The sequence below is a fragment of the Nicotiana tabacum genome, chromosome 3 (assembly GCF_000715075.1).
Source record: "Nicotiana tabacum cultivar K326 chromosome 3, ASM71507v2, whole genome shotgun sequence".
Lineage (NCBI taxonomy): Eukaryota > Viridiplantae > Streptophyta > Magnoliopsida > Solanales > Solanaceae > Nicotiana > Nicotiana tabacum.
Window position 1 is genome coordinate 115,695,287 of NC_134082.1, and position 72,089 is coordinate 115,767,375.

A 72,089-nucleotide genomic window follows, 5' to 3' on the forward strand; every position below is an offset into this window, starting at 1 on the left:
ATATGGTTGGAAAGCTAACTCAAAGGTCTACAACTTTCATGTTTTACGTTTTTCCATATTCCAAACGGAACAGGATGAAATACCGCGGTGTTACCGCGACCACGACAGAACCGCGGTAAGGGCTGCTCGCAGACAATTGAAGCAGCAGAGGCCATGTTTGACCGCGGTTTGACCGCGACCGCGGTAGAACCGCGGCAGGAGGCGGAAATTTCAGGGACTAAAGTGCAAAACACGAGATTTTAAGCCCTAAACCCTATATTAAACCAAGGAAGTCGGCCAAGAAAGGTATTAGACATATTTTTGACATAGATTTGACCTAAGGAGGCAAAGACACAATAGGAGTAAGGCTTGGGAATTCTTCTACAAGTTTTTCCTTCCTCTTCCTATTTTTCATTGTTGGTTATGACTTTTAGTATTGTAGTTTTACATACTATTATGAATAGCTAATTTGTTATCTAGAGTTTTGATAGAACCTTTTGTAGGATAAATTCTTGTTATGTTTTTATATAATTGAGCCATAGTTTTTCTCTGTTTGTTCATCTACGTTCTTATTGTAGTTAATTGAAGAGCTCTCAATTAGCTGTGCCTATTTAGTGTACATAACTCGGGAGAGAGTGCATATTTAGGTTATTGTTGAACAACACCACTCCCAGAGTATATGAGGGATCAATAACCGAGGGTTTAAAGGCGGGATTAGGGATAACGAAGCCTTGGGTGCGATCTGAAGTGAGTTGTATCAAAAGCTAGCTAGCGTAGCTCGGGAGAGTGCGTCTAGTAAATTGTCGTGATTACTCGAGAGAGATTTACGGTAATAAGAGTGCTCATGATCGGTAGAGAATACTTAGGCGAAATTATAGAAGACATAGCGAGAAGGATTCCGACAATTGGGGAAATCATAACTCTAGATCTCCTTAATCTTGTCTCTAACTCTTAGTATCTTTAGTTGTTAATTTATTATTTTAATTTGTTAATCAATTAGTTAAACACAAGAATCTAAATATCTATAAGTTAGGAACTGTTCAAGCTTATCTTCTTGGTGATAGTGAACAGCTGTAGCTAAGCCTTAGTTCTCTGTGGGATTCGACTCCGGACTTGTAAACCGGATTATATTTGCAACGACCGCATTGTCCTTTTTATAAGGCATAATTGGGCGTGATCAGCATCTGAAATCCAAATTTTCAGTTCAGACTTATTGGCCTTAAGTGAATGAAAACGTTTGTTGCACTTTAGACTTTTTGGCCTTAAGTGCATCTGAAGTGTAATTTTTTACTTCAGACTATTGGCCTTAAGCGCATCTGAAGTGCAGCCTTAAGCGCGTGAAACCATTGGTTGCACTTCAGACCTATTTGGCCTTAAGTGCATTTGAAGTGTAATTTTTTTACTTCAGACTAATTATCGGGTATGAAGTTAATCGTAAAGTGGATATGCTTGCAAAGTTTTTTACAAAATAGGTATAGATTCAATTGTAACCCAAAACTGGGTATAGATGCAAAAACCCCAAAACTTAGGGGTTGGGCCGTCCAGACAACAAAACCAAAGTCTCAACTACGGTTTTGGCCCAACCCAGTATGCAACTCCACGGGCAGCAACTGTTATTACCTATTCATGCCGTGAAATGTCAGTTGACACCGGCAGAGAACGCCTAAGGAACACTGTCGTCTCCGATGTTCAGAACAATTTATCACTTGCGATCTTCCTCAACCCCCAAATTTTCCCTTCCTCAAGCCCTACGCCTCTTCTCTCATTTCTCCATCTCTCTACCAGCTCAATCAATCCACTTGACCGTTAACCCATCACCACCGTTTACTGAAAAGTCTTCATTCCATTCTATGTCATCGATTAGTAGCTCGCTGCTTCTACAGAAGCATCAAGATGGGTCAGGAGATGAGTTCAATACGGACCCAAAGAGTCCTCCAAAGCTATTTGTTGTTCAGCCTCGGCTTCGGCCTGATTCTATTCTCAAGCCTAAGCTTGAGGAGGCACTGAACTTAGCAAATTCCCTTGAGGAGCAAAGAGATGGGTTCTATGATACTGAGTTCCTTGATAAACAACTGCCCCCTCATCTTGTCGTCCAAAACCCTGCTGCTCGGTCAACTCGCGCTGGTGCGTTTTTCATACCTTTTTCTCCTGTTTTGTTTAGTAGGAGTAACACTTTTCGTTTTAGTTGATACCCCGCTGTAATGCAACAACAACAACTATTACTACTACTACGCAATTCCAAACTTGTTGGGATCAATTGTATGAAACCGAGGAGTATATGCATTAAAATCTGTAGGAAATAGGAAGCTTAATATGTGGGGAGTTTTGCGAGAGTTAGCTCAACTGTAGCATGTAACACCGAGAACCTGGATCTGCATGGTTAACTCATTTCTCAATTTGGAAACATTTTAGAAATGAGCTTAATATGCTTGCGTTGCCTAAGAATATGCTTGATCTGAGGGAATAAAGGGCTCCATTTGTTCTAGTTTACGTGATTTTATTTCCTTTTTGGTCCGTCCCAAAAAGAAGGACTCATTTGTAAAAAAAATTAACGTAAACTTCTCATTTTGCCCTTAATAACAATCTTTTTAGCCACACAAATGTTATGGCATTATCGAGACCACAAGTTTCAAAAGTTATATCGCCACACAAATTGTAGCATGTTTAAGATCATAAGTTTCAAAAGTGTTTCTTTGTTAAACTCCATGCCAAGTCAAACAGGATCAAATAAAATGAAACGGAGGGAGTATATTAGAAGAAGAATAAAATACTCAAAGTAAGTATTGGTTATAGTTGTGTCTAGTATATGTTTGTCCTATAGTAACTCAGGCCGTCACCTATGCTCTGAAATTATTCCTTTCATAAGAGCCCAATTGTTGTTCGAGGTGGAGAGTTGGAGTCTTCCTGAAGTTATCAGTAGAAAGTATAGCTAGCTATTGCTCTGAAATTATTCCTTTCATTAGAGCCCAATTGTTGTTCGAGGTGGAGAGTTGGAGTCTTCCTGAAGTTATCAGTAGAAAGTATAGCTAGCTATTGCTAATTATTTTATCCATCGCTTAATTTTGAAATGATTTGTCCATTGTGCTTGCTATGATATGACAGATACGTTTTTCGGACCCGGAACTGTGGATAATGTTAAATGCCATGTAAATGCTCTGGAAAGTAAGGTAGAGGGTTTAATATCTGGATGCAATTTAATAAATTCAGTAATCTCTCCCTGTATTATGGAACTGTTAGCGGCTGATTAGGTTGATATCGGTCACCACCATTTTGTTGGCAGGAAGGGATAGATGCCATTTTTGTAAATGCAATTCTCACTGGCATACAGCAGCGTAATTTAGAGGTGAGTCGTTGTATTTGTTGGTCTATCCATTTTCTGGTGAAAAAATAAACTAATTGAGCCATTGGAAAAGTTGCTAACTTGCTGTACTTGTTAGTATATTTACTATCTGAGGACAAACATGTTTCTCATAGCCACAATTATCCATTGGCAAAGGGCTTACTGTATTTCCCTTTTTCCTTTTCTGTTTATGTTTTGTCCTTTCACTGGCAGCGGGCATGGGGTAAACCTGTTCTGGACCGCGTGGGCCTCATAATAGAGATTTTCAATGCGCATGCTCAGACAAAGGAAGCAAAACTACAGGTGAACAGCTCTCTGCTATGGCGTTTCATGTATCCTCATATGATAGTTTCTGTATCTATAGAAGAGGGAATACTTAGTTCTCCGCATCTGACTTTCCATTAACTTACAGGCTGAGTTGGCTACACTTATGTACAAGAAAAGCCGTCTTGTTCGTTTACGTGGTCCTGGTGGACGTTATGCTTTTGGTGTAGCTGGAGAAGCTGAAGTAGTTAGTGCCAGAGGGTAACTTTATTGCTTGTTGACTTAATCTCTATTCAAGGATGCTTTTGGAAATTCAATGAAGTGCTTTCTGTTCACATTTATCCACTTGTCAATAATATTTTTTCTGTAATTAAGATGACTGCTAAAGTTTGGGAAATTCCAGTGGCTGCTCCAGGAGTATCTGAAGTATGCCATTTTCACTTGCAGGAGAGGAAGTGGGGGACGTGGTTTCATTAGTGGTGCTGGAGAGACAGAATTGCAGCTTCAACGGCGAAGGTTTGTCGCTGATTCTGACTGAGAAGATGTATTATTTTGTTAATTCTAAATTTTGTGTGGACAGGTAAAGCTGGAAAGGTTTTAGTCTATCCGTAGAAAATGCAGAGAACCTCTAATGTTATTGGACTGAAGCGGGTCTAAATCGAGTGAAATGGATATTGGGATTCATTAGCCCAACTAGCTTGGCATTGAGCCTTGGTTCTTATTATTGTTTTAGACAAAGCTGGAAGGCAACCTTTCTGTTAAGTTAGCTAATAGCAATATATCGAATGTCAATGTTATGCGTACACAACTCTATTTAGGAGTCAACCTGTGCAAAGTATCTCTGTTAACTGTTAAAAAGGTTATTTGAGAGTCAAATGAATATGAGCCTGACTTACTTTATTAGAGACTTCGATGCAAAATGAAGCTGAATGGATGAATGAACCTCAAGCAAGGAATAGGATTAGTTGCATTTTGTCTTCTGTCCAAAGGACAGTGATTTAGTGTGTATAGCAAGCTACTGCTCCTTTCAGTGGCTATAAACTTATCGTATTCTTACTGATCACGTGTGTATTTTATGGAACTACTTGTCAGAAGAAAAATGAAAATGATTAGTAACTAGAGAAATAGAATGTGATGATATATGATTATACCCTGAAATGTTTGTCAACAAAAATATGTATCGCTCCTTTTCTGATATTTTTTTTTAATTGTTGAATTGTTTTCAGACAATAGTAGAGGTATTCTAGTATATACTTTAAACATTCCCTGTGGTATTGTCACCACTTGCTTGATAATGATCCAATATCATTTTGCTCATGCACTTTATCAGTATGATATATTTCTACTCTAACTGCTTTGGGTTTCAGAATTTTAGAACGGAGGAATCAGTTGTTATCTGAAATTAAAGAGGTTCGTCGTACACGAGCGTTGCAACGCGCTGCTCGCAGAAGGCATGGAGGACCAGATGGTCAAGAAATTCCTACAGTTGCTGTTGTTGGTTACACAAATGCTGTAGGTTGATCAGAACTACATGAATCCCTTTAGTTTGATATTAATGCAATCTCTGTGTATTCATTGATTTGTTTCTTTAACAGGGGAAATCTACTTTAGTTAGTGCAGTCTCGGACAGTTATCTCTATTGCGATGATCGGTATGGTAAACGAGTTGCTAGTCTGTACTTTCATTCTGATGCTGGCTGTCTATTAAGCTTTTAACTTCTAACTTGCCGCCATGCCCTTCTATATCTTATACTGACAAGCTGAGTTATATGACACTATCTGACATATGGGCTCTTAATTTGCAGATTGTTTGTCACAGTGGACCCCAAGTTAAGAAGTGTCATTCTCCCATCGGGGTAATACAAAATTGTGTGAATTAGTAAGACCTTCCATCTAGTTTAGTGAAATTAGTGGACCTCCCTTTTAGTCTGAGAAATATCTATAGATTCTCCTCAACTTTAATATTTCGTTACACATACCTCTGCTGCCGTTATTTGTATTAAGCAATGGTGTCAATAAAAATTAAAGTTCTTGTTCCAATTTTGCCTTTCAATGGTAACATCTTATCTAAAATCTGTAGGAGAAACAAGAAAAAGAAATTTGAGAAATTTTATATGTTGTAACAACAACAACAACAACAACAACAAACCCAGTGTAATCCCACAAGTGAGGTCTTGAGAGGGTAGTGTGTACGCAGCCTTACCCCTGCCTTTTGAAGGTAGAGAGGCTTTGTGAAAGTAGAGAGGCTGTTCCCGATAGACCCTCGGCTCAGGGAAAATTTTTATATGTTGTAACTTATTACTAAATGCTGGACTTCAAGTTTAACGAGTTCACTCACTGTTTTCTCCATGCAGTTCACTTTTGTTATTTTCATATAACTTTTTGTTTGAGAAAAGTACTCGAAGCTTCTCTAAACAATCAATTTAAAAAATGAGGGTATATTGCTCAGAGTAATGGACTTCTACTGTTACACAGGGAGGTTCTATGATATTTCTCAAAGTGGAGTAGAGGTCCATTGAGATTTTCTGAAGTAGATGGGATGTCTAAGTAATTGATTTTACAAAATTTTAAAGTTGCAAAAGTGATTTATGCCTTTCCCAAGGCTGATGGCTCGGTCCTTTTTTGATCACGGAATTAAATACTTCATATGCAGAAGGAAAGTGCTGCTCAGTGATACTGTGGGATTCATATCGGATTTGCCAACACAGGTGAGTGGATAGTATTAGTACCCGCTCCTCCTCTTGTTATTGCATCAGACACTTGGAGACTGTTCTGTTTTTGCAGCTAGTAGAAGCCTTTCATGCAACATTGGAAGAAGTTGTTGAAGCTGACCTCCTTGTGGTATATCTTCTTTCCCTGATTACATTTTCAATGTTGTTAACATACTAAGTGCCGATGCTTATAGCTCCACACAACTGTGCAACTCAAAGTTGCCATTCCTTGAACTGAAGGAAAGTTGCTTGAATGTAGAAGCTTCTAATCTGACTGATTGCTTAATTCTTGCAGCATGTGCTGGACTCAAGTGCACCTGATCTAAAGGAGCAGCGGGAAGCAGTGTTGCAAGTTCTTGGGAAGATAGGAGTCTCTGAGCATAAGCTCCAGAATATGATTGAAGTTTGGAATAAGGTAGGGAAAATAGCTACCATTCCCTAAATTTAAAGACAGACAGTGATAATCGGATTCTAAAACATGGATCCAGATGCATTGCTTCAGTACTTTTTATTTATTTATGTAGATTGATCTTCACGAGGATTTCGTTGGAGATGGTTATTGCAACGAGGATGAAGTTTCTAGCTGGTCAGACGAAAACAATGATGTAACATCCAATAAATTGTGTGAAGAGGATCTCCCTGATTATGAGACTAATGAAAATGAGGACTTTGAGCAATCAGGCAAGCTTGAACAGGTCATAGATGATCAACAAGGTGACTACTCTGATGACTGGTTGGTCTCAGGCGATGAACAAGATTCCTGGGTTGACTACAATAGTTCCTCGGTGGGCTGTGGGAGTACAGAGGTCCAGCAAAACAACCACTCTAAGAAGTCGGAGGTTATTAGTAGTGAAACCCAGTCCGTCTCTGAGTCTGCTACAGCTACACATGTCAAGACGTCTGCCTTAACAGGTGTTGGATTGCAAGAGTTGCTGGAGCTTTTTGATGAAAGATTGAAGCCCCAGAAAACCATAGAGAAGAATATCTTTGACCGCAAATGGAGACCACCACGCACAGAGGATAGCAGAATAGCTGTTGAACAATAGTATATATAAAAACAAGACAAGCATTCATCTCAAGGCAGTTGTGTTTATCCACAACTAAAGAGGGTTGAAGTTTTAACACAATTAGGAGGATGTGTGACTAGCTACATGCATCTCCTTGACATGGCAGATTCGAACATGGATTGGAGCTGCCTTTGGTCAGTTGGTTATTCGGGATGAGTTCACTCCCACTGTGAATGCTACACTAAGGTTGTCCTATCTCTGGTGTTTCTATTCTCTGAATAACCTGCGTTGCTTACCAAAACATGCATGCCTATTGTAACTGGTTCACAAGCTCTTCATATCCATTTTCAACATGCGGCCTGTAGATACAATGTGTATTTCCTTCATGTTACATCATGTACTTTGAATAACTCCATACATGTTTCATGTTGTTGTGTGGCATTGGACGTTAAAATGCCGTGAGACAAAATAATCAAGTTGTACCCGAAAGAACTATCAGCATATTTGTAACTTAATAGTGAATTGTGTTCGAGGAAGAGGAATAATAGTATGGGTTGCATTGTACAAAGCTAATCGAATTAAAGCTTTATGTCGCAGAATATAGTTTAACTAATTCGGAATTAGGATGTAATCGTCTAGTCAAATGATATTTAATTGTGTAATTGTTTATGCTCCAAGTTCTGACAATTAAGTCTTTCTCCAAATTCTTTTATCACCCTGTACGCTGCCGACACACAGAGAGACATCTATAGAAAGAAGTACGCAACAGATATTCATCTACCCGTTGGTTGATGGGAAAATTTTATTTTGTGTCTCATGCAACTGACACTAGATGTATGAGGCAATTTTTTTGTCTCACAATTTTGTGGACACAGATTTCTCTGGACTCAAAGTGCAAGATTGGGGTTCACAAATTTGTAAGACAAAAATGAGCCTCATACAACTAGTGTAAGTTGTATGAGACACAAAATAAAATTTCTCCCATTGATGTAAACTGTCAGCTCCATCATTTTATTTCTTTGAGACGTTGTAGAAAAACCAAACCTACTTAAAATTGGAGCAGTCACTATTCAAGAATCATAAATACTTTCTCTATAATGGTGTTTAATTGGACAGGAAGTTTAAAAGAAAAAGTCTTAAATAAATATAAGAATATATCATTAAAGATAACATAAAAAGTTTTAAATATAAACAGATATATCATTCTCTTTAACAACTTTTGTTTAAAAAGCAGAGTAACACAAAGTATAATTTGTTCATGTTAAGTGTAAATTATTATGAGTAATAAAGTGGGATCACCGACGGTCGACGGCAAGATGAGTGAAGTGTAGATCGGCAGAGAGGTATATTAAAAGACAAGGGACCCACTAGGCTATATTATTAAACTCTACACAATAAAGGCGCGTAGACTGGCCATATTTCCCATTCATTCCTACGTACGTGGTTGACGTTTGCTGTCTTTCAGGGTCCCTCCCGCTAGGCTAGCTAGTTTTTGGTTGGTTTTCACTAACTTACAGCAAAGGTAACACGCGTGGGATCCATGCGGCATATGTTTCTGTGTTAAACCAACAAAAACACAACAGATCCAAATCTAGCAACAAACAATCTTTGAACAAACATATTAGATCCAAGAAATACAGTCCCCGCTCGCTCTGAGGTGCCACTTTCCTTCCCTATTTGCCAATTGTTGCTCTAAAGCTTCCATTCTCATCATTTGGTTGGTTTTGCTTGCCTCTTATTTGTGCCCTGTCCTCACTTCTGTATATACATTTTAAATGAATCTATGTGTTATTTGTAGTTATTCTGATTTTGTTGACACCCCAATCCTCTAAATCTTACATCTTAATTAGGGCGTGTTTTAAATTGTTAGCAATGTTTTATCTTTTGCAGATCCACATTGTCTCTTTTGAACGTTCATTTGTTTTCTACAAGAATTGCATATTAGTGACTGAAATCCAATTTCTCTAGTTGAAATATAAACCGTAATTGGTGTTTATGAAGCTCGTTCAAGATTAAGAAACTTTATTATGGTTAAATTCGGATAATGAAGTCCTGTGTTGTTGAAATTAGAGTGGCTGTAGTTTCATATTTGGCAATCCGTACCAAAATTTAAAGAAAGTCGGGTGGCTTTCCATTTCTGTATTACTTTGCACATCGCTATTTGGTTAAGCTCATTTACTATATTTGTCTCGGGGATGCTTGATCAACTTATATACAGGTAAAAACCAAAGTGGTTGTGTTAACTATTGATCAACTCCATAAACAAGGTGAACATAGAATGTTGAGCTCATATCGCCTTAGCTTATCTGCATCTCTTACTATTAATACTTTGTTTCTACATGTTCACATCTATTAATGGAGTGAGGAGCGTTGGCTAAAATTTTCCTTTTCTAATTTGGTTCCATGGTGTAGTATTCTGGGCTCAACACTCTACCAAAACAATCATGTCTAGAAGGCCCGGAAACCCCACACGGCGCTTTGCTGCTGGTGGAAGCCTCGGGGGCATTTTTCATCCGAAATCGCGCCCTACTCCTTTATTACCTACAATCCTTCTCATTTTGGTAAGTTCCATAAGTACTTATCTAATGACTGGTGATTAAGCATAATGCATTCTGGCAAATTATATTCACTTTGTTGTAGTATCTGCTTTCCTAATTGGGGCTATGTTTCAAATCTAATGCATTTTGCTTTTCTTTTATCTACTAATTTCAGGGTGTTGTCCTTGTTGTTGGCTATTTTTATCGAGGCGCAGGTAATTCCTTTTTTGTTTTTGGGTCTTGTAATTAACAAGGTATGGAAGAATCAAATTGGTATATTATTCCATGTAGTGATACATATATATACATGTACATCAGGTGCTAACTAAGGAAAGAAATAAAAGAGATTCCTAAAAATCTGTTATCTATATATGGGTTATGTACACTACTAAGAAACAGTCTATGTTCATTGTGTAAAGTGTCTAGGTTCATTCTGTAACACTCCCCCTCAAGCTGGAGCATATATATTGATCATGCCCAGCTTGTTACAAAGGTAATCAACCCGAGTGCCATTCAATGCTTTAGTGAACAAATCAGCTACCTGCTCTCCTGTCTTCATGTAGCCAGTAGAAATCAAGTTCTCCTGAATCTTCTCACGAATAAAATGACAGTCAACTTCGATATGTTTGGTTCTTTCATGATACACTGGATTTGAGGCAATATGGAGTGCAGCTTGATTATCACACCAGAGTTTTGATGGAGTAGGATGCTTCAACCCAATTTCAGTTAAAAGGTGATGTATCCACATTATATCACATGTTGATTATGCCATAGCTCTATACTCGGATTCTGCACTGGACCTAGATACAACACTTTGTTTCTTACTTCTCAATGATACCAAGTTTCCACCAACAAATACACAGTAACTAGTAGTAGATCTTCTATCAATCTTGGATCCAGCCCAATCTGCATTTGCAAAACAATCAATGCGAGAATGACCGTGATTGCTGTATAATATGCCAAGTCTAGGAGGTCCTTTTAAGTAACATAGGATCTGCTCTAAAGCCTCCCAATGTTTAACTGTGGGCGTGGACATGAACTGACTAACCATACTCACTGCAAAAGCAATATCTGGACGAGTTACAGTGAGATTGTTTAATCTCCCAACTAACCTCTTGTATCTATCTGGATCATTAAATGGATCGCCATCATCTTTCATAAGATGCAAATTAGGAACCATTGGAGTACTGCAAGGCTTGGCAACCAGCTTACCAGTTTCTGCTAGTAAGTCGAGAATATACTTTCTTTGAGATAGAAAAATTTCCTTCTTGCTTCTAGTTATTTCTACTCCCAAGAAGTATTTCAGTTGTCCCAAGTCTTTTGTATGAAACTTAGTATGCAAGAAAGACTAGAGAAGAGATTCCTACATAATCACTCTCTGTGATAACAATGTCATCCACATATACAACAAGGAGAATAAATCCAGCTATTGATTGCTTGTAGAAGACAGAATGATCACATTTGCTCTTTTTCAGCCCAAATTCTTGAACTGCTTCACTAAATTTTCCAAACCAAGCCTGGGGACTCTGCTTCAAGCCATATAAGGATTTCTTCAAATTGCAGACCTTGTCATACTCCCCCTGAGCAACAAAACCCGGTGGTTGCTCCATATATACCTCTTCATGGAGATCACCATGAAGAAAAGCATTCTTAATATCCAATTGATGCAAAGGCCAATTCTCAGAAGCAGCTAGAGAAATGAACAAGCGGACAGAAGTAAGTTTGGCAAGCGGAGAGAATGTGTCTGAATAATCCACCCCATAAGTCTGAGCATACCCCTTAGCCACAAGTCTGGCCTTAAGTCTCGCCACAAAGCCATCAGGATTAACTTTAACCGTGAAGACCCATTTGCATCCCACTACTTTCTTTCTACTGGGTAAATTCACTAAATCCCAAGTGTGTTTTTTCTATAAGGCTTGTATTTCCCCAAGCATTGCTTCAGACCATCCAGGTTGATTCAAAGCCTCCTTCACCGTTTTGGGTATAGAAACAGAGTCTAGAGACACAATCAAAGATCTAGATGCAGGACACAAATGGTCGTAGGAAACAAAATTAGCAATAGAATATGTGGATTTGCAAGTACGTATACCTTTGCGAAGAGCAATTGGAAGGTCAAGGTCTCCTGGAGGGTCAGGTGGAGGCAAATCTGTTGATGAAAGAACTGATGACGAAGGAACTGGTGCAGAACATGTATCATTCGTCTGTTGCCTCCGCGAGTAAACTTGAGCAATTGGCGGTTTTGCTAACACAGTTGGAGCAGGTGCTGAAGGTAGAATATTGGATTGGTGCTCGATAGAACTAGGAGATGGAGGAACATCATCTCGTTGTTCTGTCAAAGTACGAGTAACGTGATATACTAGCCACTCATCTTCCTCCCCCTGACTTGTAGAAATGGGAGGTGCATAGAAGAATGGTGTAGTATTTGAAAATACCACATCAGTTGACACCAAATATTTGCCAAGTTCAGTAGAATAACATCGATACCCCTTCTGAAGGCGAGAATAGCCAAGGAAAACACACTTTAATGCCTTGGGATCCAACTTGGTAACAGATGGTCGAACATCTCGAACATAGCATGTGCTTCCAAATACCTTAGGTTCCACCGGAAATAATGCCTTGTTTGGAAAAATGACACTGTAAAGCACATTACCACCAAGCACAGTAGACGACATGCGATTAATCAGAAAGCAAGCCGTAGAGACCGCATCAGCCCAGAACTGTTTAGGAACCTTCATTTGGAACAAAAGTGCCCGATCTGTCTCAAGTAGATGCCTATTCTTCCTCTCAGCAACTCCATTTTGAGAGGGTGTATCAACACATGAAGACTGATGTAGTATACCATGTTGTCTCATGTACGACTGAAATAACTCTGACATGTATTCTTTAGCATTATCACTCCTTAGAATACACACTGAAGCGTTAAATTGAGTTTTGACTTCAGCACAGAAGGCAGAAAAGTGAGTAAACACTTTAGAGCGGCTCTTCATACAGTAAATCCAAGTCATTCGAGAAAAATCATCTACAAAGGTGACAAAATACTTATGCCCAGTTTTGGAAACAACGGGACATGGTCCCCAAACATCAGAATGAACTAACTCAAAAGCTGACTCAACTCGTTTATTAACCGACTTAACGAGATGCGATGGTGTTTTGCAAATCGACATGACTCACATCCAATGAAGAAATATTCTGAAATTGAGGACAAAGCTTCTTCAACAAAGGTAGAAAGGGGTGTCCCGATAGACAATGTGCTTCAAAGGGAGACACAACACTACAGCATGCAATACACCGTGGCTCCCATTCATCAAGATGTAGAGATCACCAGATAAATATCCTTTACCAATAACCTGTTTTGTTATAAGATCTAGAAACAAACAATGATCCGGAAAGAATGCAACACAATAATTAAGGTCCTTGGTGATTTTACTAATAGAAATCAAGTTAAAGGCCAGGTTTGGTAAACTTAATACAGATGACAAGCTAATAGAGGAAGTTGGTTTAACAGTCCCAGATCCAACACTGCTACAAGTTGATCCATCAGCTACAGTAACTGGAGAGGGTGCTTTATGTGAGCGAAAGCTAGAAAAAATATTTGGATTACCTGTCATGTGCTTTTTGGCACCTGAATCGATCACCCATTTATTGGAAGAGGTGATAAGACATGTTTTATCTGACCCAGCAAAGGCAGTAACTGAAGAAGATTCCTTAACTGATTTATGATGTTGAAGGAACTTTAGAAATTCATTCGAAACCAAGATTGCTGGACTAAGAGTTGTTGCATTATTATTCTTTACCATTATGTTTTCCTTTGAATAACAAACCGATTAAATTAACAGAGGTCTCCAAAGCTAAAAGATACCAAAACACATCTCTGGTAAACACGAAGTCAACAATCTATTTAACAGAACTCCACTCCAATAATCCATTCAACCAAATAAGAGAACCAAACAAATCTGTCCCCAAATCAAATGAAATCAAAGACCAACAAAGTTTCTGATAAGGGAAGACCCAACAGATAATATCAAGTCTCAAATTGTAACAAAGCGTCTTACAAGGAAGACCCAACAAATACCAATTCACAAAACAAGCAATCAGATGTAAAAATATTGTTCCATGACTACTTCAGTATCCCAAAAACAAACCAAACAGTAGAAGAACTCAAACCTAACCAAAATTGATGTAATACAACCTTGTCCGAGTCTGTTCTTCACAAAAATAAGGTTCTGTTATCAGAGGATAACCAACAATCGATCGAAAATAATCAAGCTGATCTCGGAGAACAAAGCTGGACAGAGAATGGACCACACACGCATCTCACGTGTCTACCGGAAAGTTTTGGTCAACCCCGGCGAGACAAACTCAACTCCGGCGAAGCCACAGATGTTGCTCTGATACCATGTAATTAACAAGGTATGGAATAATCAAATTGGTATATTATTCCATATAGTGATACATATATTTACATGTACATCAGGTGCTAACTAAGGAAAGAAATAAAAGAGATTCCTAAAAATCTTCTATCTATATATGGGTTATGTACACTACGAAGAAACAGTCTATGTTCATTGTGTAAAGTGTCTAGGTTCATTCTGTAACAGGTCTAAAATAAGCAGTTATTTCAAGGTAGTGGGTGCTTTTCAATTCCAAGGTATCATCTCCACTGGTAGCATCAGTTATAAAATATCTGTATTTCCAACACCAATCAAAAATTGTCATTGGCTTTTGTTCTTATCCTCGTAAATCAGACTTCAAATTGTCTCATTTTTACTCAGTGGTGGGAACTAAGCAAGATCCTGATCTCCGGCTGTATTGTATGCGTTATACTACTTGGCATTCTATACATTGGCTGATTGGTGATTTTCCTCTAATAGGTACTTCTGGAAGTTCAGCACTCAGCAGGCTTGAAGGTAAGCGCCTTTATGTATTGGTCGTCTCTGTTGCATCATGCCATGAAAATATCTCTCTTTGCAGTATTTAATAGTTATGATAAATTGCTAGGGGATATGGGAGGCTAGGGTTAAAACAAAGAATTACACAAGTGATCAATGTCAAAGCCCTTGAATCTGAAAGCTTGTTACCTTGGACTTAACTTGCAACTACCAACAATTAATAGCCCAAAGAATTTTCTCAGGTTTCATCACCAGTCCACTAATTCGGAAGCCCATAGTAGGAAGCCATAATCTATAATCCAGTTTAGCTATCTCAGGATCCTATGTGGGGTAGAGTCTCACATTTTGGGCATGCTAAAGCCTTTGGGATCTTTTCAAATTTTGTAAGAGTTGCCCTGTGATTCTGGTTAGATTATTAAACAAAGTCGAGAATGCATATCTTACTTCAGGGTGTAATTTTCCTCTATGAGTTTGTAGTATATTTGAGAATTCAGTTCGTTCAAAGATGAGCAACTTATTGAACTTAGAGCTTGTTTGTCTTTCAATGGTTGTAGGTGAATTTACCTGCACTTCAGAGCTTCAGCTGGCTATACCATATTTAAAGAAGGCATATGGTGACAGCATGCGCAAAGTTTTGCACGTGGGACCTGATACTTGTTCTGTGGTGTCCAAACTATTAAAAGAAGAAGAAACTGAAGCATGGGGTGTTGAACCTTATGATGTCGAGGATGTCGATGTGAACTGCAAGAATCTTATCCACAGAGGAATAGTACGCGTGGCAGACATCAAATTCCCATTACCCTACAGGCCAAAATCATTTTCTCTTGTTATGGTGTCAGATGCAGTGGATTACCTATCTCCTAGATACCTAAACAAGACTATTCCAGAGTTAGCAAGAGTGTCTGCTGATGGTCTAGTTATTGTTACAGGTAACTATTGAAAGTTTAATTACATTGCATGAAAAGTTCTTAGTTACGTACTTTTACGATGTTTGGAACCCATCTTTTTGGATAATCAAATATATACCCACCATATTTTGTCCCTCTGTCTGTTCAAATTTCCCGTTTTCTTTGACAGGCTGCTAACAAATGTTTGACACTCGACTCTTTCTCATGATTACTCATTACGGATGCCTCATTGTAGTGAGAAATTGGACTTTACACAAACTGAATTCATATCATTAATTCATTATACTACTGCTCCACAGTAGCCTAGTTTTAGAATTAACAAGTGAGGTTGCTACAGCGGCAAGAGGACTGCACTTCCAACCAAGAGGTTGGGAGTTCAAGTCATGAAGAAGCAAAGTGGGAAAGGGTCCTTTTGACTCCTGGGCAGGGGATTTGGCGGGGTGGGGTTTACCAATCAAAAAGTTAAAAGAGAGAGAGAGAGAGAGAGAGAGATCTAGTTATTCTGTTTATGATAAATAAATGCTCTAATAAAGCCAACGATGGATAGTTCCTTCTTTTGTGTGGGTAGGTGGTGGTGATAGCAGCTGCCTTTCCAAAGAATTTGGTCAGTTTCGGGCAACCCCCTCTATAAGCTAACCACTACTCCCCTCAAAAGGGAAAAAGGAAAAAGGAAATCTGTAAGACAGTTTCTAATGTAAGTTAATTGCCTAGCGCTCTCAATTCCATACAGCACTTGGTTAATTGAAATAATTGCTTTTCAGAGATAAATATATTTCCCTCCTAGGTACCATGAGGAGAACATGTGTTGTTATTAAAAGCACTTTGTGGTTCATTTTACTTGCTCATATATTAATTTTTCTATTGTTCTAAATTATCAGGTTACCCTGGTCACTCCAGAGCTAAAGTCACTGAGCTATCCAAGTTTGGACGTCCTGTAAGTCACAATCTCTTCATTCAGTTATCACTTGTTTGGGTTTGGTAATTGTTGTCAGTTGATTGTTGATACATTTACTCGTTGTTACTTGCACTTTCAGTTTCTTCCTATCGTGGTACTCCATGTCCTACTAGAGTAGGTTACTTCAATTGAATGCGTATAGATACCAATATATGAGTGATGTTTCTTGTATATTAATGAAGTTGAATTCACAAGTTGACTGGAATTTATTTCTGGCGAATTCAACATAAAAGTTGGTCAGGTGTTGCTTTTTTGATGATTGATGGTGAAAAAAGTGATCAAAAGTATAAACTTCCTCTTGTTGGGTAGTGACCGCTTCTAAGAAGCATCTCTCATGAATTTTTGAGTGACAGAGACAAGGTTAGATTTTTATTGGTTGAAATACTTTCTGCAGTTGCAGAGAGCTTACTGTTTTGGTACTTTATTTCGTTAAGCAAAAGATACTTGAAAGATTAAGTGGTAAGATTATAAAACAAACTAGAAAACTGATGTTGCAATACCAAGTACTTCATTCTCTTATCTTACAATAATATGGTTTCTGTATCACTTTTTCCGTTGTTTATTCTGCTCTGAAATGATAAATAAAAGAATTGACAAAAGTATTTGCTTTCCATGTAAAGGCAAAAATGCGGAGCTCTTCTTGGTGGGCTCGCTTCTTTGTGCAGACCAGTCTACAAGAGAACGATGCTGCAATGAAAAAGTTTGAGAAGGCTGCAGCGAACGATGGATACAAGTCTAGGTGTCAGATTTTCCATGTTAAATCATTCCATTGATACATCAACCATCTCACAGTTAAGAGAGCAATCTCTTCATTGTCGGTGATATTTTTAGCAGGTTTTTATAAGTTTCATTTTTGCACCTCCCACAGCAAGGGAAAAAAGAAGCAGGAATGAAGAAAAATATCCTGCATCATTTTGAGTAATTCAATATGTACAAGCAGACTAATTGAAAGTTGAAACTTTGATTTTCATTAATTTCATACAGTCAACACGTGATATAGGTAATAGGTTCGCTATTTGGTACGAATTGTTTGCATCTGTATTATTTGTTGCCTACATCTTTATTATCAGGATGTTTCTAGACTTCAGCGTAAAATTTCTCTGTTCTACCACAAACTAAATTGCAATTGCTATTGAAAGGCTATGGAGCTTCTTAAAGCATTGCATAGTATGGTATAATCTGCTAACTTTTTTGTCCATCTCATCTAATGCTCTTGAACCAGATATCTATCCCTGCACTGTTCTAAAATCCCTTAAAAGGTAAATGCTACTACTGAAGTAACTGAACTGTAAGAACATAATATTAAGGGGTCGTTTGGTTTGAATATGGCTTATGTCGGGATAAGTTATGCTGGGATTATTTTTTATCCATTGTTTGGTATACTGTATTAAATATGACAATGACATAATTTATAAGAAGAATGTACAAGTTATATCGGTGCTAATTACCCCACCCTCTATAAGGTATATGTTATTCCGGTGTTAATTTTAATCATGGGATAACTTATACCTGGTTTGCTAACCAAACGAAGTACTAAGGAAGTATTAAATTTTTATACCAGCACTATACCTTCTTATAACTCATACCAAACGACCCTTAAGAGTAAATGAATTGGAGTCTAGTTGTTTCTTAGACAGGACAACTTCAGCATGGCACAATTGAAAATTCCACACACCCCCCCCCTCCCCCTTATTTTTGTTTTGGTATGACTCCAATTTTTGAAAGCAATATCCATCTGCTCTTATCCACTGTAACAACAACAACCCAGTAAAATCTCACAAGTGGAGTCTGGAACTGCTCTTATCCACTGTTACAAAAACATAAAAATCTCTTATACCAAATAAGTACAACAACAAACAGAGTTTGCAGCTTAATATTATGTAGGAGTAGAGGTGGCAAAATGGTTACAAGAAAACAGTTATCCACCCATATTATCCATTAAAAATGGGTTGGATAATGAACTTTTTAAAAACGGATTGAATATGGATAAGAACCATATTATCTACTTAGAAAATGGATAACCAATGCATAACTAATTTGTTTAACTTTTATATTTGTAAAGCCTCAAATTGGGGGTTAAGTTTGGGAGACTAGGAATTCTCCCATAAGTGATTATTCAAGAAGCCATGGATAATATGGATATCCATATTATCCGCCGACTAACCCGTTTTATCCGTCTCAAATACGGGTTGGGTCGGATAATTTATTCATTTTTTAAAGTACCCGTTTTGACCCGCTCATATCCGATCCGACCCGCCCGTTTGTCACCCCTATGTAGGAGTGTCAAATTGATTTTGGACGGGTCAAAATGGGTTGAGTCAATAAAGGACGGGGTCATTGACCCGTCCAAAAGTTATTGGGTTGAGATGAGTTGAGCCAAGATGAGCTAAAATTTGGGTGATAACCCAACCCGCCCAACTCTTGTCAAGCTTTAATTAATATGTGTTGTTTTCTCATGAATTGTAAAGTTACTAAATAATACTTATTTTTTTTCCTTTTGTTATGATCATATATAACATAGCAAATAAAAAAGAATTATTTCTAAGATATTTTGACAAAGTTAATCATCATGGGTCAATTTAGCTAAAAACCAGCCCAACTTCAAATGGGTTGGGACTTGGGATAAGTTGTCAATAATCAGCCTAACCTTGGACGGATTGGGTAGGTCATTTGGGCTTGGACCAAATTGATAGCCTAATATCATGCATGAACTGTACTCTGTGGCTCAAAAACTGAATTGAAAATCAATGATCTGTTGTTGAAACTTTGATGGGGTCAAAATCATCAAAGAGCACTGCGTTTAGAAGGAACTCTCAGCTCAGATAATGAAACTGGAAAAGGTTCTTCATTCACATAAAAACGTCTGAAGTATTGCGACTGATAGGCCAAACTTTACAACTGCTAGGCTTGCTAGCTCCCAATTATCCAAAGTTAGCCTAATTTCAGACATGTATGTCCCAACTTCAGACAAAAATATGTGAAGTTTGCTTACACATATAATATGCCAAACTTCAGAGCTAGTTTTTTAGACTTTAGTTGCATGTGTCTGAAATTGTTTCCAAAGTGGGTATATTTGCAAAAACTTATAAATTTCGGGTATGATTTAAATGGAGGCCCAAGTTCGGGTATTTGTGCGCTTTCCCCATACTTAACCGACATTTAATTCATGAAGCCAAGTAATCAATCATTATAGTCGGGGTATTTTCGTATATACCCATTTTAGGGCCACCATTTAAGTTATACTCGTATTGCACAAAATTTTGTAAAGTATATCCTCTCGGATCTGAAGTAGTTCAATTTCTCAAATGCAACTTTAGAAATCAAATATGAAGTTCTTATATCTTTCAAATGTAACTTCAGAAATTCGAATATGAAGTAGTTCAATTTCTTCAATGCAACTTCAGAAATCAAATCTGAAGTTTTTCTTTCTTTTAAATGCAACTTCAAAAATTCAAATCTTAAGTAGTTCAATCTATTGAATGCAACTTCAGATTTTGAATCTTAAGTTCTAAAATATAAACTTGTTTTTCAAATTTAAACAATCCAATACATGATTCAATGCCCAAATCTACTCCAAATGAGATCAAATTTGAAACATAACTTTCAAATATTATAAAGAACAACTCTCAATAATAAAATTACCAAATAACATTAAATTTAACAAGCTCATTTTGCAACTAACAAGAAGAAGAAAAAACTCTAACCACAGAAGAAGAAAACAACAGTAAAGAAGAAGAGAAAAGTATTTAGATCTGACTCTTTTAAAAAAGTGGATACAAATTGAATGAGTGACGCAAAAATGGCGCCACATGAAAATTTGACATCATAATCTACATGAGCAATGAAGCTATTGGTCTTATCCACTACCAGGTTCATTTTTTTCGAGGGATGTGCCAGCCGAACTTAAAATATCAGGCTTCTGCTTCCTTACACTGCTAGGTTTTTGAATTTTTTTTCATCCCTATATTTGATAGCTATAGTCCGCTGATATTGGTGGAAATCTATGGGTTCAATTCCCATTACTCCTTTCTCCTCCCCCAATGTAATGAAAACGAAAAATTGTGACATGAATTTTATGAAGAATCTAAATGCACCACCAATAAACTTAACAATTACTTTTCTTTTTATTTTAAATAAAAATTCTTATGCAAATATGTCTTTTTGCTCACTCCCCTCGAAGAATTTCAGAGAAGATGGATTATTTGTTAATTGACATGGATATTAGGCTAAATTCTTTTTTCTCTAATTCGGAACTGATAGGTTATGTGACCTACTATATTTTGATAATCTAACAAACTTGAAGCACCAGATGTGGAACTTGTTTCACATCCTCAAGTGCTCAAGAACAACAAGTCTCAAGTCGGGGACATGTCTCAACAATTCAGAGTCAAAGAAACGATAGAGGGAACAGATGGACATTAGTTTCCTTGCTGACTGTACTAAGTCAACTCCCCACGGCTGTAAAGCTACCGCAACTGTTCCTCTGCACGCACGCAACAAGGCAAACAGTGCAGCATTCACTTTATGTGGAATGCCTTTGTACCAAATGTGCTTGCATCATCCAAGTGACATCACTTGGGTAATATTAACATGAAGCAAAGCAAAAACAAGTCACTTGCACATTCCAGATTCGATCAAGCTTTCTCTCAAATGTGTCAATCTTGCAAGTGACTCCCAAGGCTTCAAGAACAAAGAACAACGTGATGAAGGACTAGTTTCCTGCATTGAGTTATTACATGTCCTTTATTGCACCTTTGTTAAAGTGATTTACTTATAATTCCTACTTAGCTTAGTTAAGATACACTGTGTAGCAAACCGTATGTAAAATCATAAACTTTGTGTTTGTGTCTTGGCTAGAGTTAGTCAAGTTGTAAGCTTTGTAATAGAGTTATTGCAAAGGGGTTTGTAATAGGGTTATTACAAGTTAGTGAGGAGTTAATAGTTTAATTCCTAGGTTACAATAGTTTGTAATATGAAGTTTACTCAGTAATGAAGTTGAAATCCTACGAGTGTAGGTCGTGGTAAATGTGAACTGAGAGTTTTCCACGTAAAACTCCATTGTGTCATTTACTTACTGCTGTGTACGTGTGTTATGTGGGAGCTAATAGAGAACCTGATTCTCTATATAGTTTGGTGGACCCTTAGTTTCTATCACTTAGTATCAGAGTAGGTTCTTTCTATCAGGCTAACACCTAGAAAGGATTTTCATGGATGTTCCAGCAAACTTTGAAGAAGGTCAGTCTACCTACAGAACACCAAGGTTCAATGGACAATACTAAGGATGGTGGAAGATAAGGATGCACGATTTCATCATGACTGAAGATTCAGAACTCTGGAATGTTATCTGTGATGGTCTTTTCATTCCTATGAAGACCATAGGTGAACCAGCAGTGACAATTCCCAAAACAAGAAAGGAATACAATGATACTGACCACAAGTCTATAGAGAAGAATTTTCAAGCAAAAAAAATCCTCGTCTATGGCATTGGACCAAATGAATACACTAGGATTTCTGCCTGTCAATCTACCAAAGAGATCTGGGAAGCTCTCCAAACAGCACACGAAGGGACAACTCAAGTCAAGTAGTCGAAGATTGATATGCTAACCACTGAGTATGAACTCTTCATCCGTTCAGGATGAAGGATGATGAGTCCATTCAGGACATGCACACTCGCTTCACCTCTATCATCAATGAGATTCATTCTCTGGGTGAGATTAATCCAAGGAACAAACTTGTCAGGAAAATACTCAGTGCATTACCTGGTTCCTGGGAAAGCAAAGTTAATGCTATCACGGAGGCAAAGGATCTACAAAAGTTAACCATTGATGAACTCATTGGCAATCTAAAGACTTATGAGATGATGAAGAAGAAGGATCATAAGAGAAGAGAGCGAAAAAGGGAGAAGAACCTGGTCCTCATGACAGACAACAATGACTCAAGTGGTGAGGATGTTGATATGGCCTATCTAAAAAAAAGATTTCAGAAGATAGTTCGCAGAAATGGAGGTATTCCAAATAGGGGCAGCTCCAGCAAGCCAAGAGGCTATGACTTATGTCATAAGTGCGGGAAGCTAGTGCATTTCATCAAGGATTTTCCTCTCCACAAGCAAGACCAGTACAAACACAAAATAGATAAAGTAGCCAAGAGGAACCCGGTTCCTAACAAAATATTCAAGAGAAAAGATGTCGCTGATAATGTTGTGAAACATGCTCTTGATGCATGGCGAGACTCTTCCAGCGAATCTGGAAAAGATGATGAGAAAGGTGGTAGCTCTATGATGGCAGTAGAAAGTGAAGAAGCTGAGTATGACTCCATTTTTGCCCTGATGGCAAATTCAGATGATGATGAGGTAAACTTTCTGGATATTCAAAAAAATTTGAAGTCCTATTCTCAAAAGAAGCTTATATACTTGGCTAATGTTCTAATTATGCATATCACAATCTCATTAACGATAAGAATGTGCTAACTGTGGAACTACGAGAAATAGAACATGAGAGAGTTTATCTAGTTATGGTTGATCTAAAAGATACCATTGATAGTTTAAAAAAGGAAAAAGATATCTTAACTGAGGGGATTGAAAACATAGAGCATGAGAGAGATGACTTATTAGTAGTTGTTGTAGACCTAAAGGAAGCAATTGAGGAACTAAGAAGGGAAAGTAGGCATGAGATCACTCAAAAAGGAAAGAAAGTTGCAAGTGAGGCACACTTTAGGCTTGAAAATGAGATAAAATCAGTGAAATCTAGTTTGTGTTCTAAAAAAAAACTTCAGGAGGCACACCTTAAGCTTGAAAATGAGCTAAAATCAGTGAACTTGAGAGAAACAGACAACTTCAGGAAGATCTAGTAGAGTTAAGAATGACCTAGAAAAATCTCTTAAGTGGACCTGGTCCTCTGATGCAATCACTGCTATGTATAAGAACAATGGGGGAACAGGCAGAGAATCGGGTTCCAAAGGGAAAAACTCCTTACAACCCGCATAACAAGTAAATTACTATCCCTGATAATTGGCTCTGGACTCATCGTGGTAACACTGGCCATTTTAAAGAAACATGTAAAGCCAGATTTCAGTACCAATAGAAAAATAAAGTTTTTGCTAAAAAAATAACTACTACTAAAAAACCTGGTCCCTAATATAAAAAACGTGTGATGCTTGCTTGGACAAAAAGAACTTTGATTCACCCTTTTACTCATTATAAGGGACCAAACTTGTTTGGGTTCCTAAGTCTAATCCATGATTCTCTTGTGTATGAGCAGTGAAAGGAAGCAGCCAAAGATGGTATATGGATAGTGGATGCTCGAAGCATATGACTGGAAGCACTAATAATTTCCTTTAACTCAAAGCCCTACAAGGAGGCAGTGTGTCCTTTGGTAATGGAAAAAAAAGGGATACATTCTGGGAGTAGGAAGAATCGGGAAGTCTCTCACTCACTCAATCGAAAACGTGTATTATGTGAATGGCTTGAAGTACAACTTACTGAGTATTTTTTAGATCTATGACAAAGGCAACAAGGTGGAATTTGTGTCAAAAATCTGCACAGTCACAAGCCTTGTGACTGGTGAAGTGATCCCGATGGCAAAAAGATACAAAGACATCTATGTCACTAATTTTGAGTCCCTACATAATGGGGATCTCACATGTCTGAGTGCTGTGGATGATGATGCTGAATTGTGGCACAGAAGGTTAGGCAATGCATGTTGTACATTGCTGAACAAATTGGTCAAGAAGGACCTGGTTTGTGGACTGCCTAAGTCAAGCTTCAAAGATCACAAGACGTGTGATGCATGTGTAAAATGAAAGCAGATCAGGTCCTTCTTCAAATCCAAAAAGGAAGTAAGCACCTCAAGGCCACTTGATCTCCTCCATATGGATCTATGCGGACCTATGAGAGTGCCAAGTAGAGGAGGAAAGAAGTACATCATCGTCATAGTAGATGACTACTCAAGATTCACAAGGACGCTGTACCTCAGAACCAAATATGAGACTTTTCTAGTGTTTGCTGCTTTTGTGAAAACAATCCAAGTAAAGATGAGCGATAATGTTGTGAGTATAAGATCTGATCATGGCACAGAATTTGACAATGCAAGGTTTGATGAGTTCTGTGCTGAAAATGGTATAAGTTATAATTTTTCAGCTCCAAGAACACCCCAACAAAATGGTGTTGTGGAGAGGAAAAATAGGACTCTTGAAGACATGACTAGGAGGCCCAGGAGGCACCTGGTTCCAACAGTTCACAAGGCACAAAGGTTGCCTTGCTGACGAAGGAAAATGCTGATTTGAAGAAATATGTCGAGGACCTGAAAGAGAGGCTGCTCAACGAGTAAGTGTTAGCAAATGCTCGAATGGACATCTTCCTTAGAACCCTTGCCTCTTCATCTGTGCCTCCCCTTCCAGTGCTCCTTAAAATCATTCCATTCCTAGTGTCAAGTTCAAGATGTCTGTCCTCTATTTTAATCTTTTCTATTTGGATGTGTTTAGTGACTGGTACTCCTTTTTCTGTTTTAATTTGTGGATGATTATGTAAAAACTGGTACTGCTCCCTGCTTATTTCCAAAATTAATGAATATCCCATCCTTTTGCTGTGCATACTGTGCTCTTATGCTCTATTTTTGTCATATTTGTGTGCACACATGCAACATGCGTTAATCATGCTAGACTTCTTTTTGCTTATTATTTGTGCTTAATCTTTTTATGATGTCAAAAGGGGGAAAATATATTAGGGGGAACAAAGGAGGGAACAAGTTCAGGGGGAATACAGGAAGTATGCATGTCACTCTAGTTTTTAGGGGGAACTTCAATACAAGTTTGTCATCATCAAAAAGGAGAAAATTGATAGGTTATGTGACCTGCTATGTTTTGATAATCTAACAAACTTGAAGCACCAGATAGGGAACATGTTTCACATCCTCAAGTGCTCAAGAACAACAAGTCTCAAGTCGGGGACATGTCTCAACAATTCAGAGTCAAAAAAACGATAGAGGGAACATATGGACATCAATTCCCTTGTTGACTGTACTAAATCAACTCCTCACAGCTGTAAAGTTGCTGCAACTGTTCCTCTGCACGAACGCAACAAAGCAAACATTGCAGCAGTCACTTTATGGGGATTGCCTTTGTACCAAATGTGCATGCATCATCCAAGTGACATCACTTGGGTAATATTAACATGAAGCAAAGTAAAAACAAGTCACTTGCACATTCTAGAATTGACCAAGCTTTCTCTCAAGTGTGTAAATTTGCAAGTGACTATCAAGGCTTCAAGAACAAAGAACAACATAACGAAGGACCAGTTTCCTGCATTGAGTCATTACATGTCCTTAGTTGTGTTACACCTTTGTTAAAGTGATTTACTTGTAATTCCTACTTAGTTTAGTTAAAAAGCATTGTGTAGGAAATCGTTTGTAAAACCATAAACCTTGTGTTTGTGTCTTGACTAGAGTTAGTCAAGTTGTAAGCTATGCAATAGAGTTACTGCAAAGGGATTTGTAATAGAGTTATTATAAGTTAGTGAGGGATTAAGAGTTTAATTCCTAGGTTACAATAGTTTGTAATCTGAAGTTTGCTTAGTAGTGAAGTTGAAATCCTACGATTGTGTCATTTACTTACTGCTACGTGCGTGTATTCTATGAGAACTAATAGAGAACCAAGTTCTCTATATAGTTTGATAGACCCTTAGTTTCTATTAGGAACATGATGCTACCCACAGAGGGATCCAAATAATGCTACCAACATTGCGAGTTCTCAATCCAAGAGACACCCTCCTAAGTTTTAGCATAGTGGCTGCCTTATACAAAGGAATCCAATGCTAAATTTTTATATATTCAGCTAAACCTCCAAACTTCCAAATTAATGCTTCCATTATCGAGCTCGAAGTAGTTACAACTTGTGGGAACCAATTAATTACATATGGTCTCACTGCAGAGGAGCTGGTTCTGAAGCATCTTGACTTACATGGCTCTTTCAAATGACTAAGGAGGCATATGAACATGGGTATCGAACAATTTGTTAGACAGGTTCTGGGCCTTGTATCTTACAATTGGGCCATTTTTGTTCTAATCCTACAAGGAAAGTTTAGTTGTCAAATTAATGGCTAGCTCAGCATGTAGCCCAATGGACATTTCCAACAGTGGTAGCCCACCCAGTGAGAACAGCAAATCAGCACCGTGCCTCCCCTGCTGCGGCACCTCTGGGACACATGGTTTACTAGATTTTCTAATCATTGCATTGGGGTTTGTCCTATTTGGCCCGTGGGCCCATGCTACAAAGATTTTGATATTTTCCTCTGATATTCCATCTATTTTGAGTGTCCCCTGATACTTTACTTACCAAACTTTTAACCTTATAACCTTGAATCTCCAACCACAAATATTACGTATCTGGCATAATCGGCAGTCTGTAGACACATTTTTAAACATTTTGTATTGTCTTGGGCAGGGGCAGGCTCGTGAATAAGGGGAATTAAATCTTAATGTGAGAGGGTTTTTGGTGAAGTTGTAACTTGTAACGAGTGAACAACTTCAATCCGAACCTATAGTCAATTGGGAAGAAAAGCCAAAAACAAAATTGTTATCGAATTAGATACTGATTATTATATCATTTTTATATATTGTCTCGATATGAAGAAGTCACACACAATTGTGACATACCAATTTGTCAAATTGTTGAAACAAATTGAGACTAACTTACTCTTCAAAATGGTCCATAACTCCATAAGGTTATTTAACAATGAAGGAAGGAAGTCAATTAAGCTCGAATGTCGGAGTATGAGATGGGTAGGAAGTAGAAATAGAGCAAGGTGTTGACATAAACAAAGACAAACACCGCATTAAAGTGAATTCCAACAAAAAGCTCATCGCTTTCAGGCTCAGCTGGAATAGTCCCAATCGATATAATTCTCCTTACTGAGCAGTGTGAATTCTGGAATTAAGCAAAGGGGCCAATGGTGTATAGCTGGGCTGGGACTACTGTTTCGCCGATGCAGCTAAGCTATAGCATTATTAAGAAATTTTATTCGCAAGCTTAAATCCGTTGTCGTCTGAGTTTATTTGCTACACCTCCATGCTTGACGAAGACAACTGATTAAGATGTGAATATATATGTGATTTATTTGCTATATATGTGAAAAATGTTATTCAGTCCGTTCTACTTTATAAGATGTGCCTTTTATTTTGAAGCATTTCAAATTCTCGCTGCTTAAATAGCGAGTTGATCAAACTATCATCTTAAACTTAATTCATAGTAAAGTTAAAAAAAATGGAAGGAGAAAGAGCGAGAAAGCGGGCATGAAAGAAACATTGTAGGACTAAGACTCGTCATGATGGGTCCTGAAATCATAAATACCAACTACTTAAACATTCTTAATTGGTTGCATTTATCTTATATGTATTGATAATATGAAAAAATAAAATTATCAATATGTTTGAATTTATTGTACTACATAACTCATCTCATTTTCTATGTTGTGAGTCCCGCTTTTTATTGATTGATTAACTGTAATTATGTTATAGGTGATCTGATAATGTAAAAAAAAAATACACTGTAAATACTAGTTAACCTATATTTGACCAAACTTACATTGTAGATATGGATTATCATTTAGTACCAAGGATAACAACGCAATGGTTTTCGATCTAACATCTTAGATAGAGTGATGACTTGAGTCACTGTCGTTAAAAATCAAACTGCGTCAACTTCGGCTAGCTAGTGGGGTCAAGGATTATGCAGAGAAGACTCATCATATATATAGCATGAAGTTATCTAATATTATACGGAAATAAATGTTACTATACTGTATTTGTAAAATAATTCTGGAGAAAATAAAATAACATATAAACAGAAATATAAACGAAACAAAAGTTAATTCGAGCCCACTGAATTCACAGTGTTTCATTAAGGAATTTAACCTCCTCCTAGTACCCAAAGTTGTGGATTATGTCTCCCAGGATAGAACGAATTACACATTGGTGTAGTGGTACTTCAAACCCCAGTGTTTCAGCGAATACAAAGTTCTGTAGCAAATCACACTTACTGTTGCTTTCTTTGAAGTTAAAACAATGCAGAAGAAAGGAGGAGAGCTCAGAAAATCGTATGGAAAATCTGAGAGAATGGACTTGTATTTATAGCCAATGTTGAGCTCAAAACTGAAGAGGTGCAACTCTTCAGAATGACTGTTTATGTAAAACGGCCATAACATAAATGACTATTTATGCAACAATAAACCGGGAATTGAAGAGGGAGGTTAATTTTCAGTTACAAAACCGAAAAAACTGAAAACGGATAATGGAAATACAACGTTTCCGTTGGATTTCTGTTAATATTTGCTATTAGCAAATAAATTTGGTCTAAAAAATTAATTAATCAATCAAAGCCGAGCGACGACAACAGCGCGAGGCTTGCCTTGTTCTTAACTCTTTAAGAGTTACAAGAAGAACAATTGTATCTATACCCATCAAAAACCTTTTCCTCTTCCAATATGGGACAATATCCCTTTGTCAAGGGGAAAAACATAAATATCACTAAAAAATTTCATTTTTCCTCCATTTACCATTCACCCTCTTTTAAGCCTATTTAGCTTAAAACCTCAACAATAAATGTAAAGCATTATATAGTCCAAGTTTGTATGGAATACACAGGTAAAATTAATTAAGATCATTTGTGTTCCATTCTGTCTAAATCGCGTCTATATATTTATTCTTTAAGTACCAAAATTGTCAAAGCTGCGTGCCATCTAAGCACGAACAAGTTCAATAGTCTTCTCCAAAGAAACGAAAATGTGACACGGCAACAATTTGAGGAATTGCGTAACTGAAGATGAATTGAGCATGTTCTTCCCAAGCGCCACTAATGGAATATTTATTGTAGAGAAAATTTTCTCCTGAAATCGAGTCGACTGTCAAACAAGGAATATATGCATAAGGATTAAGATATACGCATAATTCAATTTGGTCCAGTGAAGTAACTAAAAGCTAGCTTGTTGATATTTAACTTTTCCCAGCCCACCTTCTACATTGGTCAAAATCTGACCGCTACGGTCGATCCTTCCGAGTTCCTGTCCAAGCTGCGAGACATGGATGACGACATGGTTTGCTCCAAACCCCGCGTTCACAAAACCCAACAAGACGAAAAACAACACTCAGGGAATGACGAAGGCGAACGTGGTATGAAAGTGGGTTGGCTCGAGAACGCAATAAGGATTCCATGACTATATATAGGGAGGGAATCTTCCTAGACTGGGGCCTCCTCTCTTTCCCTTCCCTCTCCTCTGTAATCTTCTTAGCAAAAAGAAGACAAAGCAATCTTCGAAAAAATATGTAAAATGGTTACCTCCACCGATTAATGAGAGGAAAAATGAAAAGCATCAATAAGATTGATCGTCCCTATTTTGTCTTATACATTATATTCTGATTTGCTTATAGATCTGGAGTTTATTACGTTTGACTAAGATTTACCTATTCATCTTCTTTAATTGATTTAATAAAAAAGGTTTCAATATCTTTTGGGTCAAACAATTTGGCGCCGTCTGTGGGGATTTCTTAGTGAAAACTTCCTAGTCTCCTCCAGATCAAAAATCGGAAACACGATCACCCACCAAAACGAATGGTAAGTAAACCTCGCACGCCAACCCAGATCATGATGTTATACACAAGCAGAAGTTGCAACTAACATCCTCCCTCGGGGCAGCCCACGAGCCAGCCAAAACGAGCCTAGCCCGCATAGGACGAAGGCACACACAAAAAGGGGGAAGGAAAAGAACTGAATACGGCTACCGAATTCAGAAAATATCACCCCCATCAACCATTGAAATTCCAAGAAAAGCGAGCAACACCACCGATCCACCTTCTGCTGTTTGCTCAAACAAGAATGCAAACATCGTGCTGGCAAGCGAGCAAGGAAACACCCCAACTGAAGAATGGGGGATTGGCAAACCCAACTCCTAGGAAATGATGCCCCTTGAGCGATACCCCCTCTCTCTCACCAAGAAGGTGTCCCGAGAAAGCCTTCCCGGGGACCTAAAGACCGGGCCGATGAGGGGAAGCTCCAACAGATGCATGAAACAAGTGTGAGCAAAGCAGGAGCATTTTCTGCTCCCTAATACCACATTCCCCGATGCAAATAAAATCAAGCGAACTGGGACTCCCCCAGAAGATACCTAACTCTTCGGAAAATTGGGACTAACGACAGGTTAATATTTCGACAAAAGTTCGAAATAAGACCCTTAAAGGCCAAGGGCCTTCGCCAAAAAGAAGAGTTCGACCTCGATCGAACAACGACAGATTAATATTTTGACGAAAGTTCAAAATAACACCCTAAAGGCCAAGGGCCTTCGCCAAAAAGAAGAGTTCGACCTCGATCGAACAAATAACGGGTTAATATTTTGACGAAAGTTCGAAATAACACCCTAAAGGCCAAGGGCCTTCGTCAAAAAGAAGAGTTCGACCTCGATCGAACAACATCGGGTTAATATTTTGATGAAAGTTCGAAATAACACCCTAAAGGCCAAGGGCTTTCGCCAAAAAAGAAGTGTTCAACCTCGATCGAACAACGACAGGTTAATATTTCGACGAAAGTTTGAAATAACACCCTAAAGGCTAAGGTCCTTCGCCAAAAAGAAGAGTTCGACCTCGATCGAACAACGACGGGTTAATATTTCGATGAAAGTTTGAAATAACACCCTAAGGCCAAGGGCCTTCGCCAAAAAGAAGAGTTCAACCTCGATCGAACAAACAACGGGTTAATATTTCGACGAAAGTTCGAAATAACACCCTAAAAGCCAAGGGCCTTCGCCAAAAAGAAGAGTTCGACCTCGATCGAACAACAACAGGTTAATATTTCGATAAAAGTTCGAAATAACACCCTAAAGGCCAAGGGCCTTCGCCAAAAAGAAGAGTTTGACCTCGATCGAACAATGACGAGCTAATATTTCGATGAAAGTTCGAAATAACACCCTAAAGGCCAAGGGCCTTCGCCAAAAAAAAAGAGTTCGACGTAGATCGAACAACGACGGGTTAATATTTATACGAAAGTTCGAAATAACAATCTAAAGGCCAAGGGCCTTCGCCAAAAAGAAGAGTTCAACCTCAATCGAACAACAACGGGTTAATATTTCGATGAAAGCTCGAAATAACACCCTCAAGGCCAAAGGCCATCGCCGAAGAAAACTGGGACTCATGATGGAATATTACTTCGGTATAGGCTCGAAAGTAACATCCCTGCAGCTAAGGTCGCTATTAGAAATAGAATTGGATCGTTTTTGGGCTATGACGGGATAGTACCTCGACATAAGCCCAAAAGCATCGTCCCTCGGTCAAAGCCTTTATCAGGGTCCTACTCAACCTATGTGACATTAAATTCCCTAAGAGTTGAGAACTCATCACACGGGAATCTACTGCTTTGCACAAAAATTATGAAGAGCAAAACGGGAAAAGAAGTACAGAAAGCATATGACAATGGAAAATCCCTTTTTACACAAAGTTACTGCGCAAACAGCCGCAGATTAATACAGCTAAAATCAATGGAGTCCAGGAAAAAACAATAAACAACAACAAAAAAAAGACAAAGATAGCAATTCTTTCACTCGGCACCATCTCTAGGAAGTCCTCCCTCATCATCCGCGCCCTCATCAGCCTCCGGCGTCGTAGAGTCATATCCACAGTTAACACGAGCCTCTTGTGCCTTCGCCCGTGCTCCTTCATACGCGGCCTCGGTAACATTGCCCGCCTCCCACAAACTCTTATGTATATCCCGCTGGGCTTCAGCATGAACCCAAAGCTCGTGCAAGCGGCGAGGGACAATGGCGGAGGAAGATTCAACTTGAGCCAGCAGTTGCTCTTTTTCGACCTCCGGAGCGGCAACTCGTTCCCCCAAGGTCGATGCTTCCCGGTCGATCTCACCAATGCGTTCCTCAAGCCTCGCCTCCCTTAGCATGGCCATCACCATCTACAATTCCTTCTTGGATTGGAGGATGCAGATAGTGTTCTCCAGGACTGCCGCCCTTGCCGAAGCCGAGGACCAGGCACTCTCGATGTTCTCCAACCCGGCAACCTTTCTCTCCAACTCGGGAAATTTTCCCATCCACTCTGCGCTCATCACCTTGACCTGGATAAGGTTCTGATCCATCTCAGATTGCATTGACCTCAGCATTTCCTGAACATATTCACACTCTGCAACAACCCCTTTGCCTAACTCAAGCTCCTCGTCCTTCGCACGAAGTTGCTCCTTGAGCACGCTACTTCTGCGAATGGCCTCCATCAATTACTGGTCCCTCTTCTCCAATTCCTCGCCAAGGGATCGAGCACCGGGGTTCTCCTTTAGCCGCTCGTGCATCTCACGGCACTTATTGCGATAGCGCCGATATTTCTCCAACGCCTTCAGGAAAATCTTGGTCTGAATGTCAGCCCTACGAGCGCTCTCAATCTCCAACATGTACGTCTGAAAAATGAAAAGATGGGTTAAGACTATATCGTCCAGAAAAATAAAAGGAACATGAAAGAAAGACAAAACGTACCCTCAAGCCCATAGCAGCCACTTCATGCATCAATTCAATATCAAGAACATTCCGAAGAGCCTCGTTCTCGGCAACGGAACACAAAATGTCAAACTGCGACACCAGATCCTTCGTGTCCCCCAAGAGATTAATATCCGATGAGATCTCAAGAATACGGGATGGGTCTCCCGCATGAACTACCGAGCGGGTAAGACCCTCTTTAAACATCCTAACATCATCGGGATCAAGGTCAGACTCAGATTCGTAGTCATCGACCACGACACCCTTTCCCCTTCCAGCGACCGAGGAAGAAGCACGACCAGGCATCGAGGACGAAGGCCCATCCAAAATAGTAACAGCGACCTCAGAAATTTAACCCCCATCGCGGCAGGTTGTTGATCGATCAAAGTGGTAGGGATCTCCATCGATGGGGTAGATACTGCGGCTGGCTGTGTCTCTACGGGTGGAGTAGTATCGACCCCCGCCTCAGACCCCGTCAAAGGAAGGTCTTCCTCCAGATGTATCACGACCGGAGGGACCGATTCGGACTCCACTCGCCGCCTCTTGGATGGACCCTCTCCCTCCTCGGCATGGGAGGATTCGTTTGATGGATAGGCAACATGGGTCAGAATCTCAGTTTGAGGGGCGACCTTCGTGTGTACGGCCACAACCGTAGATTTAACTGAAGCAGCCCTCGACGAAGGTCGAGCAGTAGACACTGAAGCAGGGCGAGCGGACGATGTAGAGTGACAAAAAGCTAGTGGAGGAGCCCTCACTCTCCACACTCTCCCTAACATCGATGAACATCACGTAAGAAACCGAGTAAAAAAGAAAAGGGGAAAGAATAGCCAACAAAAACGTTCTCTCACTAGTAAGGGGCTTCCGTCCATATCTCTCATAGAAGGACGACCATGTGCGGATTTCCACCGTATGAGGAAGGATGGCACTCACCCACTCGCGGATACCGTTAACAGGTGCATGGGGTAGTTTTACGGCTGTAAAAATGCAAACAGTTTAGTACTAACCAATGGAAAGTGGTTGGACATCACTCCGACAAAAAGTATAGAGACTTATGTACGAAGTTCCATTTCTTAGGAACCCCATAGGATCTGCCACAAGGTGCTCGGTCTGCACATAGAAGTAATTCTCGTAGAAGCGATGGTTGGCTCTGTCGTCCATCTTCACCACCAGACTCTTCGACCCTCGGTGATGCATGTGAATCATCGTGCCACGAATGAGTTGAGGGGCGGGGATATTGAGCATGTGCTCCAAAGTAATCTCATGACCAGCAAGCTCCGCAAACTTAAGCAGCATGAGGAATAATTTGTACAGGTACGGTGAAAGTTGAGCTGGGCATACCTCGTAAAAGCGGCAAAAATCTACCACCAGGAGAGTGAGAGGAAGTGTGTATCCCACAATAAATGGGTAGGCGTAGAACGCGCAATACCCTGGGCGGTCGAAGTGGACTATGTCATTCCCCACCGCCGGCAGTATTTTGACATAGCGAGGGATTCCCCACCTAGCCCTCAATTCTGCGATCCCCTCTTCATTTATAACAGAGGGAGCAGGTTCCGGCTCCTCCCCGATGGGACTATGGAAATCATTCCATGCTCTCCCAAGGCGAGGCAAGATCTTAGCCACCGATGGGTCCTCCTCATCTTCCACTACTTCTGCTCCTCCAGTGACCAAAACATCACTTTCTAGCGCCAAAATAGGGGCAGAGAGGTCAGCACGAGAAGAATCGCCAGCCATTTGTGTCGATTTGATAAAACAAAGGAATAAAGAAAGGGAGAGATGAAAATTCTCGGCTAACCAGAGAAAATTTAAAAAGTCCGAAGTATCAGGAGAAAAGAAGATTCGCAAAGTTCTTTCGAGTAAAAGGCAAAGAAGTGTGCCAATCACATGGTGCATTCCTTCTATTTATAAGAGGTATAAATCCCCCAAGCACGAAACCCAAGAGTCTCCAATCGAATTTGATAGGGCATGAAACAGTTCAATCCCCTGGAAACGTGTGTCATAATGGCAGCAACCACGAACAACGTTTCAAGTTAAGCGATGTTTCAGTTCCGAAACGGCCGCAAAGGCCCACAAATATCGAAAGGGAGCTGTTGCATCATTTGAAACCTAAAGACCATACCCAAGGGGTAGGTAGTCAGATTTCTCTCAGATATGTATCAATCATAATCCGTCCGCCAGGCCCGACAAAGGACGACCTCGACAGACGGAGGGACTAACTGTATTGGTCAAAATCTGGCCGCTACGGTCGACCCTTCCGAGATCCTGTCCAAGTGGCGAGACAGTGGACGACGACATGGTTTGCTCCAAACCCCGCGTTCACAAAACCCAACAAGACGAAAAATAACACTCAGGGAACGATGGAGGCGGACGTGGTATGAAAGTGGGTTGACCCGAGAACGCAATAAGGATTTCATGACTATATATAGGGAGGGAACCTTCCTAGACTGGGGCCTCCTCTCTTTCCCTTCCCTCTCCTCTGTAATCTTCTTAGCAAAAAGAAGACAAAGCAATCTCAGAAAAAATATGTAAAATGGTTACCTCCACCGATTAATGAGAGGAGAAATGAAAAACATCAATAAGATTGATCGCCCCTATTTTGTCTCATACATTATATTCTGATTTGCTTATAAATCTGGAGTTTATTACGTTTGACTAGGATTTACTTCTTCATCTTCTTTAGTTGATTTAATAAAAAAAATTCAATATCTTTTGGGTCAAACACCTTCCATATAAGAAGAGGCCAAGTAAAGGTCCGTTTTCAGATTATGGCTTCCCATACCTCTCCATATGTCTTAATGAACCCATCGTTCTCTCAATAAAATATTTATCATGGGAAAACCTAATAAATAAACAAATTACATTGTACACGGTGATGAACTGTGAACTACTTGAGTTTTATATTGTAACATGCATGTTCAAATATCTTTCGTGCGTGTGAATTTTATATCACATTTGATCAGGAAGCAAATATGCAATGTTATTATAGCGATCAAGTCAAGAATGGGCCTTTAATTCTCCATCTGTTGTGATGGAGATTCATAAACCAGCTTAATTACAGTTGTGGCAATAAATAACAAGTATTGTGATCGCTACATTTTTTTTTTTTTTTTACATAGACAAAGTACAATTTGCTCAGTTTTCTTTGTCATATTTAGATTCACAGCTTGAACTGAAATAGCCACAGTTTGCATAGATACATACAAGTAGTGACAATTTTTATCCAATTAAATAAGCTATTACTAAGAAAAACTAGTGACAATTTTTATCCAATTACTGTTCGATTATCAGATAGATACATGTTTATTATCCAAATTCTCAGACCCTCAGATAATACACGAACTTTTGGAATCACATTTGAACGATGATGACATACATATGGTTCCGCACCAATAACAACTATTTGCAAGTCAACATTTATAGATAACATTTCTTTTTAGGGAAAACGTCGGAGTTGATCTAAGGTTAACATAGAAGGAACAACATAAATTCAAATTTTCTGATTGAGTAAGCTCTATAGTAATTTGTCATCTACACGTAACTTGCGTATCGGTCTTTCTCAACAAAATTATCAAACAGAGGATCGAAGAACATAATTGAACCACAAAGTAGTGGTGATCGATCCTAAATACTAGGACTAGGATGACCTAGTCGGACGTGGAACTGAAGATGAAGAAATCACATTACTTGCACGACTGATTTGCAGGTCAGTGCATGCTAACTACGAAACAATTTGTGTTACTGATGATATATTCCTTGATTAAAGTCGACTCTTTGACTATGTAGCAGAGTGGCAATATTTAGTCATGCAATTCATTTCATAATAAGTGACATTAGTATTTTAAAAATATGGCATATGACTCGCTATCGTTATAAAATTGTTATTATGATATTAAAAGATATATATATATATATATATATATATATATAAATTCTTTGCTCTCTCTACGTAACAACCAATTAATTTTATAATTAACGGCAACAATCGTTGACTTTAAGTATTTCAACATTGGGTATAAGACTTAATATGCATGGATTAGATATATGGGTATATATGTCGCAAATATTAGTTTGACAGAGAATAGCCCCCCTGGGGGTGGGGTGGTGGGGTAGGGGTCCTACGTTACTGAAGGCAGGAAGCAAATGGTCCATGTATGGGTAATGTCTCCTAGGAAGTCGGCTAGGAATGGGAGGAGTGGACCTAATATAAATGTGATTTGTCATGTTAGTTGTCACAAAGAGCAGCCTATTGGCCTAGGGATAGTTACATTTTAGGCTTCCAATGGACCCCAATTCTTATGTACATATTCTTACTTCTGTGGGGGCACTTAAATAGGGCTTTCACATGCCCTAATCACCCTTCCTTTGCAACAAACCACATGTTTCCTCTCTCAATCATTTCATGCTCCCCGTCTTTCAATTTCACTCACCAATATCCTCTCATCAAACAAAACAATTTTTAGCTCTACTACACTGAAAGACTAAGCTAATTTGAAGCAGGTTATATTGTGTCATTGTAAAATTATCAGAGTGAAAAGTGCTTGAAATCATTAATGTTAACAGTAAATTAAGCCTTGCATGTATATAAGAGCAATTTGTGCTCTTGGACAGCTTAATTGTTTCAAGATTGGAATAAACTTGAAACATACATATATTATATGTATATACAAGAGGTGAAGACTCGTTCATTATGGTCCAGAACAGACCAGTAAGAATTCCAACTCACAAATATGTATCAAGTCTTATAACCATGATGCATGTGAGCTAGCTCATTAAACATGAAGCTATATCGTCAGAACCAATACAAACGACGATAAATTTCGACACAATGCGCTGTTTCAATGAAAGATATACCAAGTTTGTATCCATATCGGGACAAATCGCAGTCAATCCTAGGAAACAGAATCTACGCCATTTTTAGAGTTGGGGATCATGTCATTTCTTGTCCCTTAATTAAGCTTATCCAGAGGTTAAGTCAATCAGTCGAGACCACCATTTCTAGGACCAAGTCTGCCTCAGTGTTGGGCAGAACTGGAGCACGTTATAAGCGTATCCGTCCATTATATTCGTAAGCGTCTAATCAAGTCAATTAACTCAGATTTAAATTCATTAAATGAGATATGGGCATTCGTAATCTGCCCGTCAAATCAATATCGGAATTAACTTATATAGTGTAAAAAAAATTTACATTATATTTTAACATGTTATAATAGGTAACTTGACTTATATTTCAGGTAATAAGTGTTATGAATGATTACTTGTAATTAACTTTTATGTTACCTAATATGTAAAATATAAACTCATCAATTATGTCGACTTCTCATTGCCTAATTAATTATTTGGGGGTCATATGCTTTTGGTCAAGCCTTCCGTTGACTTAATGCTTGTCAATTAGGTTCCATGGTGATAATTAATTGATTAGAACAAACTTTAGAGGACATGCAAATTTTACCCGTTTCCACACCTATATTATTACAACCTTACTTCTCCTACACGGCAATGATTTGAATTTTCATTTCTCCCTTAAACTAGATTTGAATTTTTTTTCCCCTTTATTCTTCTTTTCCGCTTTTCCGGATAATCTAAGATGCCTAGGTCGTCATTTGAAAGTGTAGCTTCTTAATAGAAAAAAAGTGGTTGAGAACCGTATTTTGAGTTAATCACCAACATTGTTTTGTCAAAAATCAATATGATAGAATCTCTGTCACTAGTGTTTGTTCCCTCTAATTTTGTCAAGATATCGACTTGAAGCAGAAATCCGTTTTCCCATAGTCTAACGGTCCTTTACACCATACAAAGTAAAAAATCGGACATTGCTACAGCAAGGATCATTAGTTGTCTTTCACTTTTTTAGATGTTTCAAACTTGTAATAAGGAGACAAAAAGAGATACAAATCTGGGAGCGCCTTTCGGTACCACCACTATTACCAACCCTGCTATCCTACCCCTATGTAAGTACTCCTTTGTTTCATATTAAATGAGATACTTTCTTTTTTAGTCTGTTTCAGAACAAATAATACATTTCTAAATTTTGAAATAATTTAACTTTAAATTCTTTCATTTTACCTATTTATCCTTAATGAGAAGTTTTTATGGCCACACAAATGTTATGGCCCCACAAACTTTTTATCCCTTAAGTTTTTAAGACCACAAATTTCAAAAATCTTCTTCTTTTTTCTTAAACTTCATGCCGAGTCAAACTAACTCATATAATATGAAACGGAGGAATTATCACTGCGTACTATATTAAGATAGAAATTTTGAGTCCCTTTGCTATTCACTTCTATTTGCTAGGCAAAATAACCAAGGCAATCAAAAAGATTACCGAGAACCTTTCTCTTTTAGGATCACTTTGAGCTGAACTTTACCGGACCCTTCTATTCTAACGCAAAATACCAAATATTCCGTCCGTTTCAATTTATGTGAACCTATTTTCTGTTTAGTCAGTGCAAAAAAGAATGACTCTTTTCCTTATTTAGAAACAATTTACCTTTACACAATGATTTATAGCCTCACAAAATATATATGCCTCATTTTACACTACAAGATCAAAAGTCTTCTCTCTTTTCTTAAACTCCGTGCCCAGTAGGTTCACGTAAATTGAAACGGAGGGAGTATTGACTAGGACATTCCTTTTAGCTAAATCAGTTGGTTAATACTGCCGGCGGAATTAGCTAGTTTACCCGTTTGCAATAAATTTCTGATCTTTAGTGGTTGAAACTTCATCTTCTATTATCCCTTCTCCTAATATTGGCAGATCCATTTCGTCATGTAATTTTGAAACAAACTGTTGGCTAATACTAGTGACGGAATTCATTTATTTACTATGCAATAAATTTCTGAGCTTTAGTGGTTGAAACTCCATACTTAAGTACAGAATTTCAATTGATCATGCAGTACTTATTTTCATACTTTCCCAACTTAGTAAACTTTTTATTAGCGTTTCTTGACATTATTATGCTTTGCCTTTGCAAAACAAAGATTTTGTTGGGACATTTATGCGTACATACCCCAAAAAGAACTCTACCATCCCACTATTTTATATACCAACTTTCTGGTTGTTAGAAACCACGGCAATTTCAGATTTTGCTAATTAATTTGCAGTATGCAATTTACTAAACGTAAAAGAATGGAATTCGACTTCAATCAATCCAATTGAGTAAAGTATATATAATTGAGGCATTTACAAAAATGTGAAAATTGGATGTCAATTTTGGGTCTAAACGCATTAAGCCGTGTGAATGCTTGATATGTGCAAACCAAATTGAACTTGTGCATACAGCTGTGCTATGACTAGCGTAAGAGTTCTTTTCTTTACCTGGACAGCGCATTTCAGTGTAGGCAACTAGTTGATGTACGGCGGAGGTTGACTTTAACTCTTGAATGTCACGTGCTATCTTGCTTGAAATTAGAAAATAACTACTGATGTTGAAGAACTCTTTATTAAGAGATTTTAATTTCTTCTGAACTGGGACACGTAAAGGTTTATAATAAAAGAATTAAGTGAGAATTTAACTTTATACTGAACTCTTTTAATGTTACGTAGTAAAACGATTTAGAAATAAGAAAATGAGTTTTGGGTTTTGTAGCCCCACCTGTGAGGGGAGACCGGGGACGGCGAGATAAGTGGCCGACAAACAGTAAGAGATGGGCCAGTCGAAGGGAGCATATGGACCAGGGCACGGTCACCGTCGGTCCAAATTTTTAGATGGGCTTATTTCTACTTCTACCCATTGTTGTCTTTTAGATTTTCTTGTTGGTATATGCATTCGACTTCTCCATTACTCGTAAAGTATATTTTCCCCTTGAAATAATATCAATTCAGAATAAAAATAAATTAATCTAGAGAAGTTGCAATAGCAGTAGGATTACCAGTAGTAAGGTTTGCAAAGTTTTTAAAATTTTTGTGAATGACTTTTAGATGGAGAGTTGGGGACATTAGTGCTACTCTAAAATCCCAAGTAAGTGCCGCTTTCTTTTAATGAGCTTAGAGAGCACGGAACCATAAATGTCGTTAAATTACTATACATTTAAGCAAAAATTCAACGGTGCTAAAACGCGTCAAATTAGACATAGACTTAAAAGAATTAGTATTTGTTTAAAAAGGAATTTAAGTGCTTAAGAGTCAAAGCATTATGGGGAGATTGGCTGACGTGTTGTTTCTTTCATTGGCAAAACTCCTATATATAGCCATGGAAATGCCAGCAAATAGCAACAACATCTCTATCTCATTCTATCTAAACTACAATCTCCCTTCATTCTTTCCAAATCAAACTCTTTTTTCAAAATTTCTTCAATCTCTCAAACTTTTCCAAGTGATTACTTGTTACGTCCAACTCTTCCTAATTAATTAACTTCTTGCTGGCATATTTCAGTCAAGCTTTGTGGCTATATTTATTTCGAAAAATATACCCAGAAACTAACACCACAAAAGATGAAGCTGCTGTCAGAGAAAGCCACGTGCAACTCTCACGGACAAGATTCTTCATACTTCCTAGGATGGCAGGAGTATGAGAAAAACCCATACGATGAAGTTCAGAATCCTAAAGGAATCATCCAGATGGGTCTTGCAGAGAATCAGGTAATTAAAAAAACACAAAACTCATTTCTGTTCTGCTCTTACAAATTCCCATCTCTGATTGTCGGCATTCACATTCTTTCCTCTGACATAATGCTTTCTTGTGCAGCTCTCTTTCGATTTATTAGAATCATGGCTAGCACAAAACCCAGACGCAGCTGGGTTTAAGAGAAATGGAGAGTCAATATTCAGAGAGCTTGCTCTGTTTCAAGATTACCATGGCCTTCCGGCTTTCAAGAATGTACGTGTCCACCCCACTAATAACATGTGATTAATTATTATCAATCATGTAGAGTAGCTCTGAAGTATTATGAATATACACGTATGTGGTGACATCATTGTCTCACGTTGTTATGTTTATACTTATAATGCAGGCAATGACTAAATTCATGTCAGAAATCAGAGGCAATAAAGTAAGCTTTGATTCGAACAAGCTCGTTCTTACAGCCGGTGCAACTTCCGCAAATGAAACGCTCATGTTTTGCCTAGCTGACCAAGGCGACGCTTTTCTCCTTCCTACCCCATACTACCCTGGGTACGTTCCAATATTGATTATTACTAGTTCTACAAAAATAACTACTAGCTACTCCCTCAAATAATGCCTATATTTGTTCTTTACTGATGGCTTTAATTTGCATTATGCAATGCAGATTCGACAGAGACCTCAAATGGAGAACTGGAGCTGAGATTGTGCCAATACAGTGCACAAGTTCAAATGGCTTCAGAATTACAGAATCCGCTCTTGAAGAAGCTTTTCTAGAAGCCAAAAGGCGAAATCTTAGAGTGAAAGGGGTTCTAGTGACCAACCCATCAAATCCACTGGGTACAACACTAAGCCGAAACGAGCTTGAGCTGCTTCTTACTTTCATTGACGCAAAAGGTATCCATCTCATTAGTGACGAGATCTATTCGGGGACTGTTTTTAACTCGCCTAGCTTCGTCAGTGTCATGGAAGTTCTAATGGAAAAGAACTACATGAAAACCGAAGTTTGGGAACGAGTTCACATTGTTTACAGTCTTTCGAAAGATCTTGGCCTTCCCGGTTTTAGAGTTGGTGCAATTTACTCCAACGACGAGATGGTTGTCTCTGCGGCAACAAAGATGTCCAGTTTCGGTTTAGTTTCTTCCCAAACTCAGTACCTTCTATCAGCCATGCTCTCCGACAAAAAATTCACGAAAAAATACATCTCTGAAAATCAAAAGAGGCTAAAGAAACGACATGCAATGCTTGTACGAGGTCTTAAAAATGCCGGTATTAGCTGCCTCGAAAGCAATGCTGGTTTATTTTGTTGGGTTGACATGAGGCATTTACTAAGCTCTAACACATTTGAAGCTGAAATTGACTTATGGAAGAAAATAGTGTACGATGTTGGCCTAAACATTTCGCCTGGATCATCATGCCATTGTAACGAACCAGGTTGGCTTCGTGCATGTTTTGCTAACATGTCCGAGGATACACTAAACCTCGCCATGCGACGTATGAAGGCTTTTGTGGAGTCCACTGCTACCAATAATCCAAGTCACCAAACTTATCAACAGTCTAACACAACAAGTTCAAAGAAGAAGTCATTCTCCAAGTGGGTTTTTCGGCTATCGTTTAACGACCGTCAAAGAGAACGATAGACCAGTGTGAACATACCCTTGTCCAGATGATTTTTTTTTTACTCAACATTAACATTTAGATGTTGAGTTCCCAATATTTTTTTGTATGATCAAAATACTTTTTAATTTTCTTTTTTGTATTTTTTTTTATGTAGAGGGTGCACTCTGTCCATGTGATGGACGAGCAGTGGTTTTTCATAATTTTTGTAAATGTCTCGAAGATTGGATATCTGCATCAAATCTTCTTGAACTGTTCAAACTAGTATTACATGATAATCTCATATATATTTCTTCAAATGTCAATCATTTACCTCACATGATGATGATAATGAGTATTGATATTTAAACATGTCTATTTGATCTATTATTTATTGTAGATTCCTCATGTTATGATACACAAATTAATTGCAATGACATGCTTCATGCTGGAGGCGGAAATAACGGCAAAACAACGTGTCCTATCATGCCGACGTTAGACGTTGGACGTTGGCCGGTTTACTTAGCTTACGAGTAATATTTTATTTGTCAACAGACTTTATTTTCTGTTGACAATTATATAGGAGGTGGGAGGAGAGAAATACGACGTTGTTCAATCCGTAGAAGCAGCATTCTTGTTGGTGGGTCCATCGTAGAAATAGTCAGAAGACAAATGTGTCTTTTATCGTCCTTCTTTTAGGATTTCTTAGGGTTCCCAGCATCATTCTTTTTCTGGGTACCGCAATTAGATAAACCCTAGCCTCATTAGAATTCTTGGACAAAAAAGATAAAAAGAAAGGAAGAACAGAAAGAGTCGAAAAAAAGAGAGTAGAAAGTAGTTTGCTTGCAAGTAATTGCAAAGTTTCTACGCTAGCTTTTGTAACTTTCTATTTGAACCTATTTTTTTGGTCCGTGCAAAAAAGAATGACCCCTTTCCTTATTTGAAAAAAATTATCTTTATGCAATAATTTATATCCACACAAAATATATGTGTCTCATTTTACACCACAAGTTTAAAAGTGATCTTCTCTCTTTTCTTAAACTCCGTACCCAGTCAAATAAGTTTACATTAATTAATACAGAGGTTAAAACGGAGGGAGTACTTTTTTCCTCGTTTTGAGTATTGCGAATTATTATTGATAATGAGCGCTTACAAATCTACGCGGCCATTATTTTGCTGTCAAATGCTGGTTCACAAAGATTGGTTTTGGAATGTGTGTTAAACTTCTAGGAGAGCATCATTTGATCCAAAAAAGAAATACTCCCTTTATTCTGCCTATTTTTTTTGGTTCATTCTAAAAAGAAAGTATGATCCTTTTTTAAATTTGGTAATAATTTAGTTTAAATATACAATTCTATCCTTAATAAGATGTTTTTATAATCACACAAACACTCTGGCCCCTTTTTGACTTGTTTAGGACCACAAATTTCAAAATTTTTTATTTTTTCTTAACTCCGTACCTAGTCAAATAGGTTCACATAAATTAAAACATAGGGAGTACACCTTTAATTTGATTAATGGGTATGGGGATCTTCACGTGTTTAGTTGAGCACTTCAGCTTATCTTACGTTGTGGCGTTCATATATACTATACTATATTCATTCGAGTCACTTAAACGATAACGGTAGATCATCTCAATACAAAAACTAATTGCTAACCTACTTACCACTTACGTGAATGGAAGCAATATGTTATAACTAAAAGAAAATAACAATATATAATAGTTAGATGGATAAGGAACAATTAGAAGAGTTGTAGAGATTACTAAGAGCCAACTCATGAGTCCAATGATTCATTTGTACATATTGATATACTTGGTTAATTTTTTTTAAAGTTTAACCAAAAAAATAAATAATATATAATAATAATTATTTATAATCCAATATTGCTACCATATACTCCTTAACGCGAGAAAGCTGCAATATCTCTGAAATGTATTACAGTCACTAGTTCATCTAAAATTACTTGATCTTTCACTATGTTTTCTAAAATAAATAACTCTATTTTTATCACTAAATGCATATTTTCGAAAACTCTATTTCCGTGACAGTCAGGTGTCACCCATGGCAACTCAAACAAAGGCCTCCAGAACGGAGCGAAGCAAAGCCAGCAGACGAAGGCACGAACCAACCTCCCCTTACAAAACTTACAATTTTTCTTTGGATGCATGCATGGTGAACATAACAGAAGTATTTGCAAATATACACATACCGAAGTCCTGACAATCAGGCCGCCAGACGTAAATATATCTCCAGGTAAGAAATATTCTACTCTTATTTGCTACATGTTCTTTGCATAAGGCTAAGCCCTACCTCCCTATTTGCATAAGGCTAAGCACTGCCTTCTCTTTGCATGAGACTAAACTTTGTCTCAATCCTTGCATGAGGCTAAGCCCTACCTCCCTATTTGCATAAGTCTAAGCATTGTCTTCCCTTCGCATGAGACTAAGCTCTGTCTCGATCTTGCATGAGGCTAAGCCCTGCCTCCCTATTTGCATAAGGCTAAGCACTGCCTTCTCTTTGCATGAGACTAAGCTCTGTCTCGATCTTTGCATGAGGCTAAGCCCTGCCTCCTTATTTGTATAAGGCTAAGCACTACCTTCCCTTTGTATGAGACTAAGCTCTATCTCGATCTTGCATGAGGCTAAGCCCTGCCTCCCTATTTGCATAAGGCTAAGCACTGCCTTCTCTTTGCATGAGACTAAGCTCTGTTTCGATCCTTGCATGAGGCTAAGCCCTGCCTCCCTATTTGCATAAGGCTAAGCACTGGCTTCTTTTTGCATGAGACTAAGCTTTGTCTCGATCCTTGCATGAGGCTAAGCCCTGCCTCCATATCTGCATAAGGCTAAGCATTGCCTTCTCTTTGCATGAGACTAAGCGCTGTCTCCAATCTTGCATGAGGCTAAACTCTGCCTCCGTATTTGCATAAGGCTAAGCATTGTCTTCTCATGGGACCAAGCATTGTCCCTCCCTGCATAAATGTTGCTCTATTCTTGGCACTATTTTCTTCTCTCGGGCTAAGCTCTGCCCCCAAACTCCGCGCAAGACTAAGCTTTGTCTTGTTATCACTTTCAGTAATATATCTCTGCACTTCATGGGCTGACATATAGCCAGCCTGTCCAAAGGCGTCATAGTCCGAAGGCATCATCCTCATAGCCTGAAGATACCATGTCATGGCCTGAAGATCTCTCATATTGCACATCATTATTCAAAGGCGTCATGGTTCAAAGGCACCATCCCTATGGCCCGAGAACATCATTTCATGGCCTGGGAATCTCTTATCTCACAATTAATGGCCCAGGACATCATAGTCTAAAGACGTCATCCGAACTATCCAAAGACAATCTTTCATGATCCAATGGGAATTTGCATCATCTATATGGTTGCATGCATTGTGGTTTAAGTTTTGCAAGTAATCTAGGAGGTAACCATTTTTCAAACAGGAGCAGCCTTCGCTTCGGGTTCCGCTTATGCCATTTTCACTTGCCATTATAACCGATTCCCATCAATTACCCACCTTACTCTGCGTTCGTCCAGATATCTTCCCTACAATCCCTTCGTTACACTTCAGACCCATAATCATAACTCTACCCAACATCACCCTTCACAACTAGTAGTCTTCAATGCTTCCGTTGTTAACTTTGTAATGTTGTGTTTAGTTGTGTGGCTGGTCTATGTGTGTGTAAGCTTCCTATTTGATGTATTCCCATGTAACGGCTATTAATGAATAAAAAGTGCTGGTCTGCTTTGTTAAATATTCCTTATGTATACGTAATTAATAATCCCAGAGGTAATCCGGATCTTGAGTGAACCTCAAAGCCATGCCAGCCTGGAGTTAATTCTTTCTATGGACAGCCTTTTTTTAAGACCTAATCTAGGCATTAGCCATTTAAAAAGATGGATTTAGGTTTCGGAGGTAGATCAAAAACCTCAGCGAAGGTCACCGAACACGAACAAGATACGAAAGATGTTAGAAAAAAAAGAGACGAGGAAGGATACCAAATTTTTCCCTCATATATTTTTAAATATGCATAAACACTTTCAAAATATTGTATATGCATTTAAAAACATACACAAGTGTTTTACAATTTCTTTATAATTTTTCAAGGCCCTAAATCCATTTATTTCTGCATTTTCTAATTACATAAATGTTCAAAGCTATCCCTCATATTATTTTATGATGATTTAATTATCTAAAATTCATCATTTATGTTCATATGTTGTCCAAATATTTTAATTGCATTTTTTATAACTACATTTACATTTTTAAGATTATAATTGCATATTTTGCAAAAATAGCCCCTACATATGCATAACTACATTATCTATACAGAAAATGACTTTTTATATTTTTATAATATTGAATAATTATTTTAAATCACTTTTATGCTTGAAAATCATTTTTATCATTTAATTACCTATTTTTTAAAATTACTTTATTTAGTAAAATGAGTATTTAACAAATAGCCCCTAATTTACACCCAAAATCGGACCCCCCCCCATTCAATTTAATTAACCCAAGCCCAATTTAAAATGACTCTAACCCAATTAAATCTAACCCGACCCAGAGCCCTTCCAATCTTGGCCGTTGATCTCTAAGATCAACGACCCTCATTCTTTCTTACCTTTTTCTAACCCAAACGACCCCCTAACCTAATTTATTTGTTACAACCCGCCGCCCCTAAATTCCTCTTCTTCTCCGTTCTCTCTAAAGCCTCTCAAACCCTAGCCCCACCGTCATCGAAACCCCTTCGATCCATGGGTTTCACCGTCGATTCTCGGCCTTATCTAGCCTCCTATCTCTACTGGTGTTCCGTTTCTTGTATTGCTTGTGAATAATCTCAAGAAGCTTGAGCCAGATTTGGTCCAAACCCCTCATGTTCTCGACTAATCCATCTGTATTCACCCCACGTCTGTGAGTATTATCATTTTTTGTGTTTTCATGGCTTCAAATCTCTGGTTTAAAACCAAACCTTTGCTCACCTCTGTTTATTTTTGTACTAACCTAGCTATTTTGGTTAAATCAATTCAGATATTTCTAGATCTAAAGTGTTTTGAGTTTGTTTAATACTTTCCCTTTAAGTTTCTTTCGTTTTTACTATTATTATCTACCGATTTCACTTTTCCCTAAAGCTAGGGTTTTGATTCCTAATAAGGATTTTTGCAAAAAGGTTTTGAAGCAATTTTGGCTTTCTTCTTTACTGTAATATTGATTTCTTTGCTTGAGTGTCATCTTTGTGTTTCGATATGCTTAGGGTTCTCAAATACTCGACTATTTATTTCATTGTTCTTGACCGTTTGCTTTAGCTCTGTCAACCGAAGTAGTTAATTGAGTTATTTGCCTAATTAGGATTTGGAATTGTATTCTTTTTAAACTAGTATCTCTCTGAAAGATTTTTACCTGTTCTTTCCTTATATATATATATAATTCATAGTCAGTAATACTTTCCTTAATTATGTTACTAGCCTGATTTCTAGGCCTTGATCATTATAACCGAATTGTTTACCTTATTAAACTTCAGTCTTGTCTGTTAATTGATTCTGTATGAGATCCTCCTTAATTCAAGTGATACTTCCGTGATCCTGTCCTATTAATTGATTTGTGTTTGACTATAATTGATTGATTTTCATACCTTATGCATATGTGATTGATTTGTTTACCTTACTTGAATCACAATCTGACTTGTTAAGGGATTCTCCTCAATTTAAGGGGGTCCTTTCCGGCTTCTTCTGTGGGAATTGATCGAGTTAAGTCCCCAATTAACTGATTGATTTATTTGATTACCCTGTTTTATGAAATCTGATTTATTCTTTACCTTATTTGTCCTACCTTACTAAGTTCTATATAAACTCTTATTCTGACTTCTTTAAACAACGGGCAATAGTTCAAATACACAAACACAAAAGCTTTCTCTCATCTCCCTCTGCTACTTGTATTCATTGCTTGTCTAGCCGGTTGAAAAGCCAAGGCTAGGCTATTGAATCCTGCCTACTTTACCTTATGTTTCTGCTTCCTTAACTGGTATGCTCTCACTATTGCCATTCAATTAAATCTGTATGTTTTTTTCACAATCAATATGTCTTTCTCCTAAACCTGTATGTTTTCCCTATTTCAGCATGTCTACTGCTATTTAATTCAACTATGTGTCCTGTTATTAGCATGTCTACTTATCTCATTAGATCCTGTGCTTCATTATTATTGTTCCCAATCAGCATGTTCACTAGACTAGCTTACTGCTATTCAATTTGACTTGTGTATTTCCTTATAATCAGTATGCCTTCTTTTGCTTAAGCAAACCTATGTGTTTACTACAATAAGCATGTACACTTCTTTTCAACCTATATGTTACTGCAATAACATGTATACTTCTGTTTGATGGAACTTATGTGTCTTGTTTTCAACCTGTTTACTCCTGTTTTAGCCACACCTATGTGCTTCTGCTTTCAGCAAGCCTGTATACTTGCTCATGTCTAAACTGGACCTGTCACACCTCATTTTTCTACCCCGAAATGGGATATAAGGGAGTTTTTCCAATTAAAGTGATATTATTCGAAGTGAGATTATTTTATTTATTCAAAGTCACCATTGGGATATTTATTATGGTGTCCCAAGTCACCGGTTTATTTTAAATCCCAAATCGATGAAATTTCAACTTTATTTAAAAGTCTGCAAAACCAGAAATTTTAAGAAACGGGAGAAGGTGTTAGGCATTCTCGGGTTCCGTGGTTCGGGCACGATCGCTTAAACTATTAAAATTGACCTAATTATCTGATTTATTACAAGTTTTAAACCTATTGTGCATTTTTAACCTTGTAACCGCTTTTAGTTATTTCAAACCGATTTTAGGATTTATGGAATTATTTCTTGAACAAGTTACGATTATCGTACACTTGCCGTTTTGGAACACACCGCAAACCACGCTACATGAAATGCACCCGCAATCCGCGACATGTTTATTTTATTATTGTTCGAAGTTGTTATGATCGGGTCACATGACATGCACATCCGAATTTGGATTTATGTATCATGACCATGCCACGGGAACCGTACCTATGGACACAATAATTTATTATTCGCACCTAAAACAACTAGTGCATTTGAATTATTTTCCTAATCTTTGAGATTGTTGTGATGCAAAATTTATGGACAAGATATTATTGGGGAGCAAATAGGCTAGTTAACATGATCTATTACTTGTCCTAAATTTCTTATAGTTCAAGACTCACCCTATGGCTCATTCTTATTCCTTGCCAAAAAAGAAACAAATCCAATTTTTCCATCTACCCAATTAAAAGCATTTATTCAAGAACTGAGACTGAGACTACGTACATCACGATCTAAATAAAAACTAATTAAAATAATTTAAAAAAAAACTAAGACATGCAACTCAAACAACGTAGAATCACAAATCAATACAATAAAATGAGAATAAAAATTGAGAAATGGACCTTTTATTGATGAACAAAGCTAAAAATTACAAATCAATCGGGTTAAACAAAACAATGATCCTTGGACTGAAACACCGAAATTACAAATCGAAACCTCGACGAAAAGGTTTCCAATTAAACTAATGATATCCGATAATCCCTTTCTCATCGACATGGAGACCACGACTGTATTCGATTGAATGCTGAGACAAGAACTGCAAACTCTACCTTTGTAACAGTGATGTAAATGTTCTCATCCAAATTGATAAGCTTGTCCTGAAAACTGAGATAAAGAAATGACCAAAGCCAATCAGAAGTGGCTCAACCTTCAACACCTTCCTGACTTTACCTTCATCACTTCTTCCTTTGTTTAGATCGTGGAAAAATTCACACGAATCTTTTGCCCCAAGGCAGATAAGAGCTGGATAACGCTAAAGTAATTCAAGGGGTGATGTCCAAATTTTTGTCTTCTACAGAAATTGACGGTCTGCAGCTGCTAGCTTGGAGTGATAGCTGCCCTCCTTTGAGTGTTAGCTAGATCTAGGAATTAAAAACTTAGGGTAGAGTTTTTATAATTGGGTGTTTTATATGAAGGTGGGAAGGGATGATAGCCATTTGATTAGAAAAAAATAGATGGCTAGGACTAAATCTTGCACTTAAGTGGGATAATGGGTTGGGAAGAATGGGCTAAGGGTAATTGTGTTGGACCATGGCTTTTTGGATTTGAACTTCGGCTAAAAAGACCAAATAATACACTGTATCTATAAAAAATATAAAAATCACTCTAAATTAAAATAAACTAATATAAAACTAAATACTACGAGTGAAACTAATTAATATTTTTTTTATTTTCAAATGTTATAATATTATAATATAAATATAATAATTGACTTTAGCCTAAAGATGAAAAATATTTCTTTTTTAATTTTTATTTTTTGTGATAAAAATAAAGTAAAAGAGTCAAAACTATTTAGAATAGCGATACTAAACCTAAACTAAATATTTACGCTAAAAATGTGTAAAATCTTGAGGAGGGTCAAAAATTACATGTCTACAGGACCTATGCTACTTCTCCACTAGCATGCTCTTAAAATGTTCACCTCTCACAATATGGCTCCCCAGCCTTACTATCCCTCTGTATGTGACTGTATGCTCACCTAATGACAGTTAATAAACTAAGTTGAAACTCTAAGTTACCTTGTTTCTATATACTATTTGACTGCTGGGACCTTTGTTTGAGTTACAATGATTAAATGACCCTGTTTGATCCTTACTTCATGAGAATCCAAAACTATTTTCTTAAAAACTATCTCCTATTTTCAACTCCTATTCTTAGAACACCTAGGGTCTTGCCCCTCTAGTGTGAGCATTGCTTAGGAGTCCATAAGACTCCTCTGAACTTTGACACACTGGAGTTGACTTTCCAAACTTGCTCACAAAGGGTTACTTTGAAAGTTTTCTGGTGTGAGCATTGCCCGGGGTCCCTAAGACCCTTGGGAACTTTGACACACCAGGATACTATTAGGTGCACTATGAGGTTATGACATTTTTGGACTGGTTGAAGACCTGGTTTGCCAGGATTATCCTTTGGGCCTATATTCAGGCTCCCTTTAGCATAGTTTATTTCTTCTGTAATTCATATGCTCTGTAATAATAATTCTTGTAAACAGATATTGGGAAAATTAGTAAAAAGGGAGTGATTCTTATATAATTTTTTGTGGGGAAATTGGGTAGAAATTATGTCCTTAGGTTTACTATTTGCTTGCATTAGAGACCATGTTCTTAGGATTATTTACTTGCATTAGATACCATGCCCATAGATTACAACAATGTCTGTTATTTAGATATCATGCTTATAGCTTATTGCAATGTCTGTTATTTAGATACCATGCTTATAGGCTGTCACAATATTTGTTCATTTAGATGCACGCCTATAGGGTTTAAAAATCAATCCTGCATTCTAGATACCATACCTGTAAGTTTGCTGCGATACCATGTCTATAAATTAGTCTTGCATTCTAGGTACCATGCCTATATGGTTTAAAAATCAATCTTGCATTTAGACAATATGCCTATAAGTTTAAAATCAGTCTTTACAAAGTTCAAATCAGTTTTCTGCATGTCAATAAGGTTCTTGAACTAATTACTGCATTTAGATGCTATGCCTATAGGATTTTTAAAACCAGTTTTTGCATTTAGCTACTAGTATCTACAAGCCTAAAATCAGTCATTACACCTAAATAGCATGACTATAGGATCCAAATTGCCTGCTTAAAATTGTTACTGGTTTACTGTATTCCTGATTAATGACTAGATACCATGTTTATAGGACATCACTGTTACGCGCTTAGGCAAGCCTGTAGGACGACTAAAATCCTGCAAACTGTAAAACTGCGCTTTTGTTATTTATGAACTGTCCAGATTCTGCAAGCCTTAAAATCAGTAGGCAAACTGATTAGGTCTTTATCACCTCGCTTTAACACAATACTGCATATATTCTATTTGCTCATCTAGATATCCTGCTCTAGGACCCTTTGAAATATCTGAAATCTTGCTATTTGAGACGTGGTATTATTTGCTTGTGTGAGGAGGTAAAAGTGAGCCTTCTAATTGTCTCTTTATGTAAATGTCCTATTTGTCTTTGCTTGTCGCTTAGATTTTCCCTTTTAAACACCTTTAGGAGAGTCTAGAACTGCCTTATTAGAGGTCCTAAACACCTCCAGGGCCATAAGGAAGGGACGGGTAATGCACGCATAGAGTTCGTTTAATCAACATTGCTTATATAACCACTAAGGGGAGGGTAGTTGGGTAGTAAAGGATATGATGACCTGTGCTCTAATGCTATGTGTAGCACCCCAACTTGGGGATGATTATCAAGCATTGTACATATATGATCCTGTAGGCTAAAAAACCTAGCACCCCTTTACCCCTTATTTTAAATGTAATGCCAATTTGTTTGATTTGCTTTATCTGTTTATAAGACTAATTCATATAATTGAGTTCGGCCGGAACCCACCGTTGTGGACCGCGAGGAGTGCCTGACACTTTTCCCTCAAGGTTATTTCGAGCCCTTACCCAAATCTCTGGTAATGCAAACTGATTTTATGAGTTACTTGCTTTAGGTGCCCTAACGCACCTAAAATCCGCTAGGTGACGACTCTTCAAATTCAAATACCCAATTCCCAAAAGGAAAGGAGTTGTTCCCAATGAATGTTGAAACCCGGACTCCGTGAGGAAAAAGGGGGCACGACAGCATAGCGACTCTGCTAGGGATATTTTAGGCTCTTACCATAACGAACTTGTTTTTTGCAAATTAGTCTTAAGCATTCTGTTAATACATGTGCATCCTTTCCCTTCCCCCCTTTACATGGATTTAATTGCCTATTTTCAAGCATTTATGATTTCTTTTATTTCATGCAACTGACTTGTCTCCTTGTTTTCTTTTTTAACCGCCTTTCAATTATTTAAATATCGCATTTAACATTTTTTCTAATGTGCAAATACGTAACAACATGCTATTATTACTGCATAAATCATGCTTAACATCATATTCCACTCGTGCGTAATCAACTTGTCTTCTTGAGGGTCCCTGTCTAGACTTCTATAGCAACCTTACTCTAATTAGTTGTGCATGCATCATGATCAAACCTAGCCGGGTTAATATGTTGTTCACATAATAACCCTTTAAGACAAGCCTCACCCAAAAGTCCATCGAGTTTTCCATAATACCAACGGACGCAACCACGATTTTGTGCATTAATTTTGGAGAAATAAATGCCAATATGCTAATCATTGTTATATAAGTAGACGAATCTGGATGGGGAAAGGGCCTAACTATAGTTTGTTTTGCAGAAAATGAGGTATGAAGTCCCCAGGTTCGGCATGGTCGGTAGCATACCTTCACTTTTTCTACATTGGTGGAGGGATCTTCCTTCAAGTGACCAAAATCATGTTAAAAGGGTCTTAGGAAATTTGCCTTCTTTGTTGGATCTTCAGCCAAACAAAATGTTGATTGAGGCTGCCACCATGTTCTGAGACAAAGAAAGGGTTGTGTCCCGCTTTGGAAACATAGAAATGACCCCTTTCTTAGAAGAAATAGGGGGATTCGCTGGGTTGCCTTGGGATAGCCCTAGTTTATTGGCATCTGAAAATTGCACCACTAGGGGATTTCTGAAGATGATGGGTTTAAAGAAGAATGATGACTTAGATTTCCTAAAAAACTCCTACATACCTTTCGACTTCCTCTATGAACGATACGGTCACAACAACTCTTACCGTATTTTCAATGATGAATTCTCCATCACCTCCTTGGGTTGGATTCATCATAGGGTCTTTGTATTCATCGTGTGTTTCTTGGGCATGCTAGTGTTCCCGATCTAAGGGGACAAAATCCACACCGGGCTGGTCATGGTGGCCAAAACTTTGATGGATGGGATCGAGGGGCAGACATATACCATTGTACCTATGATCATCGCAGACATGTACCGGGACCTGAAGCATTGTTAGAAGGTTTACAGATACTTCGTGGGTTGCAACTTGTTGCTGTAGGTTTGGTTATTAGAGCATCTCCAAAAGGGTCAATATCGTTAGGAGTTTCCACGAAGGCCGTGGAATGATCATATAGCCTTCCATCATACCAAGAGAATGACCTATATCATAGACATGTTTTCTCAACCTAAGGATGCTGTAGGATGGATGTAGTTTTTCAACAATTTGACTGAGGACCAGGTTCAATGGATTTCAAGTGGTTCCCTACCGATGAGTTCATCATCAGATCCAGGGATGTTCCCCACTTGGTACTGATTGGGTTAAGGGGAATATACCCTTATGCTCCCCTCAGGGTTATGAGACAGGCAAGCAGGAGACAGGTCATACCGCGATTCGCTAAAATGAGTCACTTCATAGCCGATTTTCAGGGTGACGCCATCCCATATAAGAATGAAGCACAACACATATGGCACTTGAAGATTATCATGGAAAAGGATACCATCGAGCCAGATCGATATCATGCGGGTCATACATACTTCTATCCCTCATGGTTGGATGATAACATAGCAGGAATCTTCGAGCCAAGGGTTGGTCCAGGAAATAGGGTCATAGACGAAGTTGCCGAAGCACAGGTGAAGTATAACAAACTGCGCAAAAGAATTCGTAAGTCTGAAGCTGAGCATATGGAGCAGCATAAGGCCGACATGGAAATGATCAATGAGTGGAAAGAGAGGGCTGTTAAATCCAGCAAAAGGTTGGAATATCTGGAGTATAGTTTGATGGAATTGGACGGGTAAATGAGAAAGAGAGTCACCGATTGCCAGAACACTGAGGGAAACGAAAGAGGACATTTGGCAAGGGCATTCTTACTGCTGAACCTACGCGAACTGATCGACAAAAACATCCAGTCTAGAGAGTGTCCTTTCGGGACTAAGTAGATTAGGTTTACTTGCTTTTTGAATGTAATAAGGCCAAGTGCCATTAGTAACATTATCCTATTTAGTGTCATTTTGGGTCGACTATTTTTACATTAATGAAATGAGGCAATTATTGGCACTGAATTTCTCCAAATCTACTTGCCGTTAGGCCTACCTCGGGCACAACGAGGCTCCCAAATTAGGATGCGAATTTGCATTCCCGGAATATGTGTTTAAATACCCCAAACATTTCAAAATCCTTACTGACTTGTTTACCTTTTGTTTTTCTTTATTCTTTATTATTCTCATCTCTTAAGGTTGGTTCGCACATACTGACATCATCAACATATCACACCAGATCTAGAGGCCCTCCATCTCCTCCTCCTCCAAGTAATACTAGAAGCAGAGGGAAAGCTAATATGGATGACTTAAGTGGTATTCGAAAGAAAAATGCGGAGAATGCAGAAATTTCAGACGGTCGGAGTACTCCGACACCAAATGACTTGGTTTTGCGGTTGGAACAAAAGATACTGGAGTTACAGGAAGAACTTCAGTGTTGATACCCACTTTTTACCTATAATATTTTTAAAACTATGCATTGGCAACAATTAGTATTTTTTACAATTTCTGTATTTTTAAAAGATTTTAATTAATTCATCCCAGTATTTTATTTATAAAATAATCACTGATTGCGTCCCAAATAGTTTTATAATAATTTTATGGCTTAATTTTATTATTTGTATTTGGATCAAGTTTCAATTATTTCATAAATAGCCACATTTGCATTTTTAGGGTACAATTGCAATTACTTTGCAAATATAGCACATGCATGCATTATTACATTATTTTACTGAAAAATAGCCTTTTATATTTTTAAAAATATTAAGTAATTATTCTAAAATATTTCTATTCATGAAAATTATTTTTTTATAATTTATTAACTATTTTTAAAATTATTTTAGCAATTAAATGGGAATTTAACAAATGACCCCTTTTAATTTCGAACTTAGCCTAAAGTAAACAGCCCAAATCCCTAACCCACTAAGACCAGGCCCAAACCAATTACCCCTAGCCCAATTAAATCCTACCCGGTCCCCAAGCCCTCTAAATCGTGGCCGTTGATCATAGAGATCAACGACCACCATTACTTCTTACCAATTTTAACCAAACGATTCCCCCTAAACCTAATTCATTCTCACCAAACGGCTACCATAGATATGGATGAAGAATGGGATCCTAAGAGGTCAATCGGGCTTATTCGGGAAGGCGATGACCTTAAACTTGCAGTCATACTCACTCCTATTGTAGTGGAGGCGCAGTCGTTAGTCGAAGTTGAGGTAACTGCATCGTTCCATTTGAGGTAGATGTAGCTCCACCTACAGCCACACCTGAGGTAGAAGTGGCCACACCTTTCACAGTGACATTAGCAATCACACCTCCTTTCAATTCCAAAGCCATACCTTGGGATTACATTGCCGAAGCTAGGCGAAAAGCAAAAGCAAAAATTGATGTTGCACAAGGAATGACTAGAATGGGAATGATCTATACACCTAAACATTTGGGAGGATCAAGCAAGGAGGTAGCTACTAGGCAACCCGTCATCAAAACTGGACCAGATGATCTTTGGAGGAAAGTAAAGGTGAGGGGATACTTCGTTGTTGATCATTTGAACAAAACCTTCGCTCAAATATCCATCTTGTCACTATTGCAAAATTCAGAGGCGCACAAGAATGCTTTGATGAAGGTGTTACATGAAGCTTATGTGCCCAACAATATCACCTGCAGAGAAATGGCAAACATGGTGGGGCAAGTGCTGGAGAGTCATAAGATCACTTTTCACGAGGATGAACTACTACTCGAAGGGTTAAGTCACAACCGGGCATTGCACATCATAGTGCAGTTTGATTATAAATTCATTTGCCCATTGACTACTCTAAAAAGATTGGGCAAAGATTTCCATGAGATACTGGCAGGAAGCATGAACGTGAAAGCCTTTGATGGGTCTTAAAGGGCCACAATTGGGGAAATTAATCTTTGTTTGCAGATGGGGCCAACTTGGTTCGATGTTGAATTCATAACCCAATCCTCGAATCCGGTCGTGATGGCGCCTCTCGTGAAGATAAGGCCAGCCAGACCAAAACGGAACACCTCTTTTAAACAGTTAATCATCATAAACAGTAATAACGTATAATATAATATTCATAAATTACGAAACTTTAACGAAAACAATAGTGGAAACCATCCCGACACAGCCCAAACCGGGGTGTCACAAGTCATGAGCTACTATAGAATCTGCTATAGGTCTACAAAGTACGAAATCTAATACAACAGTCTGAAGAAAACATAAATGATAGAGGATAAGAGAGACAAGGGGCTGCGGACGTCAACAGCTACCTCGTAACTCCAAATCAGTGCCTAGCCTGGAAGGAATCAGCGCTCAGGTGCAGACTTTGCTATGCCTGAATCTGCACACACGGTGCAGGGAGTAATGTGAGTACTCCGACTCAGTGAGTAATAATAATAAATAAAGACTGAAGGCAAGAAATCACGTTAAAACACAAGGCATTCCATACTGAAGCAGTAAAATCACTTTAAACAATAAAGCAGTGAGAAATCAAGTGAAAATCCCTTTTTCCAACAAGTAGAGAAAGTAGTTTACAAGTGAGTAACAAAAATGATAGAAATGTAAGCAGCCCCTTGGGCAAAACATGTACAACAAACTGCCCCTCGAGCATAATATCAACAGAACCAGCCCCTCGGGCTCAATATCAGAACAGTGCCAGCCCCTCGGGCTCAATATCAGAACAGTAACAGCCCATCGGGCTCACTCTCAGAATAGGATCAGCCCCTCAGGCTACCTCACAATCACTCATATCAGCCCCCCGGGCATAGTATCAATCACTCAGAACAATGGGCAACCGCGCTCACTGTGGGTGTACAGACTCCGGAGGGGCCCTTACGGCCCAAGCTCTATATCAAGTCACCTCGTAACATCATCACTCGGCACTCGGCCTCACATCACTCGGCACTCGGCCTCACATAACTCAAGCCACCTCATGGCATATAAAGTATCTCAGGCCCTCGGCCTCATATCACTCAGCATATACTCACATATGGCCCTCGGCCTCACTCAGTCCAAAAATCATCACAAACCCCTTAGGCATTAGTAAAATAGTAGTTCTCAGCCTAAAATATGAGTAGAAATATCATTTAAGTTTCAAATATGAGTAAAAGTGGCTGAGTTTGTAAAATAGTAGATATCAACAGGACTGAGTTCAAATAATAAGTCAAGCAGTGAGGAAACAGTGATAAAAATCCCCGAAGGGTTCAAATAGTTGGCACGAAGCCCAAATATGGCAATCAGCCCAAATCATGATGATAACAAATAAATTTCAGTCAAATACGCGGTAAAATCATCAATCGGGACGGACCAAGTCACAATCCCTAGTAGTAAAAGACCCCACGCTCATCATCCAGTGCGTGTCTCACCTCAATATAGCACTACGATGTGCAAATCCGGGGTTTCAAACCCTCAGGACATCATTTACAATTATTACTCACCTCGAACCGGCTAATTCTCTAGCTCGCGACGCCTTTGCCCTCGAATTGGCCTCCACGCGCGTCGAATCTATCCAAAATCAGAACGAATACGTCACAATATGCCAAGGGAACAAAGCCCAAGCGAAAACATTCGAAAAATATCAAAAATCCCGAAATTAGCAAAACCCGAGCCCTGGGCTCACATCTTGGAATCAAGTAAAATTTACATTTTCAGAATCTTCATACCCTCACGAGTCTAACCATACCAAAATGGACCAATTTCGATACCATTTGGTCCTTCAAATCATCATTTTATATTTTTACAAGGTTTCACAATTTGTTTTCCCAAATTCCATCCCAAATCACGAATTAAATGATGAATTTAGTGATAGATTCATATATTCTATCCAAATCTGAGTTAAAATCACTTACCCCGATGAATTTCTTGAAAAACCTTCGAAAAATCGCCAAAATCCGAGCTCTCTAGGTCAAAATATTAAATAAAACCCAAAACCTCGTATTTATAGAGTACCCCTCAGATTTCAGCCTCTGCGGGCCGCACCAAATCGACAGCGGTCTGCACAAGCCAGTGCGGTCCGCGCAAAAACAACCGCGGCCGCACAAGCCTTCCTCTGCAGTGACAGGCTTTAGTAGTTTGGCTATGACTTTTTCTACATATGTCCAAATTGGAATATATTTACCTTTCCGGAAACTAGCCACAAAGGGATACAACTTTCATTTTTGAAGCACCTCAAAATTCCTTGTAGATCAAAAGATATGAGCTTCCGAAGTTGGACCAACGGGAAGGTTCTTCACCGCGGCCGCGGCCCCTTTTGTGCGGTCAGCACGACACCTACCATGCCCGCGCCCGCTTTTGTGCAGTCCGCAAAGCACTCACCGCGGGCACACTCATTTTTGTGCGGACCGTGTGGGTGAGTTCTGGGGCCTGCAACCCTTCTGAACCCGTTTCTGCTATGATTTTCGCACTAAAACATCCCGGAACCTACCCAGAACCCCCGGAACTTCAAACCAATCATACCAACACATCCCACGACATCGTTCAAACTTGATCAAAACTTCGGAATGCTCACAACACTATCAAATCACCAATTTAACATAGGATTCAAGCCTAAGGACTCTATGAACTCTTAAATTATGCTTTCGATCAAAAAGTCTATCAAATCTCGTCCGAATGACCTGAAATATTGCACACACATCCCAAATGACACAACGAAGCTACTGGAACTCTCGGAATTCCATTCCGACCCCTATATCAAAATCTCGCCTATCAACCGGAATTTGCCAAAATATCAATTTCGCCAATTCAAGCCTAAATCTTTTCTACAACTCCAAAACCCATTCCGATCGCGCTACTAAGTCACAAATCACCTCCCAAAGCTAACCGAACCATCAGAACTCACATCCGAGCCCTCTAACACATAAGTCAACATCCGGTTGACTTTTCCAACTTAAGCCTTCTTAAAAGAGACCAAGTGTTTCATTTCTTACCAGAATCCTCCCCGAACTCAAACTAAACCTGATCACATAAAACACGGTTAATGAAGCTTAAGGAAGCTGAAATGGGGAAAATGGAGCGGTAATTCATGAGACGACTAGTCGGGTCGTCACATCCTCCCCAACTTAAACAAACGTTTGTCCTTGAACGATTCAAGAAATATACCTGAAGCCTCGAATAGGTGAGGATATATGCTCCGCATCTCCCGCTCAGTCTCCCAGGTAGCCTCCTCCATGGGCCGACCTCTCCACTACACTTTCACTGAAGCTATACCCTTTGACCTCAACCTCCGAACCTGACGACCCAAAATAGCTACTGGCTCCACATCAAAGGTCAAATCATCATCCAACTGAACCGTGCTGAAGTCCAAAACATGAGACGGATCCCCAATATACTTTCGGAGCATAGAAACATGAAATACCGGATGCACACTCGACAAGCTAGGTGGCAAAGCAAGCTCATAAGCCACCTCCTCAATCCTCCAAAGCACCTCAAAAGGCCTCAATTTTCCTTTCTTCCCAAATCTCATAACACCCTTTATGGGCGAAACCTTCAACAAGACCTTCTCACCCACCATATAGGACACATCTCGAACCTTTCGGTCCGCATAACTCTTCTGACGCGACTGCGCTGTACGAAGCCTCTCCTGAATCACCTTCACCTTCTCTAAGGCATCCTGAACCAAATCTGTCCCCAATAGCCTAGCCTCGCCGGGCTCGAACCAACCAACTAGAGATCTACACCGCCTCCCACACAAAGCCTCATACAGAGCCATCTGAATACTTGAATGGTAGCTGTTGTTGTAGGCAAACTCTACAAGCGGCAAAAACTCATCCCATGAACCTCCAAAATCAATGACGCAAGCACGCAACATGTCCTCCAATATCTGAATAGTACGCTCGGACTGTCCGTCCGTCTGAGGATGAAATGTTGTGCTCAACTCTACCTGAGTACCCAACTCTCTCTGCACGACTTTCCAAAACTGTGAAGTAAACTGAGTACCTCTATCTGAGATGATGGAAATCGGAACACCATGCAACCGAACAATCTCCCGAATATAAATCCCTGCCAACCGCTCTGACGGATAAGCGGTACACACAAGAATGAAGTGCGCGGACTTGGTCAGCCGATCCACAATCACCCAAATAGCATCGAACTTCTTCAAAGTCCGAGGAAGACCACTCACAAAATACATAGTGACTCTCTCCCACTTCCACTCGGGAATAACCATCTGTTGGAGCAAGCCACCCGGTCTCTGATGCTCATATTTCACCTGCTGACAGTTGAGACACAGAGCTACAAATCCCACAATATCTTTCTTCGTTCTCCTCCACCAATAGTGTTGCCTCAAATCCTGATATATCTTCGCGACACATGGATGAATAGAATACCGCAAGCTATGGGCCTCCTTTAGAATCAACTCCCTGAGCCCATCCACATTGGGCACACAGATCCGGCCCTGCATCCTCAATATACCATCACCGCCTATAGTCACATCTCTAGAATCATCATGCTGAACTCTGTCCTTAAGGACAAGCAAATGCGAATCATCATACTGGCGCTCTCTGATGCGATCATATAAGGAAGATCGAGAAACCACACAAGCCAACACTCGGCTAGGCTCCGAAATATCTAATTTAACAAACCGATTGTCCAAAGCCTGAACATCAACTGCAAGGGGTCTCTCCCCAACTGGAATATACGCCAAATTTCCCATACTCACTGCCTTTCGGTTCAAAGCATCGGCCACTACATTGGCCTTTCCCGGATGATACAGAATAGTAATATCATAATCCTTTAGCAACGCTAGCCACCTCCGCAGCCTCAAATTAAGATACTTTTGCTTGAAAAAATGCTGAAGACTGCGATGATCAGTGAATACCTCACAAGATACGCCGTACAAGTAGTGCCTCCAAATCTTCAATGCATGAACTATGGCAGCCAAATCCAAATCGTAAATAGGGTAATTCTTCTCATGGGGCTTCAACTGACGAGAAGCATAAGCAATACCTCTACCCTCCTGCATCAATACACAACCAATCCCAACTCTCGAAGCATCATAATACACGGTATATGAACCTGAAGCTGATGGCAAAACCAATACTGGGCTGTGGCCAAGGTTGTCTTGAGTTTCTGAAAGCTCTCCTCACACTCGTCCGACCATACAAATGGAACACGCTTCTGAGTCAACTTGGTCAAAGGCGATGCGATAGATGAGAATCCCTGAACAAACCGACGATAATAGCCTGCCAACCCAAGAAAGCTACGAATCTCTGTGGCTGAAGATGATCTGGGCCAACTCTGAACCGCCTCTATCTTCTTTGGATTAACCTGAATACCCTCGCTAGACACCACGTGCCCCAAGAAAGCCACTGTACTGAGCCAAAACTCACACTTGGAGAATTTTGCATAAAGTTTCTCCTCCCTTAATCTCTGCTACACAACTCTCAAATGCTACGCATGCTCCTCCTGACTTTGCGAGTACACCAGAATATCGTCAATGAATACAATAACGAACGAATCCAGTTAAGGCCGAAATACATTGCTCATCAAATGCATAAACGCTGCTGGGGCATTGGTTAGCCCGAAAGACATGACAAGAAACTCATAATGACCATATCTAGTCCTGAAAGCAGTCTTAAGAATATCAGAATCCATGATCTTCAACTGGTGATAACCCGAACAGAGATCAATCTTGGAGAACACCCTCGCTCCCTAAAGCTGATCAAATAAATCATCAATGCGAGGCAAAGGATACTTGTTCTTAATTGTTACTTTTTTCAATTGCCTATAATCAATGCACATTCTCATCGTGCCATCCTTCTTCTTCACAAACAAAACCGGTGCACCCCAAGGGGACACACTAGGCCGAATGAACCCCTTATCTAGGAGTTCCTGAAGCTTGTTCTTTCAATTCCTTCAACTCTGCTGGTGCCATATGATATGGCGGAATAGAAATGGGCTGAGTGCCCGGCACTAGGTTAATACCAAAATCAATATCCCTGTCCGATGGCATGCCCCGCAGGTTTGCAGGAAACACATCGGGAAAATCCTTCATAACTGGGACAGAATCGATACTAGGAGTCTCAGCTCCAACATGCCTCACAAATGCTAGATATGAAAGACAACCCTTCCCAACCATACGTTGGGACTTCAAGAAGGATATCACTCTACTAGGAACATAATCAGTCACACCACGCCACTCGATCCGCAGTACACCCGGCATAGCCAAAGTGACTGTCTTAGCATGACAGTCTAGAATAGCACGACACGAAGATAGCCAATCCATGCCCAAAATGACATCAAAATCCACCATGCTCAATAGCAATAGATCTACTCGGGTCTCCAGACCCCCAATAGTCACCACACATGACCGGTACACACGGTCTACAACAACAGTATCGCCCACCGGGGTAGATACATGAACAGGTAAAGTAAGAAACTCATGAGGCATACCCAAATAACGAGCAAAGTATGATGACACATAAAAAAAGGTGGAACCGAGATCAAATAATACAGAGGCATCTCTGTGGCAGACTGAAACAATACCTGTAATGAAAGCATCTGAAGCAATGGCATCGGGTCTACCTGGGAGTGCATAGAAACGGGCTTGGCCGCCCCCTAATCGACCTCCTCCTCTGAGGCGACCCCTGGCTGCCTGACCTCTACCCCTAGCTGGCTGGGCGGGTGGTGAAGTAACTGGAGCAGAAGTCGAGGGCTGACCCCTCTGCTGGGATGAACTAGCAACACGATGAGGACACTGCCTCCACACATGCCCAAACTCTCCACACTCAAAACAACTCCTAGGTGTTGGAGAAGGGGACTAAAGGGAACCCCTCGCACTGGAGTGACTAACTGATGCACTAGGCATAGAAGAACCCTGAGCCGACGGGCACGAGATGAACTCTAAACTGGCCTCGCTGAGATCCATGATGACCATGACCCGAAGATGCCCCGCAATACTCTGGACGGGCTGACTGAGCAGGCCTGAAAGAACGACCTCTACCATGCTGGAACTAGCCCCTCGAAGGAGCACCACTATAATTGCCAAATCCTCGAGGCCTCTTGTCCTCCCCCTCCTTTCGATCCTGATGGCGAACCATCTTAATCTCGTGAGCGATATCGACCACCACCTCGAACGTATCACCCAATACCCTCTCTCAGGTCATAAGTATACGGAGATAATAGTTAAGTCCACTAACAAATCTCCTGATCCTCTCACGTTCTGTCGGAACCATCCAAATGGCATGACGAGCCAACTTAGAAAACCTCGACTCATACTGTGACACAGTCATATCCCCCTATCGCAACCACTCAAACTATCTACGCAGCTCCTCTCTACGGGACTGCGGTACATACTTCTCCAAGAAGAGAGTGGAGAACTGCTGCCAAGTAAGGGGCACTGCTCCAACCGGCCTACGCCTCTCATACGCCTCCCACCATATGAAATCAGCCCCAGTAAACTGAAGGTGGTAAATGCCACACCACTAGTCTCAAGAATCCCTGCTGTACGGAGCATCCGCTGACACTTATCAAGAAAACCCTGGGCATCCTTGCCCTTGACACCACTGAATGACGGAGGCTGGAGTCTACCAAACCTATCAAGACGACGCTTCTCATCATTCGGCATAACTGGCACAACAAACCCTGAGCTGGTACAACCGGCTGAGTTAGAGGTGCCTCCGGTGTCTACAGTCCCTGCACTACCTGCTCAGGTGTGCGAGTAACGGCGGTTTGATTGCCCCCTCGGCCTGTGAAGTAGCTGCTGTTGTAGTGGCTGAAACTGCCTGAGCTAGGTCAGTGCAAACTAATAAGATCTGTGCCAAGGCCTCCTGAAGACCCGGAATCACGATGGGCACAGGTGGTGCCTAAACTGGTGCTGCTGGAGTATCTATAGCTGGAGCCTGATCCGGAGCTGGGGTAGCTGGTGGATCAACAGGTGCTGCCCTCGCTGCTCTGCCATTGCCACATCCACGACCGCGTCCACGGCCTCTAGTGGCCTCAGTGAGTGGCACTGGTGGTCGTCCACCTCATCCGGTAGCGCGAGTCCTCGCCATCTGCGAGAGAATCGAATAACAGAAGTTTAGCACTCGGATCAACAAGTTCGCACGACAGGAGTTTCAAGAATATGAATTTTTTCTTAAAGGTTCTGCAGCCTCTCGAGGATTAATACAGACGTCTCCATACCGATCCGCGAGACTCTACTAAACCTGCTCATGACTCGTGAGACCTAAGTAACCTAGGCTCTGATACCAACTTGTCACGACCCAATCCTCGAACCCGGTCGTGATGGCACCTCTCGTGAAGACAAGGCCAGCCAGATCAAAACGGAACACCTCTTTTAAACAGTTAATCATCATAAACAGTAATAACGTATAATATAATATTCATAAATTGCGAAACTTTAACGATAACAACAATGGAAACCATCCCGACACAGCCCAAACCGAGGTGTCACAAGTCATGAGCTACTATAGAATCTGCTATAGGTCTACAAAGTACGAAATCCGATACAACAGTCTGAAGAAAACATAAATGATAGAGGATAAGAGAGACAAGGGGCTGCGGACGTCAACGGCTACCTCGTAACTCCAAATCACTGCCTAGCCTGGAAGGAATCAGCGCTCAGGTGCGGACTTTGCTATGCCTGAATCTACACACACGGTGCAGAGAGTAATGTGAGTACTCCGACTCAGTAAGTAATAATAATAAATAAAGACTGAAGGCAAAAAATCACGTTAAAACACAAGGCATTCCATACTGAAGCAGTAAAATCACTTTAAACAGTAAAGTAGTGAGAAATCAAGTGAAAATCCCTTTTTCCAACAAGTAAAGCAAGTAGTTTACAAGTGAGTAACAAAAATGATAGAAATGTAAGTAGCCCCTCGGGCAAAACATGTACAACAAACCGCCCCTCGGGCATAATATCAACAGAACCAGCCCCTCGGGCTCAATATCAGAACAGTGCCAGCCCCTCAGGCTCAATATCAGAACAGTAACAGCCCCTCGGGCTCACTCTCAGAATAGGATCAGCCCCTCGGGCTACCTCACAATCACTCATATCAGCCCCTCGGGCATAGTATCAATCACTCAAAACAATGGGTACCCGCGCTCACTACAGGTGTACAGACTCCGGACGAGCCTCTTACGGCCCAAGCGCTATATCAAGCCACCTCGTGGCATCATCACTCGGCACTCGGCCTCACATCACTCAAGCCACCTCGTGGCATATAAAGTATCTCAAGCCCTCGGCCTCATATCACTCAGCATATCCTCACTTATGGCCCTCGGCCTCACTCAGTCCAAAAATCATCACAAGCCCCTTAGGCATTAGTAAAACAGTTGTTCTCAGCCCAAAACATGATGTAGAAATATTATTTAAGTTTCAAATCTGAGTAAAAGTGGATGAGTTTGCAAAACAGTAGATATCAACAGGACTGAGTTCAAATAATAAGTCAAGCAGTGAGGAAACAATGATAAAAATCCCCGAAGGGTTCAAATAGTTGGCACGAAGCCCAAATATGGCAATTAGCCCAAATCATGATGATAACAAATGAATTTTAGTCAAATACGCAGTAAAATCATCAATCGGGATGGACCAAGTCACAATCCCCAGTAGTAAAAGACCCCACGCTCATCATCCAGCGCGTGTCTCACCTCAATATAGCACTACGCTGTGCAAATCCGGGGTTTCAAACCCTTAGGACATCATTTACAATCATTACTCACCTCGAACCGGCTAATTCTCTAGCTCGCGACGCCTTTGCCCCTCGAATTGGCCTCCACGTGCATCAAATCTATCCAAAATCAGAACGAATACGTCACAATATGCCAAGGGAACAAAGCCCAAGCAAAAACATTCGAAAAATATCAAAAATTCTGAAATTAGCAAAACCCGAGCCCCGGGTTCACGTCTTGGAATCGGGTAAAATTTACATTTTCAGAATCCTCATACCCTCACGAGTCTAACCATACCAAAATTATCCAATTCCGATACCATTTGGTCCTTCAAATCATCATTTTACATTTTTGCAAGGTTTCACAATTTTTCTTCCCAAATTCTATCCCAAATCATGAATTAAATGATGGATTTCAGTGATAGATTCATGTATTCTAGCCAAATCTGAGTTAAAATCACTTACCCCGATGAATTTCTTGAAAAACCTTCGAAAAATCGCCAAAATTCGAGCTCTCTAGGTCAAAATATTAAATAAAACCCAAAACCTCGTATTTATAGAGTACCCCTCAGATTTCAGCCTCCACGGGCCGCACCAAATCGACCGCATTCTGCACAAGCCAGTGCGGTCCGCGCAAAAACAACCGCGGCCGCACATGCCTTCCTCTGCAGTGATAGGATTTAGTATTTTGGCCATAACATTTTCTACATATGTCTAAATTGCAATATATTTATCTTTCTGGAAACTAAACACGAAGGGCTACAACTTTCATTTTTGAAGCACCTCAAAATTCCTTGTAGATCAAAAGATATGAATTTCCGAAGTTGGACCAGCGAGAAGGTTCTTCACCGCGGCCGAGCCCCCTTTTGTGTGGTCCGTGCGACACCTACTGCGGTGCAGCCCGCTTTTGTGTGGTCCGCACATCACTCACCGCGGGCGCACTCATTTTTGTGTGGACCGCGTGGGTGAGTTCCGGGGCCTGCAACCCTTCTGAACCTGCTACGGCTATGATTTTCGCACTAAAACATCCCGGAACCTACCCGGAACCCCCGGAACTTCAAACCAATCGTACCAACATATCCCACGACATCGTTCAAACTTTCTCAAAACTTTGGAATGCTAACAACAACATCAAATCACCAATTTAACATAGGATTCAAGCCTAAGAACTCCAAGAACTCTTAAATTATGCTTACGATCAAAAAATCTATCAAATCTCGTCCGAATGACCTGAAATTTTGCACACACATCCCAAATGACACAACGAAGCTACTGCAACTTTGGAATTCCATTCCGACCCATATATCAAAATCTTGCCTATCAACTGGAATTTGCCAAAATATCAATTTTGCCAATTCAAGCCTAAATCTTCTCTACAACTCCAAAACCCATTCCGATCGCGCTCCTAAGTCACAAATCACCTCCCGAAGCTAACCGAACCATCAAAACTCACATCCGAGCCCTCTAACACATAAGTCAACATCCGGTTAACTTTTCCATCTTAAGCCTTCTTAAAAGAGACTAAGTGTCTCATTTCTTACGAGAATCCTCTCCGAACTCAAACTAATAAACCCGATCACATAAAACATGGATAACGATGCATAAAGAAGCTGAAATGGGGAAAACGGAGCGGTAATTCATGAGACGACTGGCCATGTCGTCACATGAATTCCAAGTGCTTGACATATCAGCTACATACAATCTTCTATTGGGTCAACTTTGGATACATACCACTGGGGCTGTGGCTTCCACACTACATTAGGCCGTGAAGTTCGAATGGAACCATCAGGAGGTGATTATTCATGAAGATGGAAGTAATCCTATTTACACCAGTCAAACCATCCCGGTTATCGAGAATATTATAAGGCTAGGAGGGGAAACTTATCACCACATATAACATGTCAATGCAGTTGAGAAAGACAAATGGTGGAGTAACAAAATAGAAAGCATACTGGCATGGTCTGGGTATAAACCCGACAAAGGGCTTGGGAAGAATCTTCAGGGCATTACTAAACCAATACAACTAAAATGTTATGGTACAAACTTCGAGCTCGGATATCAGTATACATTGCAAAAATATGATGATTGGTCGCCTCCATGGTGTGGTCCTTATTACCTACTCGAGCAACCAGTGCCACATCAGGGTCAAACTTTTCACTAGGCTGATACAATATGGGGAACTACAGAAGAAGAAGTTTTAGCTGGGCTGAGTAATTTGTTCCTATAGGATGAGGATATGGATTGAAATGCGATAATTGAGGCGGAGGAGGAAGAAGGCCTCACCATTCAGACTGTGGAGAAAGGAGTCGTTCTCAGGAATTGGACTGCCATACCATCCCGGGCCCGCCGAGGCCCTAGGTAGCTTGGCATCTAGCCCAATTTATCTCTATAGCCATGCTAGGCATTTCAGATGTTTTCAGTAATTTTTTGTTTTAAATATGCATTTTGTTTCAAAATAATTGCTCGATTCATCGAGTCGTACTTGTTTTGGGTATTTTTAATTTTTTATCAATTCATGGTTATTATTATTCATTATTATCTTTCACATTTTTCTTTCTACAACTTTATTATTACTTTTTCTGATAAACCGATGACTGTGACATGTAATGAGACAACGCAACATAAGGATAGTGACTCAGAAGAAGAGGATGAAGTACCTGAGGAAGTTGTCAGAGAGGTTGAGAACTTTGAGAATAAACCTAAGTCCAACCTGGATGAAACCGAAGTAGTAAATTTGGGAGATTCCGAATCCGTCAAGGAGACTCGCGTAAACATTCACTTATCACCGTCAGAGAAGGAGGCGTACATTTATTTCTTGAAGGAATATGAGGATATCTTTGCATGGTCATATGATGACATGACCGGTCTAAGCACATCCATAGTGGTTCACAAGTTGCCTACCAATCCAATGTGCCCGCCAGTAAAACAAAAACTCAGAAAGTTCAAACCAGACATGAGCCTGAAAATCAAGGAGGAAGTCACTAAACAGATAAAAGCCAAAGTCCCCAAGGTAGTTGAGTTACCAACCTGGCTAGCCAACATTGTACCAGTTCCGAAGAAAGATGGGAAAGTCAGAGTATGTGTTGACTATCGAGACTTAAATAGAGCAAGTCCCAAGGACAACTTTCCACTTCCAAATATACACATCCTGATCGATAATTGCGTCAAGCATTAACTCCAATCCTTTGTAGATTGCTTCGCAGGTTATCAGCAGATCCGAATGGATGAAGAAGATGTAGAGAAAACAACTTTCATTACACCATGGGGGTGTAATGCTACAAGATGATGCCATTTGGTCTAAAGAATGCTGGGGCTACTTACATGAGAGACATGACAAATATCTTTCATGATATGATACACAAGGAAATAGAGGTATATGTTGATGACATCATCATCAAATCTAAGAGGGCCGCAAATCACATAGCAGATTTGAGAAAGTACTTTGACAAGTTAACAAGGTACAATCTGAAACTACACCCCACAAAATGTGCATTTGGAGTTCCCGCAGGGAAATTGTTGGGATTCATTGTCAGTCGCGGAGGGATCGAGTTGGACCTGCCCAAAGTTAAGGCTATTCAAGAGTTATCTCCACCAAAGAGAAAGAAAGACGCAATGAGCTTCCTAGGGCATCTCAACTACATCAACCGCTTCATAGCACAGTCTACAGTTATATGTGAACCCATCTTCAAAATGTTGAGGAAAGATGCTGAAACAAGTTGGACCGAAGATTGTCAGAAGGCTTTTGACAAAATCAAGGAATACCTGTCCACACAACCAGTCCTAGTCCCGCCAGAACTTGGGAGACCTTTGCTACTCTATCTATCTGTATTGGATGGAGCTTTCGGATGTGTTTTGGGACAACATGACGAGACAGGGAGAAAGGAGCAAGCCATATACTACTTGAGTAAGATGTTCACACCTTACGAAGCACGATACTCTCTGTTGGAACGCACTTGTTGTGCTTTGACTTGGATGGCTCAGAAATTGAGCCATTACTTCTGTGCCTATACCACATACCTCATATCCAGGATGGACCCTCTAAAGTACATATTTTGGAAGCCCATGCCAACCGGGAAGTTAGCCAAGTGGTAGATACTATTAAGTGAGTTCGATATCGTCTATGTAACTTAAAAGGCAGTCAAAGGACAAGCATTGCCAGATCATCTTACTGAAAATCTTGTGGGAGGGGAATATGAACCTTTGAAAATGTATTTTCCTGATGAAGAAGTATCATTCGTAGGAGAGGACATTACTGAAGCTTACGACGGTTGGAGGTTGTT

At 39.4% G+C, this 72,089-nt stretch overlaps 4 protein-coding genes across 6 annotated transcripts; all 4 read left to right on the forward strand.

Moving 5' to 3' along the window:
• Positions 1-1,560: 1,560 nt before the first annotated feature.
• LOC107795146 (GTP-binding protein At3g49725, chloroplastic-like) lies at positions 1,561-7,833 on the forward strand. The gene is made up of 13 exons (XM_016617728.2): positions 1,561-2,103; positions 3,082-3,146; positions 3,260-3,322; positions 3,533-3,622; positions 3,732-3,844; positions 4,031-4,099; positions 4,951-5,095; positions 5,179-5,234; positions 5,388-5,438; positions 6,236-6,290; positions 6,367-6,423; positions 6,589-6,708; positions 6,818-7,833. Exons 1-13 carry the CDS (start codon positions 1,665-1,667, stop codon positions 7,337-7,339), a joined length of 1,845 nt encoding a protein of 614 aa, XP_016473214.2. The 5' UTR covers positions 1,561-1,664; the 3' UTR covers positions 7,340-7,833.
• A 900-nt stretch (positions 7,834-8,733) lies between these two features.
• Positions 8,734-17,684, forward strand: LOC107804123 (putative pectin methylesterase CGR2). Of its 3 annotated transcripts, none has more exons than XM_016627951.2 (7): positions 8,734-9,017; positions 9,713-9,861; positions 10,013-10,052; positions 14,709-14,744; positions 15,281-15,655; positions 16,513-16,568; positions 17,210-17,684. In XM_016627951.2, exons 2-7 carry the CDS (start codon positions 9,745-9,747, stop codon positions 17,360-17,362), a joined length of 777 nt encoding a protein of 258 aa, XP_016483437.1. In that variant the 5' UTR covers positions 8,734-9,017; positions 9,713-9,744; the 3' UTR covers positions 17,363-17,684. The 3 variants fall into 3 exon arrangements, with proteins under 3 accessions (XP_016483437.1, XP_016483436.1, XP_075105914.1); XM_016627950.2 differs by having other exon boundaries at positions 8,734-8,957; XM_075249813.1 differs by lacking the exon at positions 8,734-9,017 and adding an exon at positions 9,031-9,518.
• A 4,217-nt stretch (positions 17,685-21,901) lies between these two features.
• On the forward strand, positions 21,902-27,041 carry LOC107804122 (uncharacterized). The gene is made up of 6 exons (XM_075245532.1): positions 21,902-22,170; positions 22,224-22,938; positions 24,081-24,323; positions 24,393-24,676; positions 25,624-25,744; positions 27,024-27,041. Exons 1-6 carry the CDS (start codon positions 21,902-21,904, stop codon positions 27,039-27,041), a joined length of 1,650 nt encoding a protein of 549 aa, XP_075101633.1.
• Positions 27,042-41,290: 14,249 nt separating this feature from the next.
• Positions 41,291-43,564, forward strand: LOC107792036 (1-aminocyclopropane-1-carboxylate synthase 3). The gene is made up of 4 exons (XM_016614211.2): positions 41,291-41,668; positions 41,775-41,906; positions 42,040-42,200; positions 42,316-43,564. The coding sequence occupies exons 1-4, from the start codon at positions 41,522-41,524 to the stop codon at positions 43,286-43,288; spliced, it is 1,413 nt and encodes a 470-aa protein (XP_016469697.1). The 5' UTR covers positions 41,291-41,521; the 3' UTR covers positions 43,289-43,564.
• Positions 43,565-72,089: the final 28,525 nt, after the last annotated feature.

What these genes read in the sequence shown, in the direction of transcription:
- LOC107795146 (XM_016617728.2), top strand. Translation starts at nt 1,665, where the DNA reads ATGTTCAGAACAATTTATCACTTGCGATCTTCCTCAACCCCCAAATTT. An exon ending in TACAGCAGCGTAATTTAGAG is followed by an intron (nt 3,323 to 3,532) that starts GTGAGTCGTTGT and finishes TTTCACTGGCAG; the next exon opens with CGGGCATGGGGTAAACCTGT. An exon ending in TTGAAGCTGACCTCCTTGTG is followed by an intron (nt 6,424 to 6,588) that starts GTATATCTTCTT and finishes TAATTCTTGCAG; the next exon opens with CATGTGCTGGACTCAAGTGC.
- LOC107804123 (XM_016627951.2), top strand. Translation starts at nt 9,745, where the DNA reads ATGTCTAGAAGGCCCGGAAACCCCACACGGCGCTTTGCTGCTGGTGGA. An exon ending in CTACAATCCTTCTCATTTTG is followed by an intron (nt 9,862 to 10,012) that starts GTAAGTTCCATA and finishes TACTAATTTCAG; the next exon opens with GGTGTTGTCCTTGTTGTTGG. An exon ending in CTATTTTTATCGAGGCGCAG is followed by an intron (nt 10,053 to 14,708) that starts GTAATTCCTTTT and finishes TTCCTCTAATAG; the next exon opens with GTACTTCTGGAAGTTCAGCA.
- LOC107804122 (XM_075245532.1), top strand. Translation starts at nt 21,902, where the DNA reads ATGACTGAAGATTCAGAACTCTGGAATGTTATCTGTGATGGTCTTTTC. An exon ending in GAAGGGACAACTCAAGTCAA is followed by an intron (nt 22,171 to 22,223) that starts GTAGTCGAAGAT and finishes TCATCCGTTCAG; the next exon opens with GATGAAGGATGATGAGTCCA. An exon ending in ACAGAATTTGACAATGCAAG is followed by an intron (nt 24,677 to 25,623) that starts GTTTGATGAGTT and finishes AACTCCTCACAG; the next exon opens with CTGTAAAGTTGCTGCAACTG.
- LOC107792036 (XM_016614211.2), top strand. Translation starts at nt 41,522, where the DNA reads ATGAAGCTGCTGTCAGAGAAAGCCACGTGCAACTCTCACGGACAAGAT. An exon ending in GCCTTCCGGCTTTCAAGAAT is followed by an intron (nt 41,907 to 42,039) that starts GTACGTGTCCAC and finishes CTTATAATGCAG; the next exon opens with GCAATGACTAAATTCATGTC. An exon ending in CCTACCCCATACTACCCTGG is followed by an intron (nt 42,201 to 42,315) that starts GTACGTTCCAAT and finishes TATGCAATGCAG; the next exon opens with ATTCGACAGAGACCTCAAAT.